This window comes from Microtus pennsylvanicus, chromosome 10 (assembly GCF_037038515.1).
Source record: "Microtus pennsylvanicus isolate mMicPen1 chromosome 10, mMicPen1.hap1, whole genome shotgun sequence".
In the NCBI taxonomy this organism is placed as follows: Eukaryota; Metazoa; Chordata; class Mammalia; order Rodentia; family Cricetidae; genus Microtus; species Microtus pennsylvanicus.
The window spans coordinates 111,819,843-111,891,931 of NC_134588.1; the positions used below are offsets into that span (position 1 = coordinate 111,819,843).

General features: G+C 45.1%; 1 pseudogene; it reads right to left on the minus strand.

Annotated features, from left to right (window-relative positions):
* Nucleotides 1-35,162: 35,162 nt before the first annotated feature.
* LOC142858189 (replication protein A 32 kDa subunit pseudogene) lies at nt 35,163-36,005 on the minus strand (annotated as a pseudogene).
* Between the last annotated feature and the right edge of the window lie 36,084 nt (nt 36,006-72,089).

Genomic DNA, 72,089 nt, shown 5'->3' on the forward strand with positions numbered 1-72,089 from the left:
GAGCTACAAATAGGAATTAAATTTATGTACGTGCTAAGTCCAAGAAGATGCTGATGCCGGAGATAGGAGTCAGGATTTTACAGCAGCATATAGACATGTCTCAACACTAAGGGGACGATTGTTTCATAATAAACAAATGGGAAGATAATCTGAGATGTTCAACCTATCAATGAACAGGATGGGAAGCGCAGAGCCAAACAGTGCTGTAATTAAAATGGAAAATTCCCTAAATGATTTAACAGCATAATAGATATGGCAGAAGAGTCACCCAACACAAATCTAGATAGAAATTACATGCTCCCAAGAAGTGAGAGGAAAGTACTGAATTCAAAGAAGCAAGCCTAGCAATGACCTGTACAGAAACATCAAGCAATCTGAAACATGCATATGTGGAGTCCCAGAAACAGAGATGAAGAATGGTGTAGAATGACATGTTGAAGATATGATATGTTGATGATACATTAGATAAAATGTCTAAGCTAGAACAGATAATTAAAAATATACCTTATGTACCCATCTGCGGTGTTTTGATTTGGCGGTGAACTGTCCCCCACAGGCTCTGTGTTTGCAGGTTGTGCTATGCTGGGAGGCTGTGGAACCCTTAGGAGGTGGGGTTTCTCTCGCTGTAGGAAATTGACTACTGGGGTTTGGAGGTCCTCTGGTATTTTTTTCCCTGTTACATGAGTATTGATGAGACACAACAGCTGCCCTTTCTGTCACAGCCACAAGCCACTCCTGCCGCTATGCTTTTTTTGCCGTGACAGGCTGTATACACTCCAACCCTGAGCTGGAATAAATAATTTCTTATTTATTCTGTTTCTGAAGGTATCCTGTCACAGCAACAAGTCAAGCAACTAATAGTCATGAAATTTAAAAAAAAAGTCAATTTCATAGAAGTTGAGAGTAGAAAGTGACTACCAGAGGCCAGGGAGAGTAGGGGAAGGAGGGATGGGACCAGTTGAATTTTAACAAAGACGCTATCACAATTTAGTGATGACTCAGTCTTTTAAGCTCTCTCCCTAGGACAAATAGGTATCTTTGTGGGGAAGTGGGCTCAAAACTGCCACCCTACCTTACAAAATAATTCACACACTCTAAAACAAAAATGCTAAATTGCAAAACTTTCAGAAAATAAATGAGAAGGAATATTTCCTATCTAAGGTTTAAAAATGGTTTCTTAGAGGTTTAAAACAATTGTAAAATATTTAATAAAGGGGCTGGGGAGATGGCTCAGCTGATAAGAGCACTGGCTGTTCTTCCAGAGGAACTGTGTTTAATTCCCAGCACCCACATGGCAGCTCACAACTCTCTGTAACTCTAGTTCCAGAGCATTAAACACCCTCAATAACTAATAATAAATAAATGGATCAATTAATAAATGATCAAATGCATGTACTCATCAGAATATACTGTTGTACAAGTTAAATATGCCCAGCACAGACTTGAAAAATGTTCTCTCTCTTTCCTTTTTTGATGTGTTGTCTCTTAACCAGATAAACTACCTAGTGAAATCAGACTAAACTTATGACATTGTGACTTCCAAACTAAAACAGAAAGACAGTTAAAGAGACAAGATAAACTGTGTAGAAATACTTATAACATAATTTTCAAGCACATCTTAGGAACAATGCAATTATCAACAAAATTTAGTAGACTGTGAAAAGAAAAAATAATCCAATAGTAAAATTATTTTCCCTCCATTAAAACTTCCATTCAGAATGGCAGAGCTCACATTGGATTTGAAACTGTCAGCTGCTCGGTCCCAAGGATCCCCCTTAGCATTATCAAGGTCTTCCTTAGTGTGCAGGCAGCCTCAGAAGAAAAGGTCTCCAAGGTAAATAGGGCCTGTGCAGGAAACCAGTTAAACTAGTAGGCATGTTTTAAGGTGACAACAGGCAATGCATGCCACATCACAGAATATCTCTAGATCATGGGCAAGGAAACCCAGGGTCTCCGGATATGAATGTAATGTGCAGGGTTACAGTGAGAAGGCAGTGCAGCTGACTCTGCTGACAGCTGAGTCTTTGCCTTAAAGGGCATTGGAATTGTGAGCTGGTTTTTCTTTGCTTTATGTCTAAAAGCCACTTATGAGTGAGTACATGTGTATTTGTCTTTCTGGGTCTGGGTTACCTCACTCAATATGATGTTTTCTAGATTCATCCATTGCCCTGCCCACAATTTTCAAGATGTCGTTATTTTTTTCCACTGTGTAGTACTCCATTGTGTAAATGTACCACATTTTCCTTATCTATTTTTCAGTTGAGGGGCATTTAGGTTGTTTCCAGGTTCTGGCCATGGCAAACAATGCTGCTATGAACATAGTTGAGCACATGTCCTTGTGGCATAATTGAGCATCCTGTGGGTATATGCCCAAAAGTGGTATTGATGGGTCTTGAGGTAGGTTGTTTCCTAACTGGACAACAAAGAGAACCCTAAGAGAGACATACATGGATCTAATCTACATGGGAAGTAGAAAAAGACAAGCTCTCCTGAGCAAATTGGGAGTGTGGGAATCATGGGAAAGGATAGAAGGGGAGGGGGGAGGGAGAGGGGGATCAGAGAAAAATATATAGCTCAATAAAAACAATTTTAAAAAGAAAGAAAAAAAATAAAAAACCTTCTGAGATTAAAAAATAATGAAAATTGTTTTTAGTACATGTGAAGAATTGCATATTCTGATTATGGTCATTTGTTCCCAACTGCCTTACCATGTTGGTTCTTCTGTTTTAGAATCTGTGATTTGGTCTTGCTAATATCCTTGATGCTGACAGTCCTTAACCTGAAGAGTAACTTGGTGGGGTTTTTTTCATTTGATTTCTGCAAGTAATAAGTCATCTGAATACAGAGTTATCTGTTACACTAACAGTCTACTAACAGGAGACAGGCTTACCACTGATGTTCTGTACAGCTATAACAAAAATGAGTCCAAAAACCATTTAGCATTATGAAATAATTGCCAAATTTGTCTCAACAAAACAATGTAAGCCGAGGAATTGTGCATAAGCATATTATTGTTGGGAAATTCAAGAATGGTAAAGACACAGGTGTGTTGGCTGAAAATTGTGTTGGAAACATAACTCAAGAATGGGAACATTTGATCTTTAGAGAATCAGAAGAAGATCACTGCTGGAAAGAAAAAAAACTGAATGAATAAAATTAAAATTGTTTGTAAGTGACACTTGAATAATACAGTGGAGAATCACACCAGCTAGTATTTATGGAGGCAACAGGGAAATAAAAGCAAATGATGGTAAAAAAAAAAGAGTGTTGGAAATGGATATGTTCATGTCTTCACATTTCTCCTTCTTTCTTGTTATCTACTCCTTCTCTTTCCCTTCTGTCTTCCCTGTTTCCTATTCTTGTTTTCTCCCCCTTTCTTGCTAACTATATCTTCTCCCACTCTTGTGCACTGGATAATACTATTCAGATTCTGGAGAAAGATTAAATGTGCAAAGAAAGAAGAGAGGACTATTTGACCCCAAACGTCTTTGGATGTCTATGAATAGGCATGTGATCCTCACACAGAAAGAAATAGGACATAGCAAAGGAAGAATTAAATCCCAAGAAAGAGATGAGGGTATATCAGAAAGAACCTTGATGCCTAAAAGATCAAGGTTCAACAAACCCGAGGGTTTGAAGAGACTCCTGCTGGTGTGTACGATGCTTTTCTACATCTGGACCAAAGCCTCCTCGTGGCTGAGAAGCATAAGGACTGTGTTTCTGAAGTTCACAGGAAAAGTTAAATGTGAGCTGACGGCAAGCTGAATATCAATCAGGCAAATAACAGACCCAGGGTGACCGCTGCAGGCTGGTGCTGCACTGACAGACGTGGGCTGCCCAGACAAAGAGAGATTAGTTTATTTCTGGCATTTTAAGGAAGCACTGATAAGCTCGAGTGTACTCAGAGAACATTAAATAGATGGTTGGAGTGCTGGGGACAATGGCACAAGATGAATAGCTGCCAGCTGCAATCATGGAAAAGACGGGCCAAGCCACAATGAAGGACCCCGTGGCTGCTTCCAGCATTTCAAGGACTCTAAAGCTCTCAAGCGCCAAGACCGACTCTGCACAGCCAAGAACAAGGTCGAAAAGTTATAAGGAAGCAAATTTCATTCAGTGTGAGAAACCCAACCATGGCTGAGATTTACGTGGTGAGTCACACTTGCTCTCAGATGCAGCATCTGACTTTGGGAAGAGCTCAGGATAACCAATGGTACAGTGAGCTGCCAGGCACATTAAGCAGTCTGGTGCACGAGGATGGACTAGACGATACTGAAGACAGTTTCCAGTTGAGGCTCTTCCAAGCCAGCTCTTCAGCAGAGAGGGGAAGACAGGAAATCAAAGGCACATCTACCTGGCTCTGTCCCAGCCTGCATTGTCAAGGAGAAAAGTGTAAGAAATTAACCAAGCCCTGTTTCCCACACGCAAAATCTGAGCCCAGTATCCAGGCTCCTGAGGTTGTCAGAGGGATAGTGCTAGTCCCTCTGGAGAGTTCTATGCTGACCCTGTGGCCTGGAAGGCGTTCTATACCAGTGCCATGGGAAAGCTGCATTCACGCTCCGCTCTGCCATTGTCTAAGTTGACTTTGAGGAGACTTTTTCTTTTCCTGTACTGCAGTTGTCTTTTCCATCATCTAAGGTGATCGGACTCTGTGGTCTTTAAAATTTTTAGAGAACTCATGCTTTTCAATGATCTGGTTTTATGAAGGCTTAGTAGAAGGTTGAAGGATGTGGCTCAGTGTTAGAGTGCTTGCTCACCGTTCACAAGGCCCGGGTTGAATCCCCAGTACTGCCACAGTTTCAAAAAAGAGAGATAATTGTTGCTGAATTCTGGTCCTGGTTAGTTCAAGCAAAAATTATAATAATGACAGAAAATATTATGTATTAAGCATTTAAATTTTGAATAGCAGCTCCTCTAAATCTTGGAGAGGTGGTAGCGGGGCAAACCACACACAATAAAGGCCTCTGCAAGGACTGTTGACACTTGCTGGTTGAACTTGAACAGGGAAGGGATGTAGGGTGTATGTACTGTGTGTGCTCATAGGCTTAAAAAGTGGCAGATATATCCAAATATGTACATACTTTTAAGTCATGAGATTGGCTTTTTGTGTGTCTTAGAGTAGCAGCTCCTTTACATGATTGAGCAGAAAAATAACTTCTACAATATGAAAAGATGAGGAAAATATGTTAATAGAGGTAAATTGTTTTCACTCAGCTATAAAAATCCTATCTTAATGAAGTAATATCCAAATACACATTGCTATATAAAATACACTTCAGAAAAACAGTTAAGGTTAAGAAGGGCCTAGTTATACATGTCTGTCATTCCTAGATACTCAGGAGGCTAAGGCAGGAGCATGGCAAAGTTAGAACTTGCCTGTGCTACAGAGTGAGTTCAAGGCTAGACTGGAAAGCTTAAGGAGACTCTGAAAAGAGTGCAAAGAGGCCTGGAGATACATCCAGTTCAGTGATCGAGTCCTTGTCTAGCATGGACAGGTCCTGGGAGGGGAGAAAGAAAGGAAAGAAAGTCCAAGCATGGAAACAGCTAACTTTGTCCTAGTGAAGTAGGAAGGAAAATGACAGAGAACATCGCCTGAGTGTCAGAGCAATAAAGATGCCCAGTAAACACCAGAGCAGGTGAAGGCCTTAGGACTCTAAGGCCCACAGTGTGTGGAAGGCACATCTATAAAATTTCTGTGGCTGTGGTAAAACATCACAACTAAAATAAACATGTGGCAAAAAGTTTATTTTGGGTCACAGTTCCAGAGGGGCAAGAGTCCGTCACGTTGGGAGAGACATGGCTGGGGCTAGGTCAGATCTGGAAGCTGAGAGACCACATCGTCACTCATATTCATAAAGCATAGTGAGCACATTGGAAGCAGGACTAGGCCATGATCTCTCAAGCTCCGCCCCCAATGACATACTTCCTCTAGCAAGGTTCTACCTCCCCCAAAGAGTGCCACCAGCTAGGAGCCAGGTGCTCAAATAAGTGAGCCTGTGAGAGACGCTTCTTATTTAGACCACAGCACATGATAGACGTCCATGAAGAGAGGGGAACCTCAACTCTCAGAAAAAGAGGGGCGTTGGAGGAGCAGACCCTAAGCCATCTGATTACACTTCTTTTGAGATAAGGGGATTGAAAATATTAAGTATATTAGAAGGGCAAAAGCTCAATATGGTGGTTTCATGGCTCTATATTGAACTCTGAGCCCAAGTAATGGTGTCTTTTCTTTTCAAGTGCATTTGGGTCAGCTGGAGACTTTCGCCATGGACTATTTTAAAGAAAAGTTGGATTTAGAAAATTTGAAAATAGAAGCAATAAACTAGCTAATAATACTATTACTACTACTACTAAGAGTAGTTAGGCCTAAATTATCAGTGATAAAACCCTTTCCTGGCTTCTCTTTAATCAAAGGGAAAACACAAAACAAAACTGTGGTGTTTATAGAACTGTAACCCACCTGAAGCTAATACATATTTGAAAAACACACCTAGTGGGGAAGGCTGCTAGGTAATGATAGTATTACCAGTCAGCAGAACCCCAAGTCAATGGAAGCCGATAGATAATCGAGCTAAGTACAAGCCACAGTGAGTTGAAAGGTCTTGTCTTGTTTCGCTTTGCTTCAGAGATAGGCTGTCAGTATAAAGCTTGGGTTAGACGCTCTTTAGCCTGTCAAGTGCTGGGCTTGCAGGTGTGTGCGACTGTGCCCACCCTAGCTGGAAGTTTTAATGAAGAAGGAGAATCTATTTATAACACAACAAAAATATCTAGTGGTAAACTTAAGGAAAGCTGAAAAGCAGAGCCAGACGGCTAAAGAAGAGATAAAGAAATAATCATTCTCTCGGAGATGGTATGAAAATCAGGTGGCTGTTTTAAATGTTCAGATCTGCAGAATTGTGGAATACAGGTGATGTGTGGATAAAAATTATTGTGGTCTTGTATGCTGGAAATTTTTATAATAAACTAATCTAAAATGGTTAATCCTTGTATTAAAAATAAAGGTATTCAAGGTCTAGCGCTATGATATTAAAGCCTACCTAGATCATTACCTGAGTTAATTAAAATGATTTGATTAAAATTTCCAACCAGACTTAGTTAAGGTAAATCTCTTTGAAATCTCGACTTATTAGAAAATTAATTCCACATGGATATCTTGGGTTCTTGGAGGGTACAGCTGTTTTCTCCACCCCACTCAGGCTGTGACGGGGGGGGGGGGAGGTGTGTGTGTCTTATGTGTCCTCTCAGCTTCTGAGAACCAGGCAGAGGAAGTTCAGAAGGTGGGAAGGGGACTGTGCGATGCCAAAGCTAACACAGGGCTCTGGGTTCCTCAGCCAGTAGTCCGCTTAGATTGTGCTGCCCAGGAACTTATGTCCTTAGGCTTCTCTGTGTTGCTTAGACACTACAGGGCTGGGGGTTGTGGGGCTGGGAAGTAAACCTGCGGACATAATCTTAAAAAATGAATTCAGAGTATGCCTCTTGCTTGATTTGCTGAAAATTCCAGACAATTTACTCCTTCTTGGAGCTAATGCATTGAATATGAGCTAAGGATGGTATAGCCTTAGCACAAAATGTCTCACCCAGCATCTAGCTGTGCCTCCTCACCTTCAGGGGTGACTCCAGCACACCCTTCATGTTGAACTCATCCGCCTGCTTTGGTTGCTTTTCTTGTCGTGAGGGAATAAGACACAAGGGAGTTATTGGGCTCACACTGGATGGCAGTCTGTGATGGTGGGTGAGGAACGACAGCGGAAGCAATTGGTTACTGCAGCACGGCCTAGATTTTGGTCTGAGTAATGACCCTTATGGCCAATCCCATAGTGATCCACTTCTTCTAGAGGAATCCCATCTTTTAAAGTATCCAGAACCTCCCCAGACAACCACTGACTGGAGACTGTATGAACACATGAGCCTGTCTCGACATTTCACACTCAAACTATGATAGCATCATAGCCCTGCTAATTTTCTATAATACAAAGAAAAAATAAATTACAAATTCTAATCCCTGTTTAATGTTTACATTGTAAGTTTTCAATATATTCCTTATTTAACCCCAAGGAAAACCATAAGAACTACTATTTTTGCCTTTATTATTTTATTTATTTGTTTTGTTGTATGCGCATGTCCAAATGTGTACCGGTCATATGTACTCAGCCAGAGTACACATTCATGCTTCAAGACACACCCACCTTGTTTGTTGTCCTCTCACTAACCTGGGGCTCCCCATTAGAGGGGACTAATCAGCCAATGAGCTTCAGTGGTCCCCTTCCTCTGTCTCTCCAGGACTGGGATTACAAGCATATACCACCACGCTTAGCTTTGTATGTGGGTTCTGGGAATGGAACTCAGGTGTTTCTATGGCAAATACTTTACTGAGTCATCTTCACAGCCCCACCTTTAGTATTTTAAATGAGTAGAGTAGTGTTGGAGGTGCTAATTCACTGAGCTTTGATTTCAAATTCTGTGCTCATCCTGTAGACAAGGATGTCACCACGAGGCTTTGTCGTTCTCCACTCTCGGCACTTCTAAACTGGGCCTCTTGATTTTGCTACCAGAATTGTGTCTTCAGGAAATGCCTTCTTCCTTTCCAGACAAGACTCTCCCAGTGGTATCCATCCTTCAACTGATGAGCACACATTTCTTCTTGACCCCCGAGTTTCTGTGCTTCCCTTCTCCCCACTGAGCCAGTCTGTCTGAGCATGTGTGCCTACATGTGCTCTGTCCTGTGCTGTGTTGCTCTCAGATGGCTTGTGTTACTGTCAGGACCTACATACTGCCAACTCTCTTCCTTGTCATAGGCATATGCGTCATTGTTTGGGGAAGTGTATGAGATTTTCCTTAAGGCAGTTTAAAGACATGCCCTCCCTTTGAATGTTTTCCTTATACTAGGAATCCTGTGGTAAGTAGGAGCAATTCCTGTAATAAGTAGACAGGTTCATATAGAGATAAAATAATAGTGTTAATGATAATAAGCAGTGCTATAATAATCATGGTGCTCTTCTAACCTCGAGTTACAAGGTTATCCCCATCAGATTATAATGATTCAGATCAGTCTCATTTATTTCCCCAACATGCCTGCAAGCCAAGTGGTGTCGTGTTAAGAATGGAAGCTTACGAAGGGAACTTTGGACTCGAGGTTGTGTTTGAGCTCCAGCTCCAGCCCTCATCTGAGCAAGCTGCTTGAGCTCTCAGTGCTCCGTTACCTCTCTGCTCTTTACAAAACAGAAATAATGGTGTCGTCAAACATGCAAATCCACCAGGAAGAAAGTTAAATAGAGTGCTCGGCACAGGGGCTGCTGTGCAGTATGTGTTTATCCTGTTGTAGAGCTGGCGTTGGTTTAAGGGAAGAGAAGACGGCGTTAGACCCAACACAATTAGGTAATTTGCTTAAGATGGTACAATGAAAACTGGGACTGGAGATTTTTGCTTTCTTTATGACCTCATTGTCCCCCATCCTATCCTGTTCCCTGCTCCTTACTTCACTCTATCCACCTTAGATCCTGGAAATAGGGAGGTATCTGGGCTTTGTCCTTAGTTCGTGGGAAGTCATCTCTAAACCATCATTGTTCCAGAGAAATAGGAGTATCTTTGCTACTCATGGTACTCTACAAGGTTCTTTTAGGAGGTGACATCTGATGTAGCCCAATCAGTGTATGTTAAAGGACATCCCAGGAGTAAGGCAGGTCATGCAAGAGAGCAGAGGCTGGATTTAGAATCAGCATGAGATCAACCTCTGGGAAAGGTTGGAGGTGGCACCAGATGGCCATTGGTTTCATCAGTCTCAGCCTGTGTAATGATGCCCTCAGGACACAGCAGCTCAGCCGACCTCCTTGTTGGTAGCAATTTGTATATCATCATTAATGTATCCCACCTGGTGCTCATTCTCCTGGGGGAGAGGACGGAGAAGTTCTGCACTGGAGATGTGGTTCAATATGGCTGTGCCTATCTCTACCTTGGGCTGTTTCTGGTGGTTTCTGTCTTTTGGCTGGGTACAACCATGATGATCAACACCACACGTTTCTATGTTCTATGATCTGTTATTGCAGATTATGGAAACTTGGGAATTGTAGTGGGGTGTTCTGAAGAGAGGAAGACCTGGGGGCTCCAACACCTGCAGTGAGTGTCTAAAGTGAGGGCCACTTAGAAAGTGTTTTACACTTAACCCATGAGATGTGGACTAGCTCTGACATGTGGTGTCACAATGAACCACAGTCCTTAATCACAGACCCTACCACTGACAGCAAGTTCACCCCCAGAATCACAGGCGGGGCTTACACACGTAACATCATGTTCACTGTTTGGGAAGTTAGTATGGGAAGACTCATGGTGACCTCATAGTTCTTTAAGAAGTAACCGCACTGACCTTACAAACACTAGGGGGCCATTAATACCCGATACTCACCTACCAAGCTGTCTTCCCTTGCAAAATTCCTTCTCCAATCTCCAGGAGGAAACCTGGCAGGGTCTGTACCTAACAGGGGTGTGGGGTGGGGTGGGATGGGGTGAAGTTGGCATGGGTGGAGGGATGGGAGAGCAGTGAGGGTACACTCTGAGGACACTAGCACTGTGGATGCTGGGACTCTTAGTGCCTTGCTGGGGGAATGGCTCTCTTGCTGGAGATAGGGAAATGGTAAGTAGCACCCTGTAGTGACTTAGGGCTTTGGACCCACCCAAGTCTATTTTCAGTGTTTCCGAGAACGGCATCTCTCCATTTCGTCTGCTGTCTGCTCTGTTGGCCCTAATGTATTTAGATAGATCCGTCTTCCGTGAAGCAGAGCCCAAGTTCATTAGAATCATGTGTTCTGCTTCAAAACCTCCCTTAATCTCCCTAGGTGCGCTCTGGGCTTTTCCAGTTGTGCTCACTAACCTTGGACGTGGGTATTAGGAACAATGCTAATGGCCTTAAATTGCTTTGTAGTCTCTTCTCCTGGATTATACTGGCAGCGAAAGAAAGAAATACCAATTAAGCCCTGAGAGCCATTTTGCAAATGCTTCTCTCCCTTAAAGGACCCCGAATAGGAAAGGTGCAGACAGACCTGCGGTGTGCCGTGCATGTTGACTCCTTCCTTTCAAAGGGATCTAATCTTCTGGAGTGGGCACTGGGCAGCACTTTGAATGTTGTATTAAGGGCCACAGAAAAAGGCACTTCATGCATTTTGGATAATAGCATGCTGGTGCTTTGCTAATGTTCATCATAAAGGGATAGTTGTTATTCATTACATACAGGGCTTAGGAGAGCTGTGATTTTGCTTAGCCCCTTCTCAGAGCAGACAGCAGACTGCTCCAAAAATCTTTCTGTTAGAAATGCCAGACTCAGCCTAGGCTGCATTGCTTGGACATAGAGGTGTTTTGGGGTGGTATTGGACATCCGTGGTGAGTAGTGATGGCAGTGACTTCCAAGAAAAGAGTCAGCACGGCACCGAGACAAGCGTAAAAGCTAAGTGTTATTGACTTCACAAGTCAAGACATATAACAATACATAATCAAAGGAAAAATGACGTAGTTTCCAGGTAAATTATTCCAGGTGTTGTTATTCTGCAGATTTACACAGTTATTGTGCAATCCAGTCATCCTACTTCCGAGTGTCTACCTGAGTCTCAGCCAGCTGTTTTCTACCTTGGCCACACTCATTAGAGCTTTAATCCCAACAGCTCAATATAGAAGTAGTTCAACTGTTTTCACAACTGCCTGGGAGCCAGACCTGCCCAGCCTTTACAGGCAAGAGACTTTTGACATATATTACCTAGTGTGTGTTAAGTGAAAGAAGACACACATAGAACAGTATTGTCTTGTATGGTTATATTGTCTTTTATCACCTTATAGGAGGAAGCCACACACAGAATGGTATTGTCTGGTATGGTTATATTATCTTTTATCACCTTATAGAAGGCAGCTTGGCAGAACTTTAGATGTAGAAAACTGATGTTGGTTGCTGTGAGAGGGAAGGGAGGAAGATGGGGGACTAATGTTTTTCAGATGCATAGTGCAGATGGTGGTGATGGTCATAGAGCAATATGCTCTTAGAAACACAGAACTAACGCGTTCAGAATGGCTAGAATGTTATCTTTTATATTTATTCTAGCGTTATTAAAACCAGTGAAGCGAGAACCCACAAAAGTCTAATAACAAATTTATTAAGGGGCACAAGGAAAAGACAAACTCACAGATACAGAACAAATCAGACGCTGCCACTGATCCAGCTACCTTGGTCCGGCTGTTCTTCCCAGAGGTAAAGAATGGCGACCTCAAGTAAAAGCTGTCTCTCTGCTGCATGCTCCGCTCTGACCACCCAATAGAGCCTGAGAATTAGAGAGAGCTGGTTGCTTCTCTGATGGCCCATCTACAATTCAGTTTGGCCCTGATACTGACTTCTTAGAGTAACCAGCAGACAGGACCAGGGAAGGGATAAAACCCCAGCAGAATGTACTTTCTCACCTGCTAGTACACGTGGAGCTACCCAACTTCCTACATGACTGATTACAATTCAGGGTTTCTGTTATTTGTCGTTTATGATTAATGGCTTGCTATAAAGGACAGAAGTGAAAGCCAGATCAAGAAGTGTGTGCAGCAAGACAAAAAGGGTTCCAAGGTATCGCCTTTGCCCTTTGGCCTCAACCCCCATCATGGTGGTGTTCACTGGCTTTGTTTGAGGTCTTACTGAGGTGGGTGATTGGGGTTACACCACTGGACACCATTCCCTTTGTCTGACACTGAGAATGAGCCCATTAAGTTCCATGTCTAAATCATTTTCTCAGTTGCTGGGAAGTAATGACTCTAGCCTTTTGGTATCTCAGTGTGGCATTACCATCTACAATGTTCATGCTCAAGAACCAACCAATTAAGTTATGAAAAAAATTTGCAACTGAGACAGCAAAGGGGGATGAAAGGACAGATACCATCTACAAAAGAGGTGAGGTCAGGTGGGCTGTGGGCACTCTCGTGGAGTGGCACCAGCTCTCAAAGAAACCCCAAACCTCAGCCCAGCAACTATTATAAACATCACAGAAGGAAGAGTCTGTAGCCCTGAACACCTAGAAGGAGACAGCTGCAGTCACTAGCCTTTGAACAATCTGGTTGATCATTTGTGAACACCCATATTCGCAGACATTCTCAACATTTGCACGCAGACCAGAGGATGGCTTTACCGCTCCTTGGAGCTTTCACCTTGGGGAAAGACTGTCAATATCCTCTAGGTTTGAGCCATGGTCCTTGACATGGCTGTGCACATGTCCACAGCACATACTTACTCAAGGCTTCCTCTGCTCCCCACAAAATGTTATAAGCAAGTTTATGATTTCGTTCTGGGTTGAGGTCATAGCTATCTTGGCATGCATGTTGCCTGTCCCTAACATCTCCCTTGAGGCTAAGTGCATATCATGGCCCCATCATGAGTCATCTCGTTAGCATACAGTCTGATGTGGTCCCGAAGAAACTTCTTGTACAATTCAGGGAATTTCAGGTGTTTTTGTTGTACTTTGAGCTCTGTACTCTGACAAGGGGAAATGGGAACACATATTCTTTATGACCACACAGGAGGTATTGACACTATCTTTCTTTTCCAGATAATGCCTGCATGCTGGCCGTGTGGTTGACTATAGTGATAGATATCAGTTTTCCCAGCTGTCAGCAAAGGAATGGAGACCAGCCCGGACAGAGCCTTTCAGTACTGTGTGATGTAGCTCCCTGGGCTAAAGTGCTGTGACTTGCCTGTGGACTGCCGGTCAGCCACAGGACAGCCACAGGACAGCCACAGGACAAGGCGAGTCCCTCAATTCAGATTTTTTGAGCCTATATTCTTCCTGGTGGGCCATGGGCTCTCTTGCCCTCTGATTCCTCTTTAAGCATAAAGGAGATGTTTCGTGCTGTGTGCTGACTGCTCTTTTCCCCCGATTTTTGTGGTCAGTGGATTAGCCGAGATTGATTTTTCTGCTTGGCTAGGAAAGGCCTTAGGTTAAAAGATAAAAAGGTAAAATTCTTTTAAATGTAATTTAGATTTTCCCGCTGGCATTAGTTCCGACATCAACTGCAGAATCTCTTCGCTGTAGCAGAAACACCTGGGCCCCTACCAAAGCGTCTGCAACTGGCAAGCCTGGCTTACAGCACAGCACAGCTGGGTGGTCCTGGAGGATCTGCTGTGGGGGTCCTCCCTCCTTCCCTCCCTCCCTCTCTCTTTCTCTCTCTCCCCCAATACCTCTCTTCCTCCCTCCTCCCTTTTCTCTTTCTTATTTGCTGTCTTTCCCAGTTCTTTGTGAACCCACAGCCGGACTACCCCTTTGTTTATTCTGTTCTGTTGTTATTTCAGACAACTGCCTATTTATCTTTTGCAGAGCCAAGAGCTCTAGGGAGAACTGCCCTGAGTTACCAGATGGCAAGGAGAGCCGATTGGCTGAGCCAGGAGCCTGTCACTTCAGCATTGGCTAGAGGGGAGCTATTGGCTAAGTAGGCACTTAATGGACCCATCCTCATCCCGTCCAGCTGCTTTTAGGCAGCACATAGGTCCTGCTCAATTGTTGCACCAAAGTGATGCCCTGGGTGGCTCTTTTCACTACCCCCCCCCCCCACAGCACACTGGCTCTTCTCTATGTTGTCTATCATCTGGTGGTTTTACAGATTCCATCTTGGAAGGGCTGGGCTCTCTCTGGAGCCTGCAGCAGACCAGGAAGGGCAGTAGTGAGAGACAGGTGACAAGATGCAGGCGCAGCCAGACAATTAAAGAAGTGGAGAGAGGTGGGGTGTCATGCTTCAAGTCCACAGTGTCATTACGGGATTCCAGGCTCTCCTGTCCGATCTTCTGGCCCTCAGGTGGCTGGGATGTTATAGAACCTCTGGAAAGTGGGTTGCTGCTGTGGGTCTGTGAAGGCAGAGCCTGGCTTCTTTTCACCCACTCTTCATTTCCTGTCCGCCTCCATGTGAGCAAGCAGCCGCCTCCTGCTTCTGATAGGGCACTCTGAGCTGTTTCAGTGCACCAAAATGGTCTGGAATCCCCTGAACTTGTGAGGCAAATGGCTCCTTCTTCCACAGGTCGCTTCTGTGAGTCATTTTACCATGGCAACAAAGAAAGTAAGACAGAGGAACGGAGCCCAGCACTCCATGAACAGTCATCATTAGGGGGACATACCTGGGGAATTAAGAAGTATTTGCGATGGAGATTAGGCCAGATTTTTTTTTTTGCTTTTTTGTTTATCTATCTATCTATCTATCTATCTATCTATCTATCTATCTATCTATCTATCTATCATCTATGTATCTATGTATCTATGTATCTATGTATCTATCTATTATCTATCTATCATCTATAAGCAGTTTTTTCTCATTTTATATACCAATCCTAATTCTCCCTCTCCTCCTCCCATTCCCTCCACTTTCTCCCCACCCCATCCCCCCATCCACTCGTCAGAGAGGGTGAGGCTTCCCATGGGGAGTCAACAAAGTCTGTCACTTGAGGCAGGACCAAGGCCTCCCCCTCCTCCCGGTATCTAGGCTGAGCAAGGTATCCCTCCAAAGAGAATGGTCTCCAAAAAGCCAGTGGCCCCACAGATTGCCCCAACCACACAACTGTCACCCACATTCAGATGGCCTAGTTCAATCCTATGCAGGTTTCCCCACTGTCAGTCCAGAGTCAGTGAGCTCCCACTAGCTCAGGTCAGCTGTTTCTTTGGGTTGCCCCATCATGGTCTTGACCCCTTTGCTCATATTATGGCTCCTCCCTCACTTTGACTCGACTCTGAGAGCTTGGCCCAGTGCTTAGCTGTGGATCTCTGCATCTGCTTCCATCAGTTGCTGAATGAAGGTTCTATGTTAACAATTAAGATAGTCATCAATCTGATAAAAGGGGAAGACCAGTTCAGGCACCCTCTCTACTATTGCTTAGGGTCTTAGCTGAGGTCATTCTTGTGGATTCCTAGGAATTTCCCTAGTGCCAGGTTTCTCCATAACCCCATAATGGCTTCCACAATCAAGATATCTCTTTCCTTGCTCTCCCTCTCTGTCTTTCATAAGTGGATATTAGATGTGAAATAAAGGATAACCAGACTATAGTCCACAAACCAGATGCTTTTTAATTCCTTTTTATCTCTCCATTGTGTCTTTCACATCATGCACCTCAATTCCATTTGTTTCCCATCCCTGTGTATCCACCCTCTGCCCTTGCAGCTGCCCCAATAAAATTTAAGAGAAAAAGAAAAAAAGGAGGAAAAATCTCATTATAGAAGCTGTACCATGACATAGTGAGTCATGCAATAAACCCTTGTGTCCATACATCTCTATTTGCAAGTGTTTATTGCAGAGTCATTGGTTCGAGGCCTCTGGTTTCTGCTACACTACTCTACAGTGGTGGGCCTTCACTGGAACTCCTGTGGGTTATCCTGCTGTTGCTTTGTGTGGTGGAGATCCCACAGCCTTGGTCTGCAGGACCAGTTCCTTCACATGTGCTCATGTGCTCCAGCAGATGGCGGATGGGGTGGATACTGAGAGGGGTCAACCGATAACCCCAGTTCTGGGCCTGCGTAGTTGCAGGATTAATCAGCCCACCAGCTTTCCCTTTTCTCACCGCCAGGGTGAGCTCTCCTGCATTTAGGCCAGATTCTTACACTGCATTCAACAAACCTGCTTAAAAATTTGTAAATATTCCCGATAGAACATCCCCATTGTCTCAGTGTGTGGGTGCACCCCTCGCGGTCCTGAGTTCCATGCTCGTGCTCTCTCTCCTTCTGCTCCTGATTTGGACCTTGAGATTTCAGTCCTGTGCTCCAATTTGGGTCTCTGTCTCTGTCTCCTTTCATCGCTTGCTGAAGGTTAATATTCAGGAGGATGCCTATATGTTTTTCTTTGGGTTCTCCTTATTTAGCTTCTCTAGGATCACTAATTATAAGCTCAATGTCCTTGGTTTATGGCTAGAAACTGGCCTGGGTCTGGAAAAGCCTGGGATAAAACCAGACTCTCTGAACATAGCGGACAATGAGGACTACTGAGAACTCAAGAACAATGGCAATGGGTTTCTGATCCTACTGCACGCACTGGCTTGGTGGGAGCCTAGGCAGTTTGGATGCTCAACTTACTAGACCTGGATGGAGGTGGGGGTTCCTTGGACTTCCCACAGGACAGGGAACCCTGATTGCTTTTCGGGCTGGGGGGAGACTTAATTGGGGGAGGGGGAGGGAAATGGGAGGCGGTGGCGGGGAAGAGACAGAAATCTTTAATAAATAAATAAATTAAAAAAAATTGTAAATATTTAGGGCACTACAAGGGGGAAATTGGCGTCATGATTTTGCATTTATGGGGACGTAGGAAATTGGCCTCCTGTCCTTTTCTCCCTCCCATTTCCCGTCATCTTCTTCCTTCTTTCATTTAGTTACTGGTGAGATTTAACAGTCACTAAGGTGGCTTCTGCGTGTGCTTCAGCCATCCTCAGAGGTGAACTCAGAGAACTAGTGGCCAACTAGTGAGAGAGCTTTATCATCTGTTTCCTCCTCCCTCTTTCACCTCGCGGTGCCATATGTGACAGAGGGGAGGGGTTTTAGCCCGCTTGCCAAACAGTAAAGAATCAAAAAGGAAACAAACGGGAAACAGCCCACTGCAGAGGAATCAGACAGGCAGGCCAAGCAGGTGCGCACACGGGGAACCGACTGCGGCACCGAGTGGAGAAGACCTGGCGTAATGTAATCAGAACTCCCCAGGTTGCACGCACTGCAGAACTGTTTGCGTAAGCGTGGGTGGAACATAGCGTGCCGTATCATGCCAGCACTGTGTACTTGCTGCGACTGCCACAAAATACTGTGGCCAAACAACTTGAAAGAAGAGTAGGCTATTTGGCTCACACTCTCGGGCTCTGGTGCGTCCTGACAGGGAGGGCATGGGGGAGTTAGCAGGTCACATGGTTAATACACGCATTGATGACCTTTCTGTGTGCTGTCCACGGGATTAAAGTGGCCAGAGAGGGTAGCAAAGTGTAACTGGATAAGGGTAAGATGGAGGACAGGGATGGAAGATATCAGACTGGACCAGCAGACGAAGGGCTGTGGTGGTTTATTTCATACACGGGAGTAGGGGATCTCTAGCTTTGGAATGTGGCGTGTGTGTGTGTGTGTGTGTGTGTGTGTGTGTGTGTGTGTGTGTGTGTGTCTATACTAGCCTTGAGGAATGGGCGGTCAGCTGATCCCAGGAGCTGCTGTATTTCATCCGCTGTCCTCCTACTCTATTTAAATCCCTGGCTTTGTAATAAAAATGGGTCCCTGCAGCCATTGACAAAATCCCTGGGAGGATGGTGGCAAACACACATCTTTTTTAAAGGCCCCGTTTACTCATTAGGGTATACTTCGGGGTCTTATTTTCTTCTTTAGTTTAATTTTGGTGACACCGAGGTAGAGACATTTCAGCTCTATGGCTCGCCTGGACTTGAAGCAAGGAAGATTGTATAGGAGAGACAGAAAGGAAGGAATACATGTGAGTTTTAATAGCTAGCAGGCTACTAACTAATGCCATGTTGCTCAGGGAAGTGAGGGGGGGATGAAAGGGGAAGGCAGACCATATTTTGTTTAAATGGCTCTTAGTTGAGGCTTTGGGGTTGGTATCTGCCCTTTTCCTTGATGGAGGGCACTTTCTATCTCAATATTATGGTGGCCAGAAAACAGAGAATAAATCCCTTGCTAGTTGCCTTTCTGCCTTCCTTCCCAGCCTGTGGGATGATGTCATGCATGCTCATGGTGTGTCCTGCTCCCTAGTTAATATTGGAAACATCTCCCAGATGCACCAAGCTGCTTTCCTAATATCCCGGGAGCTTCTCGGTCCATGGACAATCAAAATTAACCATCACAATTTCACCTCTTTTCATCTCGACACCCAGATACAGTGCTTGAAATCATACTGTTCTCCACTGGCCCCCCAAAGTTCCTCTTTCCTCTTCATCTCAGAGTAGGATGAGATTTAAGATGATTTCTCAACTGTGAGCCACTGCTAAGGAAAAGCAAGTTAGTCCAGAGTGAACCTTTGTAGTGGCATTTCATTTGTATTTTAATAAATAAAGCTTGCCTAAAGATCAGAGAGTAAAACAGCCCCACTGGTCAGTCTTACAGACCAGGCAGTGGTAACACACACCTTTAATCCCAGTAGCCACACTAGTTGCCATAGAAAACAGGTGGTACATGCCTTTAATCCCAATGGTGCACACCTTTAATCCAAGCCCTAGAGAGAAATATAAAATGGGAGGAGACAGCTCTCAGACACAGTCTCATTCTGAGAATTTCTGGAGGCAGGATCACCATTTTCAGACTGAGGTCGGGGTAAAAGCCAGTGGCTGGTTGCTTTGCTTTTGTGGTCTTCAGTTTGAACTTCAATTTTTCTCTCTGAGTTTTTATCAATCATGCTTTAAATTTTCCCTTTCTAAAGGGAGGGGTGATAAAAATATCAAGTCTGTGAGGTCAAAGTGAGACTCAAACCCAGCAGAACTAAGCATAAACCCTTCAGTTCCATGTCGTGCATCTGGGGCACTGGGTGCTGTCATATGGGCTCCACTGGGGCTGGACACCTCTACCCCCACAGTCCTTGCTAGTTACAGCCCATATGGCCTCTTTCTACTAAGCCAGCTCTTCAAGCTTCCTGCAGCTTTCCTTGGCAGACAGTCCAGTCCCTGACTTAGTTCTCGAGTTCACTATCACATCTCCAACGTCTCTGTCACACTTCACATATGAGTCTCTCAAGGGCTGTCTGTGGGGTTCTGACCCTGTTATTCACTGCCTGGCCTCCAAAGTTTTCCTTAAAGTTTGAGCGGAAACTTCCAGTACCCAATGAGTCTTTCATTCCTCATGTCTGCAAACACAGACATCCTGGATGGTGTTATGATCTGTTTGCAGACTGAGCTGCAGCCAGGGTGACTTGGGCTTAAATGGTTCATCAAGGGGAGCACTGGTTAGGTTCCCAGGAGGCACCCGGAGCTCCCTCTTAGAAGTAAAGTCTTTGCACCCTTGAGCCTATGACAAGCGGAGTCTGGGCAATTCCTGAGATGCCCCCAAGTTCTCTTTTCTAAGCTATTCAAGCTCCTTTGAATATTCCTAATATATTCCTCATCTGTAATTTCTTTAGCCTCAACTTATTTTTTCTTTCTGGGCAAACAAGAAGTTGTGCAAACCCCTTTGCTCTGCTTTTGTTCACAGTTGTCATCATCAACCTTGCTAAATGTAGCTGGCAACCACCACGCTACAGTCTGACTGCTGAGCTCCCTCAGGCTAGTCTTCCCATTCATTTTAAACTCTACCTCCAACAAAGTCTCAGGACACATGAAAGTATAGACCCCCAGTGAGAAAATGTGTGGATGCTGCCAGGTCGAGTCCCCATGGTGTTGTTTCCATCCCCATCAGGTCCTGATCTGAGCTCCCACTAGACTTCCCTTGAAGTCAGTGGTATTGAGTGACAGCCTTATAGGTATTGTCTAGTACACATCTCCAGACTTTTTCAAAATCCTCCTATAAGCCAATATTGACCATACCATCAGGGACAGTGACGGGAATGACCCGACTTCTTAGTGACAACTCACACCAAGCATAATAACTTTAGGTAGGAAAATTGGTTTTGGCTTACAGTTTTGGTCTATCGTATGCCAGGAATGATGTATCAGAGCACATCTGTCAGATTGTGGTGACTGGGGAAGAAACAGGGGACACAGAGAGGTACTAGTGGGATTTCCCCTTTCCTCCATTTTCTTTTTTTATTCCAATGATACCTGCGGAATAGAAAATAGTGCCACCCACATAGGAAGGATGTTCTCTCTCTCTCTCTCAATTCTCCCTGGAAACATCTTCACAGACACACCCAGAGATGTGCTTCGTGAATTTCCTAGTGCTCCTCAATCCATCAAGTTGTCAGTCAAGGTTAACCATCACATACCCCAGAGAATGTAAGCAGATCACCCCTGGATCCTGTCTGCCCTGACCCCCTTCTCAGTCACTCTTCCTCTTGGGACGGCAAGAGAGCCTTCAACATCCATGCCTCAGACTTGATGTCAGCAAAGGATTGGGGTGAGGTTTTATTGCACCCCTTTTCAGCATTTTCTGCCCTTCCAGGGGACAAAGTATGTTTCCTTCTTGGGGCTTGACTAGATTCTCAGTCTTGGAACTGGGAGTGAGGTCAGCTTTCCTCAAAGAACGTAGTATGAGAATGAGCAGGGACCGATTCTCCTCAGAAAAATGGGAGCCTTATTTTCACACTTGGAAAGATGCTGCCAGGCAAAAACAACAGATGTCTATCCCAGGTGCCAACAAAAAGTCAAAATCATAAAAATGAACCAAGCATAGTTCTGCACCAGTTTTTGGAATGTGCCAGGAGTGGGTCACATCTACCCAAGGAGACATCGCTTAAATGACAATTCAGACCACGTTCTACAGGAGAATCCTGTAGATAAATGTCTCAGGCCCTTGCTGGCTTTGTTGGGGCCTTGGAAGAAACTGACCTTTTCTAGGCTTTTCCACAGGCACCCTGTTCCAGAAGGCGATTCCTCTATATCAGTTGGAACGTCCCAACTGTCTTTTCCATTCTCACAAACTCTGGTCAGTCTCAGCCACACTACCTGGACCCTGCCACGGCTCCATATTCTTCTCTTGTGTTACATAGTAATCAGAAAAGGCCATTCTCATTGATCTGTGGTGAATATGTCCATAAAAAGAGTCTCCCTAAATGAAACATGAGATTCTGGCATGCGTGGGAGCCCAACAAAATGGTCCAGGGTAGTTACGAAGGAAGTTGTAAATAAAAGAAAAAGAAGAACTGAAGTCTTTAAAAGGAAAGAGGGAAAAGAATACTTGCTCGTTACAAGAACAACGTTTTTTGAAAAGAGCTCACAGAGCTAATGGCATCACCCATATGCCCAGGGCTGCTGAAGAAAACACCAGATCGAGCCTGAGAGCCAGAGCAGAGCTGCGGGCCAATTATCAAAGTCTCTCCATCCCCATGATAACAACCCTGGCAGACCGTGATGACTGCTGCCAGTGGAGAGAAAGAAATTACCCAGGTTGACACTTCCAAATAATTGATAATTTGCCTAAATGAACAAATCAAGTAAGATTTAACTGTTGGCTGGGATTGCTACCCAACAGCGGCAAAGTCTCTAATCGCCCCAGCGCCTCACATGGCTGTGCATGTGGGTCCGTCCTCCTCTCCCTCCTCCCCCTTCCTTTTTCTAAACCAAGTATAATTGTTTAATGGTATTGATGGGGAATAGACTTGGACATTATAAATGACACTGTGACAGAACTGTCAGCTGGTGACAGCTCACTGACAGCCCCGTGAGAAATTAATCATTTGAGATGCTTCGTGATTTGCTCATTTAATGGCGCAAATAAGATTGTGCTTCCCGATCACACACCATCTTTTACTTACAGACTCTCCGTCTCTCCCCAGGGAGAATTTGGTTGTTTTCTTGTCAGTGGGATGGGTGCCAGCTGGGGTTAAACTTTGGGACTGCTTGGTGGCAGTTCACCCTCAAGGAGCAAGGAGATGTTTTCCCTGGGGAAATTTTCACTGGAGCGAAGTCTGAATTCAGTTTACTTTCCTTTCTACTTGTTTAAGAAGGCTTTCAACGGGGAAGACCTAACCTGTTGGGACGGATGCTAATGAAGATAGAGAGCTAGGGAAGCAGCCGGGCTATTTTTAGCTGGGTAATGGGGAGTAAACGGGCCACCCTGTGATATGCTAAGAGATGCCTCACTCATGTCTGCTGGAACTCCCACACTGTCGGCCGGGCAGACACCTGCTAATTGCTTTCTCTTGGACTTCATTTTGACACTTGGAGAAATGGAAAAAGACGGCCTAACCATTCTTCCTCCTGACACCCCTAAATGGTTACTCTGTGGGGTTTTGGAGTCAGGGAGGAAAGGAGGCCAGGTAAGTTTGGAGCCAGCTGTCTGCGGGGCTGTGCAGAACTCTGGACACAACGTGCCTAAGGCGCTCTGACCTGGTTTGGTTGGGATGCCTCTGTGGCTCCAGGCAGTTGGAGGCACTGAAGGTCCTCCCAGCTGCACTGACTGGCTCTACATTTGGTCAGAACATGTTCTTAACTCTATCCATCTGCGCATGCATGCATACTAACCTGGCAAACAGGGTCTTAAGACATCACAAATGGAGGAAATAGGCTCTGCGTCAACATATGTATCTATGCAAATGACCTCATGTAGCACAGTACCACAGACAATGAATATATGCAATAACAATTCAAGACAAAAACATAACAAATTTCCCACTTTATAACAAAATGCCTTCTTCTGCCAGTTGTGCTGCTATTGGTGCTTTCTTGAGCAGCAGCTACCGTCACCAATCAGAAGTCAAGGACTGGAGGTTGTAGTTTCTTTTCTCTGCCTCTTCCAAGGCCAGGGCAGGGTATGGAGACCTAGGCTGTAGAGTGTGATCAATGGCCACTAGGTGGCGGCAAAAGCCCTCTTGGACTGGGCACTGACATCAGTGACTGACACAAGGGAAGTGGACCTGCCTTTTGGCATCACAAGGACACCCTATGGGATGCCTGGAAACACTGTCATAAGCACCGTCCACATCTTTGTTATCTTACCCATGTTTGCAATCATACTGCGAGCCTCACAGAGGTTCAGGGGCTGGCTTCCCAAGGGCACAGGCCTGTAGTTGATGGAGATGAGCTGTGACTGATGAGGGAGGTTGAGTTCCTATATACAGTACTGCACCATACCCTGAAGTCACTGTTCTTCTACTTTAGAGGAATGACGTGGTTAAACACTGGTGCTTTCCCCTTCCTGAGCTCTGAGGCTTTGTTTCATCACAGATGAAGGAAAGGGACGTGGAAAGAATAAACAGATTCACTAAGGTAAATAGAGCCTTCGAGTTGTAGGATTTATGACTACATTCTAGGCTTCCGTCCAGCTCCTCCCAGGCACAGCTCTGAAAACCATTACACAGTCTCTGCTGGGCCACCTCTCGCCTGTTTTCCCATAGACACCTTCTGCTGCAAGAAGAGATTCAGAGGGAGGTGAGCAGGCTGGGGATGTGGCTCAGTGGTGGAGTTCTTGCCTAGCATGCATACGGCTGTGATTAGACTCTAACACTGCAACAAGAAAACAGAAGAAACGTAGTAGACCCAAAGAGGGAGAGGGTATAAACATCCACAGCTCTCATCCATGAGAAGAGTTACAGGAACTCTGTGTGGTGCCAGCGTGACTGGGCCATGGGGTTTGCACATTGGGAAAAATGTTCTGGCACATGAGACTAACATTTGACTGAGTGAGACAGATGACATTGGGGACTGAAGCCATCGGCTGAAGGTCTGAACACAACATTAAGAGACAGACAGTCCCTTTCTGTGTTTCAGAGCAACTCCATTTCTGACCCCTCATGATCTGGGATACCGTCTGCAACATTCAACTTGAACGTCATCAAAACTGCTGGTGTTCGCACTGGAACTGAGAGCAGTAATTCCTAGGCTCTCCAGAAGGTGTTATGATTGGTCAGCCTTGATGGTGACACAAGTCACCTCTTTACAGTGGATCTGTTCATGTTTGTATGATGTCTTACCATCCTGTTGATTGCATACAGATGCGTACATATTCACACACACGCATATGTACACATGCATGCACACACATACAACTCTCTTACACACACAAACAGAGAGAGAAGAAGGAGGAGGAGGAAGAGGAGAAGGAGAAAGAGGAGGAGGAGGAAGAGGAAGAGGAGGAGAAGGGAGAAAGGGAGGGAGGAAAAGAGAGACTCATGGTTCTTTTCTCTGGAAGAGCCCTGACTAGTTCAGAGGTTGGTGACAATGACACTCTCATCTCTGCATTCTCATGCCTGGTTCTGTGACTGAACTGGGATGCTGACATCAGACCAGTGGGCTTTTGTGTTGGCTCTGCTCCTTCTTTACTGTCTGTCTTCTTTGTAAGTCTCAGTGTTCCCGTATGTATAAAGGGAATAATTATTAATAATCACAGTGAAGATGTTATGAGCTGCATATGATGCAGACGCCATTCTCAGCACAGTGGTTAGCAATCAGTTAAATGCCTGTTGTCTTTGTTGGGCAGTCATTGTTTCCTACCAATTGGTTATCAGCAATGTTAGTAAAATAGCTTATTCTGTCCTTTTCATAAATGGAAAACTCTAGATGAGAAAAGAGAAATGGTTCCCTCTATATCTAAAATAGCTATCTGTCTGTCTGTCGTCTGTCTGTCTGTCTTCCTACTTACCTACCATCTCTTTCCTTTTTGGAAGGGATTTGTGGGATCAGAATGGATAAAGGAGTGAGAATGTGCTGGGAGGCTTGGGTTTGCAGCAAATCCCGCAGATTGTAACTGCTGAGCTGGGTGAACAGACGACAGCGTTACTAAAATTCCTGGGTAGCCTCCAACACAAGGCCTCTGGTATCTGACCAGAAAACCATAGGCGAAAAGGAGAGGCTTTCCTAGGGGAGCCCAGCGTTTCTAGGATGACCGTTCTTTGTCCCCTCAAACACAAGTGCAGAGAGGTAGAGTACAGATGAGCCAGGAAAAGGTTTTGTAGGAGGTGACTCACTGGTTGGCTTTTGTAACGTCTCTTAAAGAGTCTTCCTTAAGGAAAGAGGTCTGTCTGATGGGCATAGATATTCTGGGGAAAGCACCAGCTCTGCTACAATTTGGTGTTAGAAACTTGAACATCAGGGTGGAATGTTGCAGCAGCCAGTGTCCTCCCTGCCCGAGTTCTGATCCTTCTCATTTCTCTCATCCCTGGAGAGTTTGTGGGACCTCTGTTGTCTCATGTCTTTGACCGACACCCATGAGAAAGCATCAGAATCTTATGCATGCATACAATTTAATATCAAGATAGTTCCAGAACCCACATTTTATTTCCGTTTTGTTCTCGATATTAACACACACTAATTAATGCGGTTCACTCTGAAATGCCCATATGCCCATACAGGTACACATACTACCTACCTTATTTCCCTTCTCTGTCTCACATTCCTTCCCCGAATCCCCTCTCTCCTCCAAATAATTCTTCTTCTTTCAGTTTATTTTCTCTTTTGTATAAAGAAAGCATGACTTTTGTCTTCTAGTGTTGGTTTACTTTGTTTAACATAATGATCTCTGTTCTATTCATTTTCCTGCAGGCGACAAGAATTTATTCTTTATGGCTAAATAGTACTCCACCATGTTTATATGCTGCATTTTCTCTACTCAGCCATCTGATGACAGACATCGATGTCAATTCCACAGCCTGGCTGTCGTGAGTAACTTTGTTACAGACAGAGATGCAGCCTGAAGCTGTGGCCTTGGCATGCGGACTTATTTCCTCCATTTTTACACCCAAGCGTAAGATGGTTTGAGAACCTGAAATTCTATTTTCAGCAGTGGCTGCCCTAATTTACATTCTTCTCCAGCAGTGTACAAAGGTTCCTTTTATCCATACCCTCGCCAGCATATTTTCCTGGCAGTAATCACAGAACTCTGCATTTTAAAGTTGAATTCTCTTGATTTTAGTCCTTGAAGTTGCTTGCGGCCTACATCTGTGCTTCTGTCTGAGGTGTGGCTCCCATGGCTTCCAGGTCCTGACTACACAAGCTGAAGCCCCATTGAACTCACCCTTCCCCATCACTTCCAAGTGTGCAAGGTTCACCTTTCTTCACTAGCGTCCCCAGGGCAGGCATGGAATAACACATGACTAGCCCTTAGCCGCCACCTTTCAGGGTCTCCATTTCACATACACACACACTCACAAATATATATATATATATAGTGTGTGTGTGTGAATATATCATATCTATTATATATATGTGTGTATATACACAATATATACACAAACATACATATATATGCATACACACAATATATATGTAGATATGTGAATATATCATATCTATCATATATATGTGTATACACACACATATATATACATATATATGTATACACACACATATAATCAAATAGCTCTTTTAAAATCCTCTGAGGACTTTTGCTGATGGCTATTGACCCCACAATGTCACTGTCCTGGGCTCCCCAGATACAACCCCACTTCCTGCATTCTGAGTTATGCCCCTGCCTGCCTGCCTGCCTGTCTGCAGTCATGTGACCCTTTTGTCCTGCTTTTTAGCTTTACTCCCATCCTTTGCTCCTGCATTCAGCAGGATGCAGTGAGTGTGTCTGGTACCTGTCTCCTTCCATGCTGTCCTTCCTCCAGCCAATGCTTTTCCCTGAACTATCTCGTCACATTTGCTTCCTGCAGTTAGAATTAGGCGGTATGACAGAGTGAACTTTATAAACAAGGCTGAGGTGCTCAGGGAAGTCTGACCTAATCTGGGCCTGGCCCAAATAGCCTGGTAAAGTGCTTAAGGGGTGTACATATATATCCAGATTTTTAAAATGCCTGTATGTATACATGCTATCTCTTTCTGTGTGTGCATGTGTGTATGTATGTATGTATGTGTGCTTGTGTTCTCTGTGTGTCTGTGTGTCCCTGTATATGTTTCTGCCCACAAGCCCCAAATATGTCATATTTCTGTTGTGTGAGCATGTCTTACTATTCTGTTGCTGTGATAAAATACCAGGAAAAGATGACTTGGCTTATAATTCCTGAGGGAGAAGAGTCTGTCATGGTGGGGAAGCATGGCAGCAAGAAGCAGGCATGGGAGCTGGGACTGAATGCTGAGAGCTCACATCTTGAATTGCAAACACTGGAAAGCAGTACAAGTCTTTAAATTCCCAAAGCCCAGTTTTAAATTCCAGTGACATGCTTCCTTAACAAGGCCACATACACCTCCCAAAACATCACTACCTACTGGGGACGAAGTGGTCAAACACACAAACCTATGGGGGACATTCTCATTCAAATCATACATTGTGCTTTATAAAAGTCACTGGCCACAGCTGGGTGATGGTGGTGCACGCCGTTAATCTCAGCACTCAGGGAGGCAGAGGCAGATGGATCTCTGTGAGTTCGAGGCCAGCCTGGCTACAGAATGAGTTCCAGGACAACCAGAGATACACAGAGAAACCCTGTCTCAAGAAACAAACAAAAAACAAACAAACAAAAAAACCCACCACCACCACCATCAACAACAACAACAACAAAAACAACAAACAAAAAAATCCAATCCCCCCAAAAGCAAAAAACTCAAAAACAAACCACCAACAACAGAAAGACAACAATGAAGAATATCACTGGCCTTCTCTCCATTGGGCCCCTGGAGGAAGTGTTCTGGCTAACATGTGGAAGCCAGTCTAGACCAATCTAGACCGGTCTAGACCAAAGCTTTAAAGCTTTTTCACTTGTATCTTCTTTCACCCAAGAAATTTCTATGCTACTCCAGATGTATGAAGCAGGCTTACAAATCAAACATTGACTGATTTTTAAAAATTAATGAAATTTTTATTAAAATAATTCTTTGGTATACACATAATTTTACCATTTATCAAAGATTAAATCTACATACTAATGAGATGGATATGCTTTTTGTTTTTACATAAAGGATTAAATCTTTTCCAAATATCTGACACAGTAGGCATTTTGCATCCTCAATGTTTTCAGAGATGACTGATGCTGTGATTTTATAATATTCAATGTCAAGAACTTTGATTTTCATAAATACATAGTAAAAACTGCCAGAAGTGTGTTTAGCGCTGTTTCAGGAATAGTTGAAAATTCTATTTTAATCCAAAGATAAAGTTTAATTACTGATTTTTTTTTAATTTATAAAACTCGAGTCAGCAATTCAAATAGCACAGTTTCAAATCAAATAGTCCAACACAGTACAATCCAAAGACAAACTAATTTGACACTTGTGTGCTGAAGAATGATGGCAGAAAAATATTAAAGTCTTTGATGTCTATAATTGAACCATTCTGCTTCCATAAGAGAGAAACCTTTGCGTGCTCTGTAAAATCCCTGCAATTCATACCTACAGGAGTCTCGAGTTTGAGCTAATGAGCTTTGCACAGCATTGGCTGGAGCTGTGGTGGCTCACACAGGATGAGGTTCTGTGGTGTGGTGGCTCACACAGCATTGGCTGTGTGGTGTGGTGGCTCGCACAGCATTGGCTGGAGCTGTGGTGGCTCACACAGGATGAGGTTCTGTGGTGTGGTGGCTCACACAGCATTGGCTGTGTGCTGTGGTGGCTCGCACAGCATTGGCTGTGTGGTGTGGTGGCTCGCACAGCATTGGCTGTGTGGTGTGGTGGCTCGCACAGGATGAGGTTGTGTGGTGTGGTGGCTCGCACAGGATGAGGTTGTGTGGTGTGGTGGCTCACACAGGATGAGGTTGTGTGGTGTGGTGGCTCACACAGGATGAGGTTGTGTGGTGTGGTGGCTCGCACAGAGTGGATTGCATGTGGCATCCTCAGAATGCCCCAGTGAGGTTGTGTGATGCAAGACAGAAAACTCCTCAGATTCAAATTTTGGATTGCTGTGCTTACAACTGTGACATTCAGGTTCTTGATTCTATGTGGGGCATACAGACGAATGAGTCATGGTGTAGCTCATGCTACATGCTGGCTTGGCCTTTGCCTCTCCCATGATCCCTTGTTCCGTGCTAAGGTTTAGCCACATAGCTTCACTGAACACATGGGAAGTAACTCCATTGTGCAGATGGTACCCACCGATCTGTCTTCTCAGGATCACCCAGTTGTTGTTGCCTCGCTGAGAGGTGTAGAGTAAGCCCTAGGCAGCCCACACAAGGGCAACCTCAGTGCCAGGAACTCTGAGTGGGGTAAATGTTGCTCCATTTTACAGAAGAGCAAAGCGAGACTCCAGAGCTAGAGCGAGTCTAGTCGTGGCTTCCCTCTTGCTTTTTTGCTTGTTTGCTTTTTACAGTGCTGGAGGTAGAACCCAGGGCCTCACACTTGCTAGGCAAGTGCTCCACCACTGGGTCTTGCCATAAGACCATGAGTGACGTTATTAAATGAGATTAACACACTTTCTCACCCCAGTTCCTCGGGCTCGCTCTCTCCACTCGTGGTACCATGAATCCCATGGTGGAAGAACCTGTAGGTCATATTTCTTTTCACCCTCTGATACATCCTAGTTACACAATAAATCTTAATAAAACTTGATTGATTATTTGGAAGACAGATTAAGCTACCGTCTTGGCAGAGTATTTTATTTAGGTAGTTCGGCCACAATGAGAAGATGCTGGCATCCTAGATTAGCTGGTTAAAATATTATTAGAAGTTAATTCATATTTTAGCAGATAATTCCTAATTAATTTGCTGTAGTTATCTTGTTAAATGTCAATTAACTCTCTCCGCATCCCTTACAGGTTTCTGCCATTCCTAAAATGCAATTATGCAGCTATTGCTCGCGTACCTTTACGGCTTGTGCAATCTCCCGGTTAAATATAAGTCAAAAAGATTTATCTTCCAAGTTCTTAATAACATCACTAAATGCTCTAATTAATAATCAATAATCCATTTGCATAATTAATTGCGGAAAGAATCCCAGTGGGATGGTGCTTGTGGCTAGCCTCTCTCAGGCTGGAACTGCTATCTCCTGCAGCAGCTCTGGCCCGAGTGAAGAGTTTATCTAAGCCCCTCAGATCCCTCCAGGGCACAGAGCGGAACTGCAGTGTTTTGTGGGAAGTCCTTATTTATGCAATTGCTTAACACTATGTAATATAAGTGTCTCTGTGGAGCAGAACCTATTTGTTGGATATGAATTTTCACCGACATAGGCTCCAGTGAGCAAAAATAAGTTAGTTCATTTTCCTAAATGGTGATTTAATTTTCTACATCTGAATCCTCATCGTACTTGATACAGAAACTTAATCTAGCCACTCTCAGACAATGTAGTGTCTGCTAAGGCAAATGAGGTTGGAGCTCAGTTATATTGTAAATGACTCTTAAGAGGGTCAGGGTGTGGGATCCTCACCACTGGGTTCTGGAGAGACCCGTCTTGGTCCTAGGCTGCCATCTTGAGAGATGGAGTGGAAGTCTGGTCCTGCATAGAGTCCTTTCACAGAGTTTCACCACAAGGTGCTCAGCCTTATTTAGTTATGGTTCCCCTTGGTGCCACCCTCTGAAGTTTATGGTTTTGCTTCAGCTCATTTCTACCCTCAGGCGTCTGTTCCTATCAGTCCTTCCCCGCTATTCTTCCTTCTCAGACAGCCTTTCTATGACCCTAGAAAGACCAGGACCACCATGGATCTTCACTGTGCCCAGCTCATCTGTTCAGCCTCCTTCTTTCTTGTTCACACACCCAGAGGCGAAGTGTTGTACAGGGCACAATGAGGTCTGCACTTGTGTGTGGTCCCAGGGAGGCACAGGTTTCAGAAACTCAAAGCAGTGGAGACAAAGACAGACACAAACATCTACCTTGCAGATTCCTTCCAACTCTTCCTCCTCTCCCTCCTGTTTAGGGAGGCCACAGGGCAGAGATGGTTCCACACAGGGAAGTCCCCTTTTGTACACTTCCTGATATGCCCGGAAATCCCTGACAGTTCCATTGTTATTCTTTTGCTGTGGGGTGAGAGGTGTCCTTGTCAACAGATGGGACAAGAGTGGTCACAAGGAGTGGAGGAAACAGTAAGCAACATGTCATCTCAAATGCTATTCAGTCACACCGTTATCATATCAGACCCAAGGCTGGAACATACAGTCACGTGACACTCAGACAAAGAGGATCAGACCAAACATACACCACAGAGGCAGGAGCCACACAAAGCCCTGAGGTTCTGGGAGGTGAGATTTAGCTGTGAGATCCACAAAGGGAGGGCGGTTGAATGGACCACTGACCCCACCAGTCGGCTGTCTGGTGGAGAGAAGACGTTTGCATGATTTGTTTTCATCCCAGTCCTCTGGCTTCACTTAAAACTTAAGTTTGTATGCTTAGAGCTGAAAGCTGGGTGTCCTAATGGCTTCCGAAAGGCAGGGGAAAGGCGATTTAACATAAAATCCTGCCATTGTTCATTGACCTACCAGTTGTAACTGGTAGAAGAAAATAGTTTTGATTTGGAGAAGAAACCCCTGTATCCAAGGACATCCAAGCCTGGGTGCCATTGTCAGATGACACGGCCAGGATGGTTGTACAGTGTATCAGCAAGACTTGTCACCCCTCAGAGAGCAGATCCCACATCAGGGCTTTTACAGGGAAGAGACGCCCTTCATTCCAGAAGAGCAGGAGTGAAATGAACTATGAGTCTTGCCAGAGATCCCAGTGACCTACCTGTTGTTTCAGCCCCCGCATACTGAACAGAGACTGGGCACCATGCTCTGCAGCTCCAGCAGGCCTTTAAAGGCTGGTTTATTCCCAAAGTGGGGGCGAAGTAAGTAAAAGTTGTGCGTGTACCTTCTTGTCTTTCCTTCTTGATGTGTTCTCTGTTCTTCCCACCCTCAGGGACTTCTGGGGATTAAATCACAGAGGAGAAAGTATACAGAACTGCTTTACCCCCTGAAGATGCTCGTCCCTTGCAAAAATAAGCCCTCCGTGAGGAGAGCAGTGCTAAATACAAAATGTTGAATTAGTGATAACACTTCAGGAAACTCCGAAAGAGAGATGGAGGTCAGGGTGACCTTTGTAGACAGTCCACAAATAATGACATGAGTAAGAGAGGCCATCTCTTCAGGGGGTAGGGGCAGCTGGCAGGGGCTTCAGGAGAGGTACAGGAGGTAGTCCTTAAGAGTGGTGACACCTGGCTCACATTAAAGTTCCGAGAGCCTTGCTTTCCCTGTTGGTGAATTGGGGTCAGTCAGCGTATTTCATAGCCTGCTTAGAGGACTCAACAACGGCATGGCATAGACAATGTGTGTCAAGATGACTCCAGGTTCCTGTCTTAGTTCACGTAGCTGCTATCACCCCTCGTTACTCTGTGGATTCAATCCGAAGATTTTCAGATGGGTGGGTAGGAGAACACTAAAATGTGTCAATGGGCGCAGTTACTCTTCCTTCCGACCTGTCTTATAAATGTGATTATGCAGCCAAGCCTCAGGGTGGAACAGTTAGACGAGTGCTGAGGAGGGGGCTGTATGAGTGGAGCGGGAGTGGCTGGCCAGTTAGTGTGTGAGGAGCGCTTGTGCCTTCTGTCTGCCTACCCGTTGTGTGGCTCTCAACAACTAACACCAGTGTCAGCAAGAGCTAAGGGCTGGGCTGAAGCTGTACCCAGACCACATCTCCTCATTTTATGTCTCCCAAGACTGACCCATGTGCAGCACATCTTCATTCTGAGACAGGTCTGCTTAGCATATTATATCCAGGTACAGAGAAACACTGCGGATTGTCGAGACCTGGAAGAATGATGAACTCTAGTAGAAACAGCCAACTAAGGAATAGCTAAGGCGTACTTTCCTTCCTCCATCCCCCCTCCCCCAGCTTCGCTGGGCGTGTGCATCTTCAAACTCACAGGAACAATCATGCACTCCATATATTCTCCTCTTTCCATGGCTCTTATTGGTGTAGCCGCATTACTCAGGCTCAGCTGTCCCGTCTCCAGAGCGGATTTCTTTTGCATCTGTGTTTATATGGATATCATTTGAACAACTATCCTCCACTCCTGCTGTCAGCTCCCATTCCACACTTCACATATTATGAACTTATTTAAACAGAAATCTTTCTCTCTGGGTGTGTTTCTTTCTCATCTGCTTCTCTTCTACCCCATCCTAGCAATTCTCATTTTACAGCAATCCTGTGATATCATTCATTGTTACTCGTTATTTCCTAAGCTGCTTCTGTACCTTTCAGGATGGAAACGGGTGGGGGTACAGAGCACTGTGATTGACATTCAGGACAACGCTTCTTACCTCCAATAATTCTAGAAGTGTTACATCAATATTTAAGAGCAAAGATCTCGCCGATGACTATACTTCATATGTGTATGATGATTTACAGCTGGTTTTGAAGTGTACTTTAATTTTAGGGAGCTTGAGAGGCAGGAGGGAAAGTGTGGCTTTTTATCCAGCTTTCTCTTAATGTCCAGACTTCAGCTGCATGTTGTGCTGACTGGTGTCTGGGTGTTCAGCTTCATTGTTCGCCTTCCCCTTAAATGTGTCTTCTGAATGTTAGAATCATGGTGTGGTAGGGATTGGGCTGAGATGGTTCTTATTTTACTAACCAGCTGAAATACGGGGAAGCAAGTCTGTCTCTGAATAACAATGTATTTTTAGGATAGTACCATTGTCGAGTGGTTTCTATTGGGTAAGAGACTGTATTCTGTTACTTGGATAATCTGTGACAAACTCTCTAGTTCTGTTTCCCAGTTCTGTTGAGTTTACGTAAATGTGTTGGGACAAAGAAGAAGATCTATCTACCCAGGGTGAATGCTTCCTCTTTCTACACCAGCCTCACCCAGATGATGGGTCCAGAGCCTTCTGTGTGCTCGTGAGGTCAGAAGTGAGGTCAGCTGATATGTGTGAGGAGAAATTAGTCTTTGGGGTCTTTGAGGAAGCATAGGTGGATGTCACAGTCTGTAGCAATTTCTTCAGGTTACCGCATCTGTGTTACGCATGGCCTTCCTGGCTCAGCTCTTGTGAACAGACCACTTTTTCTTTAATCTATGAAGAAGAGATTAGGTAAAAGATGCTCCCACAGAGCACTGGACCCTGAGTTGAGAAACACCTAAATGACTAGAAATCTTTTCAAGCCTCAATGGGCTATATTAAAACTGCCTCGTGCATAAAGAACGTGACCAAAGTATCCACCAATCCTGAGTAATGCTGAGCTGGACTTTATAGCCCATACCACATGGAGGCCCTTGCTCTTTTTCCCCCCAGCCTTGAGAACGTAAAGGGATTCCAATTGCCTCCCAGTAGAACTGTTTTATTAAACATATAGACACATTTATTTTATAAAAATGGTAGCAACATTTCTTCTGTAGTGAGGCTATCACTTCAGAATCATGTTCACATAAAACCACTTTCAGCCACAGGCAAGACAAGAAGGGAAGGAAAATGAAGCTACAGACCCAGCATGGGAAGCAAAAGTGGGTGCTCCTTACCTGGCTCTCAGCCCACAGGCCCCAGGATGCCTTTCAGGAACAGTTCCATGCATCAAGCAGCCCCGCTCATTCTCAGTAGCATCCCTCTTTCCATCCCATCCATCCTGGGGTCCTAACTAGCTTATATGGAGCTTCTGTTATGAAATCGCAGCCTGGTTTACTCCTTGCCAACTGTCTACCTCCTTTTGAACCTCAAGCCACAAAACAGAAGAGTAGTAAGTTCCAGGAGGATGTCAGTGGAGACCTTCTGTTTGAAACCTCCTTCTCAGAAGTCACCATTCAAGCCTGCACAGCTGGAGACCACAGATGATGCCAACAGGTCCAGCTGGAAATATCGCAGTTATCCAAACAGCTCCGGTTGCACCTGTGGAGTTAAAGTGATTACATCCACAGTAGAATAAAGGTGTCCCTTCTTGCTCAGAAAATCTACTGCTTGCTTGCTTGCTTGCTTGAGGTTATAGGTGTGTGCTGAAACTGGTTCCTAAGATCCTTCTAGCTCAGTCCTTCTGGTTCTGAGAAGCCTTAATTCAGCCCTTGGTTTGGGGCCACAGTGGGGCCATTTGCTGGCATGAAGTTATCCCCCTCCCCCTGCCAAAGCTTCCTGAATTCACCCACTCCTGGGTCGCTGATAGATGTCCTTCTTGCTAAGGTTGGTGGTTGGAGTTGCTGAGTACCATGTATGAGTTGATTGCTTCCAGTATATGTGTGGTGAACTCATTCATATCTTTCAGGAGAATAATCTTAAAGGCTATCAGACTCTTTACTCTGAGATGACTGAGAGGGCCAGCCACTTTCACATTTGTTTCCAGAGCAACCACAATGTTTCCACCACTGGCATTGTGTGTGTCAGCCCACTGGTGAACATCCGTGGGCAGCTTTTATAGCATCTATTTTGTAAACAATATTAGTTGGAGCTTTTTCTGTATGTCTGATTATTCTCAGAGTAGTGACTTGTGAAATCTCAGTGTTCCCAATTTTGAACACTTCATCAGTCAGAGTAGCAGCTGGGGTATGGTACAGGGCACAGTGTGCAGGGCTCCTATGCTCCATTTATTTACTACCTTAGAAGGTGTGGGTGAGCTGAAGGTCCCAGACTGCATGTGCAGGCTCCCCATAGGTGGAGCTGATGTAGCTTTTGCTGCTGTTCTACATTATGGTCTAGGTTCCCCCGAGAAAGCAGCCCAGAGAGCTCCAGTCCAATAGGCTTGGAGAATGAATACCTCACAACTGTTTGCTACCCTGATGTATTGATGTTAGTGGTGTGACTGCTTTATGCTAGTACCAAGAGTTATGTATCTGTGGTGGTTTTACAAGTGGGAATGAACCCATGTGTGTCTTCTATGGTTTGTTACTGCCCCTGGGAATGGCATTAAGCCCAAGGAAACTTCTTAGGGAGGTCAGAGTTGGCAAGAGATAAAACCTTTTTGAGGGTAGAAAAGTCTACACATACTACAGAAACAAGACCTTAAACCCCAAGACTTCTTCTGCCACAACTGTTTATCAGCACACAAGATGGTCTCTCCTCACCCCAACTCTGCTTCATTTGCTTTCTGCTGTAGTGATGTTTCATTTGTATTTTAATAAATAAAGCTTGCCTGTAGATCAGAGAGTAAAACAGTCCCACTGGTCAGTCTTACAGACCAGGCAGTGGTGACACACACCTTTAATCCAAGTAGCCACACTGGTTTGCCACAGAAACTGAGCAGTGCATGCCTTTAATCCCAGTGGTGCATGCCTTTAATCCCAGACCTAAAAAGGAATATAAAATGGGAAGAGACAGCTGTCAGACAGTGTCATTGTGAGATTCTTGGAGGCAGGACACCATTTCAGACTGAGGTCAAGGTTAGAACCAGTGGCTGGATGTTTTGCTTTTCAGATCTTTGGGTTGAACCCCAATTTCTCTCTGGGTTTTTATTAATTGTGCATCATTCTGCTCTGTCCTATTTTCTGTTCTTGGCAGTTTTGTGGAAGGGTTGACTCTATGGAGGTTGGGCGATTTGGAGATGAGATGTGCTCCTTAGAACCTCAGTCATTGGAATGACCTCAGTCATGGGATCAGCCTCAAATGGGAGATTGGTCCTTCTTGCTGTGAGAGGCAAGCATGTTTGTGCTGATGAAGAGGTCATTCATCACAAACCATATAGACAAGGTCATCGTAGTTGCCCACACCATGTCTTTATTTCTAGAATTTTCCCCTCTGTTCTTCCTCTTCTTGGCTTCTGATGTCTGACTGATTACCTCCATAGCCCATGCTACTTCTGTATCCCTTCTTAATGGTGTTCTGACGCCAACTTCCCACCCTCTTGATCCACCCTTCACACATAGAGGAAGGGCACTGTGGGATGCTTCATCTTAATGAAAGGTACTTGGTCACAGGTCATGAGTTTTAGTTATATAAATAGTAATGATTTATCAAGTCTATCAGAGGCAGGGACTCTTGCAGAGTCCCAGCACTGTGTGGAAAGTTAGAATTGTTGTCCGAAGTATCCAAGTCAGGTAAAAAGACTTTAAACTGACCACTCAGTCAGGGCACATGCTTGTCTATAGTTCGAAGGAGACTGAAAAATGTTCTGGGTTTATATAGCTTTCAACTCTGTCTTGAGCAGGTCCTTGTCATTTGTTTACGAAGCTGATATTGAGCAGACGGGCAGGTCCAATTGCTTTTGGAGTTATTTCAAGCCAGGAGGGGTATGGTCTAAAAGTTCTGTTTGGGGAGTCCAGAGCAGACTCTCTCTTCTGAATACTTGTTTATCCTTTGGTGAGTCAGGCAGTAGCTTCAGTCATGTGAAAGTGGGGTTGGGGACCTAAGAGGAAGTCAAAGGGTTGGTCAAGCAAGGCTCAGAATCTCGAGTTGAGGCTCAGAGTCCCCAGAATGCCTTGCCTATGTGGATCTCTACTCGCCCTGACACATACTTTCCAGTTGCCTTTGGGAGAAGCAGAACAGTTGACTACATGCGTCAGCACCACACTGGGTGATTCTGAAGGACATGGTTACCTACTTCACTTTAGGAAACACTACAGGGGTGTGGGGAGACAGAATCACAGAGACACTCAGTTTTCTATCTTATGTCTCATCCCTGGCACTCCAGATGTCCTTGTGGGGCACACAGGGAAGACTTCTGATGAAGTTGAGAGCTGGATATACATGGTCACAGAAACGCATTGTCAACAGGCAGGAGCCCTTTCTTAACTAGGTCTTGATTGAGAGGGGGCAGCAAGAGGGCACTGAACATCTCAAGGGAGACACCAAGTACCTCAAAGACAAAGTCTACTAACTTGAAGTGTTGGTGAGATTTAGTCTTTGGTTAGGCAAGGAATCAATGAGAGTTAGGGGAACAGAAAGGAACTATAAGACAGACTGGAAAGAAATCCCAAGGAAACAAATACCCGGGAGCTTTGAAAGACAAGTACACAGTAAGGAGTGTGTGATTAAGAGGTGGCTTTTCTGGCATGTTCCCTGGGTGCCTGCCTGCTTCTAGGATACAGAATTATGTGGCATCTATGGAGGATGTGATGGTAAAGTCAGCTTTGGGAAGAATGGACATGAGCGTTAGGGGTGTGTGTGTGTGTGTGTGTGTGTGTGTGTGTGTGTGTGTATCAAGCCAGTCCATTGGCATGCAATGTGCCTAGCTCTAATCTACTCGGATAATGACTTGGGTAAACAAGTTGAAAATTTCTCAGACTAGTTGGAAAGATGGCTCAGTGGTTAAGAGCATTGCCTGTTCTTCCAAAGGTCCTGAGTTCAATTCCCAGCAACCACATGGTGGCTCACAACCATCTGTAAAGAGGTCTGGTGCCCTCTTCTGGCCTGCAGACATGCACACAGACAGAATATTGTATGCATAATAAATAAATAAATATTTTTTAAAAAATTTCTCAGACTTCCCTAAGGATGTACAAATGAAGGCAACAAGGTAGCCTTTTCATGATTAAGCAAGGAAGACAATTACATCATGGATTTATTCTTCTCATTTTCCCCATCTTTCAGAGCTTTGGAATCTGAGCTGGGCTTGGAGAGGATGGGGCAGAAGATGGAAACCTGTTTTTAGAATCCAAAGTCTCTTTTTCACGAGGCCTTGGTCGAACTGTCCAATGTCTGCATTAAACAAACACGAATTAAAAGAAAGTCACATTGTTCAACCTTCACAGAACCAGTGTCTATGAAGAGTCAGGCTCTGTGAACCAAGTCTCATAGACAGCGTGTTCATCTTCTTTTCCTTAAATGTTTGATTCTTCTTCCATACTTATTCTCATGGATACTGGGTCACTGTGACAGCTGTAGGAATAATAACACATCTTCCTTGTGAGCATTCAGTCACTCTCTGCCCGCTCCATTATTCTATTCCATTTGGTCCTGTTCCATGTTTTCCTTCATTTTGGAAGGGGTTCAGAACCTCACCTGGAAGACAGAGCCCTCTGCTCCAGGTCCCTCACCAAAGCTGCACTATGGTGCTTTGGTCAAATTTTTGTGTTTACTTGCTCTAGTTGTGCGATTACCAACCCTTCCCCCAACCCCTCCAACATTTGCCAACCGGGAGTTAAGTGCGGTGCACCCGCCTAGGAGGCCGAGGGTCTGGGTGTATTGTAATGTGGGGGCATTACCAGAGGGAAATAGTAGAAAGGAATGCCAGTCAAGACAAATTTTCAAATGCATGAAGTATATTTATATTTCTTTCTTTCCACTAAAACTTCTCTCCCTTCATATGGGTCCCTATGTGAACAACCCCCTTTTCTTTCTGAGTCACAGATCGCATACATTGTCTTCCCTCCACGTGCCCTCGTGTTTGTGTGTGTGGACATGCTCTGTGTAGCCTCATCAAGGAGAAAACATGGACTTTCCTCTTATTCGGACACTTCTCCCCCACTGGCTCTCATTTCCAAGGCAAACACTACATAACTGATGAGTTAAAATATTCTTGAGGGGGAAAAAGGAGTGTGCCCTTTTCTCCTTGGATCTCTGAAATTTAAAAGGAGATTTCAGAAATTGTTTAACTCAAAGGAATGAATCTCATTTGGTAGAAAGCTAGATGTCATAATAGAAATATTTCTAACTAAGCGTTTCTAGCATTCTTTACCAATATATATGTTATTCTTTGTTGTTGTTGTTGTTTCTAAGAAAAATCAGTCTTGGGGTCAGTGAGAGAAAAATTTTAAATGTATGTGCCTGGAGTGGATTAGCAACTTCATTCATTTATGAAGGCCTACAAGCATTGCTCAGTCATCAGGAGGCGTTAACACTACTGTTTTCAGGCTGCAAGCGATGCCTAGGATACAGGAGATGGATAGGAGGACAATATGGCACAGAGTGAGAAGTGATGGCCAGAACTCACATCCTGACTTCCTTTAGGCCGGGAGCGTTTGTCAGTCCTACCGCATCCATCGAAATGGGGAACAAAAAGAACGGGGAAGAAATGATGTAATGTACACTTGAATATAATCCATGCAACACTCTCACTGTGACTGGAGAAGAAGGTTGGAAAAGCAAGAAAAATACTCCAGTCAGGGAAAGCTGCTCAGCATATTTAGAAACCCATTTCCATTTTAATAGCATGTGTCTTTTCTATATCAAATGACATGTCTGGCAAACACTAGAAGGCAACACGTTTTAGGCTCTAAGTGTCTTAACAATAGATGAAGTCATCTTAAAGGGACCACAAAGACACAGCATCTGGCACTCTTGCCTCCATCCTGGTGGGGACAAGGGAAAAAGAGTACTTCCAAGTGGCAGAGTGAACTTGGCTCCTGTCTCGATGATGTGCGGGGAGACCTGTTCCCCACCTGACCTTCTTACTGAGTCTGCATGAAGATGATTTCCCCAGTGAGAATAGTACAGTTCATCATTACACATAGACAGGTTTTCCACAGAAATAACAACAGGGCACAAAACAAGGAATGTCTACACCCAAATGCTAAGAGTTAGAAGAGGCTGCTCTCCCCTGAAAGTCAGGGCTTGTTCCTAATGTAGAAAGAGAACAAGAAAGCATTATGGAATGTGAAGACCAGAAAACCCCACCATGTCTTTTGTAATTCATGCTATGACCCCTGTCAGCCACCACCAGGTTAAGGAGAAGAGGAAATTGTGCCTTCTTTCTTCAGTATTTCCTTTTGCAGGTGAGGCAGTAAAAGGAATTGGTAATGGCTGTGGTATCAAGAGGCAAAGTAAAAACAGTTGAGTTTATTTTTGTATCATTTCCCAAGTTCTGGCAAGAAAGAAATACTTGTGTATAAGAACACCAGAACAGGAACCAAGTTATTTGGGGATTCTGCAAATGAGTCAAATGCTTTTATTTGTATTTAAAACTAGCGCTGCATAGTAGAAAGATGACTGCTACAATCCAGGCTAATGATTTAAACATTAAACTTTTCTTTACTTAGAACATTAAATGACAAATTAAAAAGATGTCACATTAAATCAAAGGAGTGACCACTGAAGATGGGGTAGTTCCTTCTATCTTGCTCGTGGATTCCACGTCAGACTCCACCAAACCCCACAAATCATGCATCCAGTCTTGGCTGGATAATACATAGGGATCATTTGTACAAATCATTTCAATATAATGTATTATTTATCTGTGGTTTTCAAAAGACTTTTCCACAAGAGCAGAAGGTATGCATGTTACAGAGATCTCGGGCTGTCTGTGTCCCCACAGAGCCATGCTTTCAAAGTTTTACTGAGACCTCATTGCCACTCAGATTCCAGTATACATTATATTCATTCTTGTCCCTGTGTGTACAGGGTAAATGGTGTGTGTTTGTGTGTTCATGAGTACATGTGTGTGGAGGCCAAAGGTCAGCCTTGAGTGTAATATGATGGGCCTGCTTGTTGGGGTTTCTGTCTCGCCCGGTACCCCACAGCTGGCAAGGTCCCAAAGAAAATCACACAGAGATCTCTATAAGTTATAAAGCTTGATTGGCCCATTAGCTAGTCTACTTATTAGCACTTGTAGCTTATATTAATCCATTATTCTGATCTATTTTTGCCATATGGCTCTGTACCTTTTTCAGCGGGCAGGGTCACATCCTGCTTCCCTGGTGGTCTGCGCAGGACTGGCAGGAATCAACTTCCTCCTTCCTGGAATTCTCCTGTTCTCATTGCATCATTTCTACTTCCTGTCTGGTTTTCCCGCCTATACTTCCTGCCTGGCCAATCAGAGTTTATTTAAAACATGATTGACAGAATACAGACAATTCTCCCACACCACTTGAGTATAATTTCTCAGGTACCATCCACCTTGTCTTCTGAGACATTGGCTAAGAGCTTGCCACATAGGCTAGGGTGGTAGCCAGGGAGCCTCAGAGCTCCATCTGCCTCTACTGGGGTTATAAGCATGTCACCATGTTCAGATTTTTTTATATGAATCCTGGGGATTGAACTTGGGATCTCATGTTTGCAAAGCAAACACTTTGCTTACTGAGCCAACTTGGTGTTGTGATTTTATAGGTTTGAACGAACTAATAATACCACATGCTCACTACTACAGGATCTTACAGAATAGTTTGTGCTTTACCGACCAGTCCTCTGTGAGCTATAAGCATGACTTTAAAGACCATTACTAACATCTGCACAGCAAATGGCTTCAATGGATGAGTGTATTTAACATCTTCTGTAGCTTTGGGGATATTTAGTTTACAATGTATTGACAATTAATTGTTTATTATGATAAGATGAAAATCTTGCAGAATTAAATTTCTATATGCATACATGATTATTCCCTAAAGGAACATGCAGGCAGGATCTCTGAGTCAATGGATTTTTGAAAGGTGTGGAGATAGCCACAGAGGGCTCCAGGAGAGCTTGTATCAACTTGTAATTTTTCTCTTAATATATCATCCATCCTTCCAGTTCTTGCTCACACCTCTCATTCTGTCTCTGCCAATTTCAGTGCCTTATTTATTTACCAACAGCACATTCTGTACACTAGACAGTGTATCAGGAAGGCACTGAGACAAGATGGCAAGCAAAATAAGATTCCACTTTATGGGACTTTTAGTCAAGTGTCAACTAATCCCATAAAGTCCTGTGCATTTACAAATGGCAATGAGTCTCATGAAGGGGAAGGAAGGAGAGTCTACAGGGCACGTTAGAGCTGAGGGCTGGACTTACCTGCAGTGTCAAGAGAGGTTCCTTCAAAGAATTCCTATCTAGGTATGATTTGAGGGGATGGGCAGAGAAACTGACCAGGGTGTCACAAGTGGGGAGTGTCAGCCTGCTGTGGCCTGGGGCATGAGGGTCAAAGCAGGGTCTTGAAACCAGAGCCGAGGTGTGACAAAGCACAAATGGAGGGTGGAGGAGCGTGAGGTAGAAGAACCATCGGGCTGGATGTAGCCTGGTCATTGCTTCTACCAATACAACTTGATTGGGAGACTGGTGTGGTTGCTTTGTATTGTAGGTTACTGACTGGGGATTCCAGAAGTGAAGCTGAGTGGTTGCAAGAGGACTTTGAAAGGGTTTGTGTAACCCAAACCACAGAAAACAGTGCTGCTTGCTGGGCAGGAGAACATCTTGCCCCCACAGTGATCAGAGGGGTTGGGGTGGAAAGGAGTGGACTCTGAGAGAAATCATCCTTTCGAATGGACTGTAGAAGGTACAGAATATTTCCGGCAACTGGGAAAGACTGTGGTGTTCCTGGTGAGAACTGGAAGGCCCTGGTGTGGGAGATGAGACACAGACCACTGGGAAGTACAATGAAGAGGATAGATATTGGTGGGTGAAGGAAGGGGGAGCCCCATATCACCCTGGGTATATGTGTAGATCACATGCCTTGCTTACACATAGAGAAGGCGGACAAGACTCATGGCCCCCGATGGATCCTAATGGTTCATGTGGCTTGCTCTGAGCTAGCAGTTGATAAAGGCCTCTGCATAATTTGGCCAAAGCTTGCTTTGTGTCCACTGTAAGTCCAGATTTGCATTTGCTGTTGATGTTTCAATATAAGAGAGTCTCTCCAGTGCCTGTGATGGGCAAAGTACTTGGCTTTCTTTATGGGGACACAGATAGAAGGCAAACATTAGTGAAGAGCATTAGCGCTGAGCCCACAACAAAACTAAAGCCCCAAACAACAACGGAAACACCACATGCTCCTTTGGGTAGTAGGATGAGAGCTTTGGGGCCGCACAGAGGCATGAGGCCAACGTTCAGAGGCCAATGGGTCAGCAGCTGCAGTTCAGGAGGGGCTGCGGAAGCCGCCAGTGGGCTCTTCCATTTTCACTAAGCCAGGCAATCCGACTGAGCTCGATATGGTGCTCCATGACCTTACTCCGCTTTGCCTGGCTCTGAGCGCTGTTTCTGCTGAGCGTTGAGTGCTTTGCCACCTGTGTGGCAGAGAGATGGCGCCTCATTCCCACAGCAGATAGCGAATCGCTCTCTCCTCTGCTTTCTTACCTGGCTATATCTTTTGTTCTTGTCACACACCATTGCTGTCCGGTGACGTGCATCCGTCTTCTGCTTCCTTGGGCTCGGAGCGCCCGGAACCGTGTGTAACAACAAAGACAGCGACAGACCACCACAGGGCTGAGCTGAACAGAAGCCAGTAACTTCTGGCTCCATGGCTGGCAGGTTGAGTGATCTGATGAAAAGTCTCCGGCTACATGCTGGTGCGGACTGGGAGTGAGAGAAGAAATTGAATTTGAATAATTGAATTTTAAGAAGCAGGCATATGCTTCTGTTGTAACCTCCCCACACCAGACAGCATAGCCCAGACGCAAGTCAAAATGCATTATGTATTTAATGTGTCTCCTGGGGTTGGCAGCTGAGATAATAGGAAGAGAAGGCATGGATTAGAATCAAAGTAGCAACATCTGAAGACATTTAGTGGTGGCGAAAGGTCAGGGCAGTCCTTAGATATTTAGTCAACCTCGTGCTGGGGAAGAGCAGAGGCGACAGAGGACTGTACCTGTGTGTGTGCCTACACTGCATATGAGCGTGTGGAAGTTAGAGAAGACAGAGGAGAAGCAGTACTGGTCCTGGAGCCCAGAGGCTGACATTCCCTCGGGTTACAGTAGTGGAATAGCAACTCTGGTTGTTTACCTTGATCTATGAACTCAGACTTGGGAAGAATAAAACTTTGGAAGACTGTGCCTTGCTTGTCAATCTCTCCTTATGTCAGGACCATCAGTACCATCAGTAGCAGGCCCAGATGTATGTCGGGAGGGAAGTGGAATGAGAGCGAACTATGTTGTAGGAAAAGGAGATGTTTGACACCTGCCTTGCCAAGACTTTACACTAAAACCCCCAGGAAAGCTATGCATGAACTCGATCTTCAGTCAGAGGCGGGGAGTCCAAGAGACTCAACATCCCTCAGACAGAGTAGGGGTTCAGAGCCAGGTTTAAATAAGCCCCAAACCCCTGATGTTATCTTGCCATCATAGGGTCACAGATCTGGAAAGAGACTGTAAAACTCTAATGAAATATCATTTTATATGAATTCTTGAATGGTGGGCAGGGAAGGAATACATTCGGATATTGGCATGATATGGATACATGGTCAGAGAGGGCAGACACAGCCTGGAAAAGGCCTCCTTTGTCCCTGTGGCATCCCTACAAGAAGGCCCCCAGTTCTCTCCTGATGCCCATTGCTCTGGGGGAGCTGCCATCAGACAAACAACAGGGGTGGGGGCAAGGGAAGGTGTTAAAGAAATGTGGTAACAGCGGCTACAGGAGGTGGAAGAAACTGTTGTTAAAGAGAACCACTGACTATTTAAACAATCTCTCCATCATCACTACAGCTTCTGTCTTACAGATAAGCTGAAACCCAGGGATTTACTCCAAACTATTTACCTATTTATTGTTGCCGCAGGTTGAACTCAGAGCCTCTTCCCTATAATACCCGTGGGCTCATAGCCAATCTTTAGAATACTGGTTTCCAGTTGGGAGCTTGTTCTGTGTGTCTTCTCCACACTAAGCTGTCAGAATGTCTCCATTCCCTCAGGAGTATGAGATGCTCAGCACCTTTTACGGAGTCTTTCCTTCTGTTCCTTCTCGAATCCTAGACAGTTGCAAGGACTTAACAGGATACCATTATTATATTGTATATGCTTTAAAAAAAAAGAAAAAAAGAAAAGAAAGAAAAAAGAAACTGGCCAGGGCTGAAGCTGAAAGACTGAATTCTTGCTTAATATGTGCAAAAACCTGGGTTCCATTTTCTACACTGAACCCCATGCCCCAAGCTAACAAACACCCACAAGGATTTTCTAGGAATGAGTAATGTATTCTTATTGTAAAAAACATTAGAACAAACACAGAATTAATAGAAAAATATTTTCCATTGTTCTATTCATATAATATTCATTCACAGTACTTATGTGAGAATTTCTAGTTTTTTTTTTTCATGTTGCACTGTTTAGCAATCTGAGTGGATGACTGGAGATTAGGAACTAAATTTTGGGTCTGATGGACCTGTGTGTATGCACACATGTGGATTGTGTGTGTGAACATGTATATAGTGTATGTATGTACACACGTGTATATGAAAAGAGAGATTGGTGTGCTAGCCTCGTACCAGTGTGACGCCTGTGGCAAGGGTAGTGACTCTGTGTCTGAGACTTGGGCTCTGCATTCCACTAGAGACAAGTGCCTGGCAGCCCCACACCTCATCAACAGCCCATTTTCCATTGTCACTCATATCAGGCCCTATAAACAAAGCCTTGGCCAGAAAAATCACAATATCTATTTCTATGGTGCCCAGTCAAAAATCCAGGCAAAAGGCAAGCATGAAACAAAAAGCAAGCAGATGCCCTCAAGGGAGTGGGACTCCCCTAGGAACTCATCAGTTCTTGTCACCATCAGAGCGTGGCTGCGTAGTGAGCTCCCTCTGTCCAGGAAGAAGAACCTGCCTGAAGAACAGGCTTCTCACAAGGCACAGGGCTCTTTGGTGCTGCTTGCTGTCCCTGCAGTATTCCTGTTTATACTTCTGTAGTCTGGCCACAGTCAGCAGCGTCCCTGCCAACCCCAGCTCTGCTGGCGATTTCACTCTGCTTTGCTTTTCATTATCCAAGAGCCCTGTTAACCAGAAGGCTTTCCCGTGCTGTGAGGTCCTGGTGGCCAACGCTGCCAGCGGCTGTCTGGGGTTCCAGACATTTTAAAGATCAGAATCAGGGAGAAAAATAAAAATCAAACCATCGTTTGAAGCTGCTCCTCAGCTTTCTTTGGAGTGCAGAGAGCCTCATCTTTACCCACCGCCCCAGGCTCTGTCTGACCCAGTCTTTTATGTGCTTATGAGTCAGAATGTTTCTAAAAATATACATCAGCTTAAAAAGAAGAAAAGCCACAGGAGCCACTATACCCTCGTAGGAAGTGACTCCATCCTCTTTCTTGGAGGACAGGAACCTGGGAGAGGAAATGAAGCTGCTGGTTACACTGCTGGGCAGCATCACGAATCTTAGTTTTGCATTCATACACCCTAGGCAGAATGGCATTGCCTGGAGATAGTGGTGCAGTTTGGATGGAATGACACCCAATGTGTACAGTGACACACTCTTGGAGGAATGGCCCCATATGGGCACAGTAGTGCATTCTGTGTAGAACAGAGTCCTCTGTGTGAAATGCCGCTGTCTGGCAGAACTTTATCTGAGGACTCCCACGGCCATAGTCTCTAACAGAGACATCAAGAGTCCTAGGCGACAGACAGGTAACAGTTCTAGCATTGCCACTCATTGATGTGGGAGTGTCATATATCAATCTGTTGATTTCATTGGTTAAGCAATAAAGAAACTGCTTGGCCCTCATAGGTGAAAACATAGGTAGGTGGAGTAAACAGAACAGAACGCTGGGAGGAAGAGGAAGTGAGCTCAGACTCGACAGCTCTGCCCTAGGGGGCAGACGCCTCAGAGAGACGCCATGCCCCGTTCCCGGGCAGATGCACGCGATGAAACTCCGACCCAGGATGGACGTAGGCTAGAATCTTCCCGGTAAGACCGGTGCTCACAGATTATTAGAGATGGGTTGATGGGGATATCAGAATTAGCCAGTAAGGGCTAGAGCTAAAGGGCCAAGCAGTGTTTAAATGAATACAATTTGTGTGTTGTTATTTCGAGGCATAAGCTAGCCTGGCTGCCAGGGTGCTGGGGACTCAGCCCCGCCGCTCTTATCACTACAACTCATGGCTTAAGCTAACCCTGGTCAAATGACTTAACCCTTCTGAGCCTCATTTTCTTCGTTTATAAGTTAGAGATAATGATACCCATCTACTGGGATTCTGAGAATTAAGTTTGAGCACATTCCCCAAACTTAAGACTGCTTGCAGGGTCAGAGAAACTGTCGCAGGCAGCCTAACCATGCATGTGTTATTCCTGACTTCCCTTCTCAGGATTGCCCTACAGGTTGAGCATTCTGTACCAGTCACCCAGCTTTGCTGGGGGCAGGGATCTGTGGAAAACATTCAACAAGTTCCAAATCTGATGCTTGAGAGATGTCAAGAACCAGACCGTGGGCTGCAGAATTGGCTTAGTGATTAAGAACACTTGCTGCTCTTGGGAAGGATCAGGGTCAAATCCCTGCACCCACATGGTGGCCCCCAACCATCTGTCACTCTGGTCCCAGGAGATCCAGTACAGATTTTGACATCTTTGGACATCAGGCAAACACAGATGAGGCACACAGACATACACACAGGCAAAACCCTTATACACATAAAGTAATAAAACAGCTCTTTAAAATTAAGAAAATAACAACAGTAACAAATGGACCAGACATAAACCTGCTACTCACCAGGGAAGAAGGTAGGGGCCTAAGGTTTAGGGTTCTCAGAATGACTTCATGCCTCCAAAGATTCCTGAAGTCCAAGCATTGAGGAGACCATTCTCTTTTCTCAGGAAGCACTTTTTCTGCTAGAGGAAAGGTTTCCCAGAGGAAACAAGTGTTTGTGTGTGTGTGTGTGTGTGTGTGTGTGTGTGTGTTGGAAGGATGCTGATGGATAGGTGGAGAAATAGAATAGGAAACTATCAAAATCTCTGGTCATTTGGAGATGACAAGGGAAATAGGTATCCAGGCAATGCATATCATGTCTTTTCTCTTGGATTTAGAATGGGTCCTTCAGATTCACCTCATCTCTCTGGAATTGTGAGAGGGGAAAAAAAATCCAAATACCAACGGTATGAACAGAGTTGAAGTTCTGCATTAATCTAGAATGTTCTACCATGGGCCAGTTTTTCCTCTGCCTATCAGTAGAATTCCAGGTAGAGTTTGTTCCTCTCATAACCACACGGCTAGCCATATGGGATCATCAGGCAAGTGGCACAGAGTTCACCCTGACTGACTGCTGGCTGCTGTTCAGAGCACTCTGACTGCTGACTGCTAAATGCTCATTTTCTCTCATGCAGGTCTGCAGGACAAGCGCTAGAAAGCAGGAGTTGCAGGCAGCAGCAGACCCCTGCTTGTCTGCTGGCGGCAGCCTGAGCTCTCCAGCCTGCTCCTCCTTTGTCCTCCTTCCCAGGCCTCTCTGTAGGTCCATGTAAGGTTATCAGATTAGGCCATAGTAAATAGGAAAGCTCTTTCTAACTTAGCCCTCTGCTCTCTTCTTTTCCTATATACCATGACTCCAGTGAGGTACTTGGAAAATTCCCTAGGATCTAGCCAGGGCATTATCCAAGGAAGGGGGTCATCAGCCAGACAGGACTTTTGAGCACTGGCCATGTGCTTGGTGCTATGCTAGATGCCAGGCATTGGCCTAAGTGAAGCTTCCTTATACCATATAATGGTGGTGAGATACAGTTAGCAACTTTCAAAGGGAGGGTTGAAAGGGAAGCCAGAGTTCCTGGATGCTGCAACCTCTCTCTGGTGGCAGAAAAAGTGACATGATTTGAGATGTATGTGACACAATGAGAGAGCCATACAGGGTGGAGGAGTGTGGGTGATGAACAAGAGAGCCATTACCACTGCAGGTAGGGGCTTTGTTCAAATTTCATTTCTGTTGTTCTGATAAATAGCAATCTAGGGAAGAAAGGATCTGCTTGGCTTCCAAGTCCAGGTCAAGGTTTATTACTGGGGAGTTGGAAAAGCAGGAACTTGAAGCATCACAGTCATGAGCGGAGAGAAAATAAATGCATCATCCTTGACTGCCCATGCTCAGTGCCTTTCTTATTTTTTACATAGTTCAGGGCTCTGAGTAGGGAATGGTGACACCCACAATGACTTAGGTCTTCCAATATTGATTAATAATCAAGAAAGTCCCCCTCCCAGAGACTTGGTTGGCCAACCTGATCTATATTATTTCTCAGTAATAGTCTCGATTTTATCAGGTTGACAGTTAAAATTAACCAGTGCAGGCTCCTTACAAGAATGACACCTAACTCCATCATAAAGCACCTCTTGAGTCATTGACTGTGTGGACCAAATAAAGATGGTTGAAGAAGGGGGCTTAAAACGAACGTGTGGGTGTCAGGATGGGGAAATCCTGCCTGAGGTCAGAACCACATCGGCCCTGTGCACAGTGTGAGGTACTGAGCTCTGAGTTAGAGCTAGCTTTCTTTCTTTCTTTCTTTCTTTCTTTCTTTCTTTCTTTCTTTCTTTCTTTCTTTCTTTTTGTTTTTCAAGACAGGCTTTCTCTGTGTAACAGTCCTAGCTGTCCTGGAATTAGCTCTTGTAGACCAGGGCAGCCTCAACTTCACAGAGATCTGCTTGCCTCTGCCTCCTGAGTGCTGGGATTAAAGGCATGCACTACCTCTGCCTGGCTCTGCTTGATATTTTTCTAACAAATAATATAGGCTTGCCTGAGACCTGGCACGTATGTGTGCTTTGGGATAGAGGTGACTTAGAATGTCAGGGAATAGGAAGGGGGAGTGTATTTGGGGGCAGAGTGGCAGGATTTTTATCTGAACTACATGCTGAATGGCCATGAGGAATGATTTTGAACATAAAGGTCTAGCCTTCCGTGGAGACTACAGATATGAAGAAGGAAGAAAGCAGGCCCTGGAGGTACCTCAGCTAGTGAAGTGTTCACTGCAAGCATGAGTATCTGGGCTTGTTGTCCCAGGGTTAGGAAGGAGACAAGAAATTCCCCTAGCTCATTGGCCAGACAGCCTAGCTGTTCAAAGTCAGTGAGAAAAATCTGTCTCAAAACACAAGAGAGATGGCACCCAAGAAATGACATCCGTGGTTGACCTCTGATGACTGACACATACGTGAACACACTCACGCATCTGGGAACACATGGATAAGCACACAAATGAACATGTTCATACACACTCCTTAAAGATTTACCACCAAAGTTTGAATCAGGAAGGCATAGAAGCGGCTGGTGCATTTCTGAACGCTCCTTTCTTTTCATCCTGAACTGAAAAGCAGTGACAACGTCTCACTGAAGTACACTGCAGGTGCCTCACAAACTCCTGCCAGAGCCCTGCAGACTGCAGAGGATGAGGACAGGAGTTTGTGAAGAACTTGAAACTTGCCCAATGTCACACAGTCCTTCAGCTGAGGCTCGGAACTTCCAGATCCCCCTTCTCTATCTACCTCCTGTTCCCCAACTCCATCACAAACACCAGCCAATGCTGTGAGCCCAGGGACTGTCCCTGGACATTGGAAGAAAGACTGAAGAGCTGAAGGGAGATGGAAGGTAGGGAGGATCCAATGGAAACAGAAGGCACAGGGCAGAAGCAGCCTTCAAAGACAGTTCACCCAGGCTCTGCTGCAGGTTTCTATGCATCTCTCTCAGGGACTGTAAAGGAGGCTTCTCAGTGGAACATTTGAGAGCTTTCCCTGGATCCTTACTCATGTCGTTCCTAGTGAGCAGGCGAGAGTGTTGGCAGGGCAGCTCCCTTCCTTTCTCAGGAGAGATGCCATCCTAGAGGTCCCAGGTCCTGCTCTGTCTTGGGTTCCTACAAGGCACCTTGGCATCACGGAGGAGAGAAGCGCTATATAAATGCTAAACAGACAAGGCAGTGCCTGTCTCCAGGATAAATAGATCACCAGTTCCTGCTGTCAGCTCTGTGCTTTTTATGAACACAAACATGTCTCCCAAGAAGAGGATGCTGGTCCTGTTCTGTCTCTCTCTCTCTCTTTCAATTCCTTTCAGTCTTTGACAACAGGACATTGGTCTGCTTTTATTTTAATCTCCTTTTGGTACTATTGTTTTCTTTTTCCAGAAGGACTTTACGGTTTGTTATTTCAGTTTTCTGATTTCATCATCAGAAGACAGAATGGTGGGATTTCTTTTGGTTACCCTTCTACAATGAGAGCAGTAACAACCCGCCTTTGCCTCTCGCTCTTGCATAAATTATCTCATAAAGATCTGTCGGCACTGGACACCAGCGAACAGAATTCTGTCTCCACTCCACCACCAACCCTTTGTGTGGCCTTTGGTTCGTGACTTGGTCTCTCTGAGTCCTGCCTGTTTCATCTGTGTGGGGTCGTCTTGGCCTGTCTGTTCTTACCAAGACACGGGTAGGATAATTTATATGAAAACTTGAAGTAGCGATTGATTTCCAGATGAGAAACCTGAGGCCTTGAGAGGCTACTTGGTTTGTTGTACCATAGGTTATTAACAGCAGAAGCTCTGTATAAACACAAGACTTCTGACAGCTGGCGATCTATCTACGCACAGCTCTGACTGATGCTGAGATGCTGAGATGCTGCAGGAGGGTGTGGAGAGGATGTCACAGGGCACACTGACAGAGTCCATTGGTGCCGGTCACTGCTAAGCGCCTCCCTGTGTGAATTCGTCCGGTTCTTTTTTGGTGATCCCCAAGCCCACCATTGTTAACTTGACAGACATTGCGTTGTTTCTCAGTGGGCACTCACTGCAGGGCCCTTCCTGCCATGCTGCCAAGCTCAGGTCACATCAGGTCCAGAATCATGGAGGTTAGAAAGGACGTTTTCCCAAGCCGGCTCTGGGGTTAGTTAGTTGGGACACAGTTCATTTCTTGGAGACTTTCAAAGAAGAAAGAAGCAGAGGCTGAGGTGGGGACCACCTTCATGGTGTCTTCTGGAGCCTGAATTTCTAGAGGGGCAGTTTCAGACTCTCTTGGAGGACTTACACTAGCTCTGGGTGCTGGGGTTCCTCTGTCCAGAAATTTCCACGTGTTAGGTCCAGGGCTGGAGGAACTTACATTTTAAACACATTTCCAGGTGATGTGATCTTACATCCCAGGATATACTTTTGTGAGAACCAGGAGCCTAGAAAGTAAGAAAGGCACACCACTGGGTATCCGTGTCCCTGGCCCTGGTTTTAAACTCACCTGCGCTGAATAAGAGAGACAGACACCTAGACGTCCACGCTGGTTCTCTGTGGCCATGTGCAATGGCCAATGAGGCCAGGGGCTGAAGACTGTGGCTCTGCATGGTGCGTGAGCTACTCCCTGCAGACCGGGTAAATAAACCCGGCAGTGGCCGAAGGATGGCCTCCGGCCTCCCAAGGCAGACCTTCTCTCTTCGCTTCTGTTGTTTTGTTCTACCGCGTTCTCATTGCCTTGTACTGACAATAGTCGTAAATAACGGCAGTGCTGTAGAGAAATCATTTTAACAGCAGAGAGTCAAATAAATACATTAGACCTGACAGCTTAACTACGCGCAGTCCATTTGGATGTGGTGGCCAGCTGCTCCCGAGAACCGCACTTCCAGGAGCAGCCACAAGAGGGCACACAGAGTTCACCAGCTGGTCTGGAGGTAGCCAACTCGGTGTGGGAAGATAGCGGAACACAGCCAGAAGCCTGAGTTTGCAACTGGGGTGTTGGTGCTGAGATTTCCATCTACTGGACCTGTGTGGGTCACCTCAGGGGTGGCAGTGGCCACATGTGCTATCCTTGTGTCTTCCAGCACTTCATAGGGCCTTTTCTTTCCCACCTCTGTCTTTAACATTTGTGGCTGACACTTCTGTTTGAGCTGCCGTTGCAGGTTCCAGCCTGGTGTCCATTTCGCAGAGGTATTTGTCTACTTCTTTCCCTTCCTGTATTTAGTACTTATGGTGTTCTGATAGATGTCATGTATTCATGTTGTCCACCCTTTCCAGAGGGCAGTGTTCCTCGGGCACAGGTTTCCTCAGGGCCAAACACAGGAAACTTATGATCACTAGGGTGCCATTTCTCAGAGTTACAGTTCTGGAAGCAACCTGTGTCAGATGCCAATTAACCAACAACTACAAAGTACCTGGGTGAGAGGAGCAGAATATTATAATAGGACCACTATTCTGTAGCCTCACACAGATGGCCAATTCCTACCAGTCCCTCAAATGGAAGGCCAGCAGGTCCATGGGTGGCTGTGCTACTGTGGGTTCTATTTGCAGCCTAGAGAAATAGGTGCAGCTCGAGGAGGGAGGGGCTTCTCAGCCCAGCCCAAGTCCTCTGTCTAGCTCAGTGGGACCAGGGCTGGGAGGGTGTGTGGTCTTCTGCTGCTGTGCCCAGGGTTGAAAGCTCAGAAGAAGTCAGCTCAGCGTCCCTGAGCTCTCATGCTAGTAGGGGGTTGTTTTCTCCTTGCTCATCTTCGTGGATTCTAGGTGTCAAACTCCTGTTTATATAAACTTGGTTTTATTCCCGTTAGAATCACCAGAGTAACGGTTGCTATACAGCTGTCTTTTTTTGTCAGAGCTTGATTAAAGGGGACACATTTTACGAACACTTAGTAAGCTGTCTTTGGATCTCTGGTCATGAGGAGAATATTTTATATTCTCTAAAGGGAGTTTAGACTACAGCAGGTCGGACACTTTCTGACATAGAAGTTATTAGATGCGGTGAAGAATTCCATGCACAGCTCCTGCCTTGCGCTTGGGACCATATGGCATCATACCATGCCCTTGCCTCCTCAGAGCTGGAAATATTTCCCTGGCACCATAATGTCAGGATCCCAGGGTGGAGAGGTCCTCCAAGGGACTGCCTGCTCTCCACTATCGGAAACCTGGTAAGTGTTGGCCATGTATGTGCAGGTAAGGAAAACAGCACTGTTAAAAACATCATGATCCTCATTGCCTGCCACATGGGTTGATGAATCTGGTCCAAGCTAATGCTAGTACTCTACAGCCCCATGGCTGTAGCAGAATGTTCCAGAGTGGACACTGCAAGAAAGGTCTATTCACCCACCAGGAATTTGTCACTAAAATTGGGTTCCTGGGTAGTCGGGTTGTTTTGGCAACCATGTTTCTGAGATTACAGACAAGAAAAGCAGAGGAGAAAGTCGCTAAACCATACATACACACGGATGGGGGTGGGGGTGGGGGATGGGAGATGGGGAGGGGAAATGCAAACCTGCATTCTACATCAGGAGAAGTCAGTTCTAGGGCTCCTGAATTGCTGACCCTGGCAAGTCCCAGCTTCTGGTTGTTCTAATTTAACTTTAACTCTGACCTTGAGTTCCCTGAGATGCTTTCCTGCTTCTAGAATGAGTGTCCTTGAACCCTCCCCCCTTCAAACCAAGGTCCAACAGGTTGTGATAACGAGATTCAAAGGCAGGCTAATTAACTGACAGCAAGCACCCCTTGCCTAGGTCTGAGAGCCCCCTTCCACTATGCATGGGGCAGAAACGGTCAGCACCATCAACAGCTTTGCCTTGTATCTGTGTGTACTCTCTCTGCCTTGGGTTCTGCAAGGCTGCTTTATCTTCTCCCGCCTCATATGAGATGTCCCCGTCCATGAAGCTGTCCTCTCTGGTCAGCGCAGATACATTTGTTCCCGTAGCCTGTGCTCAGTCCTCTGAGAACAGGCATCGTCCATTCTTGTGTGTTTGACTCCTGGCACACTTTAAGGACAGAAGTAGGATCTATGCAAGGACTGTGAGGCTTAAGGCTCTACCCTTTAACCCCCGCCCTTTATCCCAGCGTGTGCACTCCCACCCCAGTCCCTACTCTCTGTGCCATTCTCCTGCAGCTCAAGCCGTGTCCCAGTCTCTGGCACTGGTTTGCACCTTAGCCTCTCATGAACTATTGCATTCAGAGCTCTTCCCAGCCCTTATGGCTAGAAAAAAAAATCCTTTAACTCCAACGAAAGAGAAAAAGGAAAAGGAATTAAAGAGGGAGAGGAGAGAAACGGTGAGAGAAAAAGCAATATCCAGTTTCAGCATTTTGTTCCTAGCCACTGGTACGATTTGTGTGTTTTGTACCATGTCTGCTTCCTTGTGGGAGTTTCATAAATTGATGATGATAACAGCATATTTCTCTTAAGTCCTTAGACATTCAGTCTTTATTGCTTTCTCAAGTCAGCTCGGGGCACAGATGAAATGAGGCTGCTGAGATTTTGCTCTGTCTGTTCCGCGAGCTTCCTTGCAGAATTCGTACCCACTATGCAGCTTGTATTCTGAGATAGTAGGTCATGCTACCGTGAGTGCCCGAGGCTGGTACAGCCAGGTCCAGGACAGACTGTCCAGGGAAATGGAGCAGACTCACCTTGGTGGCGGCACAGACGGGACGGAACCTGATTAAAGATCACTTGGGGAAAGCATTTGTAACTTTAGCAAATCACCCGCACCTTAGATTTGTCTTTGAAAATTGTCTAAAATTCATTTCCTTCCCGGCCCTGTGATGAAGTGCAAAGCAACACACGTAGCCTGGTTTTGGATGTAAGAGTCATAACATCCACCTGATCTGACTAATTACTGTAGCACAGTGACTCCCCCACCGCCCAGGAGCCGTGCCAACAAGAACAGTGCGCCGACGGACACTTATTCCCCGAGCCAATGCAGTTCTGGCTTTAACGTTGATTTCATGAAATAGAAATGTGTGTATTTTGGAGTTCACATCAGAAAACAATGAATTCTGCAGTATGTCATTACCTGCCTACGAGAGGCAGGCGCTGAACTACATCCAGGCTGGATGAAAAGCCTTTGCTATTAAAAGAAACCAGCTCTTTCCAGACTGAGTTCTAACACCAGGCGGCAAATGAAAATAATCCCAGCAAGTGGGTTTTCAGCTCATCTCGCCAGCTTCAACCCACCCAAGTCCTCGTATGTATCCTCACATACCCTTCTCTTCCTTGAGAGTAATGTGGGGGTGTGCACAAATGGCCAGGTAGTTGGGTTTTTTTGTTGTTATTTATGTTTCCAAGAACAGTCTAGGGTGCCCTGGTGCGAGCCCCGTAGCCTTGGCCTTCCAGCTGCAGAAGCATCAGGTTCCAAGGAGCCAGAGCAGGTGCTATGTCTGTCCCTTGTTGAATATCTTAAAATACTGCCCTGGCTCAGAGGCTCATGGGCACTGGCTTTATATACAGTAGATGCAAGGAGGTCATTAGGACAAGTCTCGCCATGTATGGCTCGGTGTGTGCAAGTGAGATCACGCATGCAAGAGAGCCTGGCTCCTAACATGCTGCAGACACCAGGCTTGCACGATCAACAAAGTCATTACGAATCCCTGGAAGGGCAGGCATTTGAGCAGGTACACCCGTGTGCTAGCAGACGGCACAAGCTGGGCTTGAAATCAGGAATGAGCTGGAGATTTACGGATTTTATTATCATAATGAATGCTCAGAGACAGAGGGGACCTACCACTGTTAGCATCTTATTTTGAAATCCTGGTTTCAATGCTCGCCATCTAGTGGGAGGAGAGAGAATGTACAAGACCCTTAAGTCTTAAATGTCTGGAGATTGAGGTGGCTGTCAGGAGGAAGGGGAGCAATCCTTGAGTCCCAGGGTGTAGCCAGTGAGCAGGGGTAGATTGATGCAACCTTGCCAGCCCAGGACCTTGAATGACTCCAGTCCCTACCTCAGCCTGAAGTGGCATGCTCTTGTGAAAATTCTGGACCCAATAAGCTACATTAAGAATGACAGAGGTGACCTGGGTGGTGATTTGACAGTTGTAATCAGAATGCTAGAGTGTTCCCCTCGCTTCCTTTCTGGGTCTGATTAGTACACTCCAGAGGGTGGAGGAGAGAGGACGATGCCTGGGCTGCAAGCATCCTGACTCTTTGCTACAGCCCCTTCCCAGACTGCAGCTCCCTGGAGATGGCCTTTCCAGTGGTTTCTCCCAGGACTCAGGTTGGTGTCAGGTTATCCTGTGTTGGCTGCTGCCAGGTTCTCCATTTCTTCTCTGCCTGGTACTCAGTGTTAGCTTCTGAGAAATGTCTGAATGATTATTGTGGCCAAAGAAGAATTATTTGGTGCTTGTGCACAGTCCCAGCACAGAGGAACCTCCCAACAACCTTCGAATTTCTCAGGGATAAAAAATGTCCTTTGTTAGTTGTAATGAATTCCTTTCAACTGCATGGCTTTGGAAATGAAGTGCCTACTGAACGCTCCCTGGGCAGTTTGTGATGGGGTAAGCCTGAAACTTTCAGTCTAATCCTCCAACCTCCATGGAGGGGAAAAGTCGGGAAATTGGTTCAGTCACAGTGGCCCATGATCCAGTGGGCTGAGCTTGCCTAACCACGTCTCCATGGAAACCTCAGACATGGGTCAACATGTCTAGGATGCTGAACTGTCCACTTGGTAGGTGGGTGGCACAGTGGGGTTGTGTGGGCAGGAGCTCTTGGCCCATCTGGGATTCACTGCAGGCTCCTCTTCATTCTATCCTTTATGCTGACCTTTGTTACAGAGACTGTTTCCTCGCTGAGCTCAGTGAGCCACTCTACCAAACTGGTGACATTTCAGAGTGGTTGTAGGCACCTTCTGCTTCCATATCTGATTACTCAGAAGGAGTAGCTGCTGGTGGCATCTCAAGGAGAAGGGATACAAAATCACAGGACAGATCTGAAGTGGGGTCCGTCCCTAACCAGCGGCATTGACACTAACTTGGGAATTGGCCTCTAGGCTGCAAGGAGTTGAATGACACCTAGCTAGTGTCCAGAGACTTAGAGAGAACTGATTGGCTTGAGAAAAAAAAAAAAGGTCTGTTGGGTTGTATCAAACAGGCTGTGAGTAAAAGGAGCTCACCATTGGAAAAGGAAAGCAACAAAAACAACCTGAGGTAGATACAGAGTTGTTTAAATATTTTAAAATCCCTTTAAGCTGTCCAGACAGAGCATAGCTCTTGCTCCAATGGGAGTAAGAGATAGTATATTCTGAACAAAATACATTGATTGTGACCATGGAGCAGGAACACGGATTTCTGATGTTCTAAATGGCTTACTTCACAGTGGAGCTTGCGTGAATTGTTTTTAGGCACAGAACCAGAAGAAGCCAGAGGCCAGCGTTTTTACATGCTCTCTGGTAAGGGCACCAGGCAGGATGATGAAAGCAGACCCATGTCTCTTCCCTAGGCTCCTTGCTGTCTCTAATGCTCTTGTCTTCAGGGCTGGCAGAAGCTACAGGCCTGCTAAGTTATACATTACAAGTGTCTACCTGGTCATTGAAAAGATGGTCAGAATTGGAGTCTGATAATGGCTGCTAAGGGGTCTGAGGACAATCTAAGGTGACTCCACCTCTCCAGGGTCTCAGAGTTTTGACAGTAGACAGGATATGTCCAGATGTGGCTTTGAAGAAATTTAGCTTACTAATTCAGCGATTCCAGCTGTGTGTTTAAAAAATGAAGTCTAGCCGGGCGATGGTGGCGCACGCCTTTAATCCCAGCACTCGGGAGGCAGAGGCAGGTGGATCTCTGTGAGTTCGAGACCAGCCTGGTCTACAGAGCGAGTTCCAGGACAGGCTCCAAAGCTACAGAGAAACCCTGTCTCGAAAAACCAAAAAAAAAAAAAAAAAAAAAAAAATGAAGTCTAAGAACTAGTAGCCAATACCTCCAGGAATCCAAAGACCTCATATGACCCCGTCAGGTCACAGTGAATTTTAAATATTTTTATTTTTTCTCCTCCCTCCTCTTTCCCCCTTCCCCTCATTCCATCCCCCCATTTCAAATTGTCTCAGGAGATCTTGTCTGTTTCCTCTTCCCAGGGGGGATCCATGTATATCTCTCTTAGGGTTCTCCCTGTTACCTAGCTTCTCTGGGGTCATGGACAATAGGTCATCCTTTGCTTTACATCTAGTATCCACTTATGGGCGTACACACCGTGTTTGTCTATCTGGGTCTGTGGAGATGGGGGAAGGACAGAGTGGGAGAGCAAGGAACGAGATATTTTGATTGCAGGAGCCATTGTGGGGCTAGCATGAAGCCTGGAACCAGGGAAATTCCTAGGAACCCACAAGGATGACCCCAGCGAAGACCCTAAGCAGTAGTGGAGAAGGTGCCTGTACTGGCCTTCCCCTATAATCAGATTGATGACGACCTTACTTGTCGTCATACAACCTTCATCCAGCACCTGATGGAAGCAGATGCAGAGATTCACAGATAAGCACTGGGCTAAGCTCTCAGAGTCCAGTCCAGAGAGGAAAGAGGGATAATATGAGCAAAGGGGTCAAGACCATGATGGATACGAACAGAAACAGCTGACCTGAGTTAGTGGGAGCTCATTGAGTCTGGAGTGACAGTGGGAGACCCTGCATAGGATTGAACTAGGCCCTCTGAATATGGGTGACAGTTGTGTGGCTGGGGTTGTCTGTGGGGCCACTGGCAGTGGAACCTGGCACTTGAACTGACTTTGGAGGGATGCCTTGCTGAGCCTAGATACAAGGGGAGAGCCTTGGTCCTGCCTCAAAGTGATGTGACAGACTTTGTTGACTCCCCATGGGAAGCCTCACCCTCTCTGAAGAGTGGATAGGTGTGGGGTAGGAGGAAGGTGAAGGGAGCAGGAGGAGGGGAGGGAGCAGGAACTGGGATTGGTATGTAAAATGAGAAAAAATGGTTTTTAAAAACTCAATTAATTAAAAATTTATTTATTCTTCTCTTATACATCCGGATCGCAGCTTCCCCTCCCTCTACTCCTCCCAGCACCTCCACCTGCTCTCCCCCCCACTCATAGGATTTGCTGAAGGAGGTGGAGCAGGAGGATCACAGTGATTATTCTAACCATTTTACCCTTGGGGAACTAAGGATCTTGGGGTGGGGCTGAGAAGGTAGTGATGTAAACAAAATATAGACCCCTCTCTTTTCCCCCTTTGCCTTCCCCCTCTGGCCTCTCTGTGTGTAACCCTCTGTTCTCCCCCTCCTCCTCGGTCTTCTCCCTCTGTCCAACCCCTCTGTCCTTTCCCTGTGGCCCCCTACTCTGTCTTCCCACTTTGTCCTCTCTCCTCTGTCCTCCTCCTTCTGTCCTCCTGGCCCATTTTCTTTCTCTTGGTGCTCCCATCCCCATTCCAGTTGTCTCATCTCTCTCTGTCTCTCTCACCACTCACTGAAGATCAGTACTTTGGTACAGAGAACTTTAAAACCGCTTTACTTAATTGCTGGCCACTTTCATTGGTTGATTTAAAACCATTAAAAGAAAAAAAATCAAAACTGAAACCAAAACAAGTCTCTTCCCCCGCCCCCACCCTCTCTCTCTCTCTCTCTCTCACACACACACACACATACACACACACACACACACGGGGTAGGGGTGGTATGGTACACTCTGCTTCTGTTTCTCCTTCTGCTTCTGGTGTGATGTCAACGTTTATGTTGCAAAGCTTTCCCTGGGGTCCACAGACCAGACTGTCCATGACACCCAGGGTCTCAGTGGTGACCAGGAAGACAGAAGGGTGATCAAGGACATGGAGCAGAGAGACAAGGGCGCATGGCTGGCATTGCCTGAGGGTCTGGAGGAGGAAGGGAAGCCAGTGCGGGGCTGTGCACCATATCGCTCCTCACAAACTATCAGTCTGTCTTCTGAGGGGGTACAGAACACAGGCAGCCATGTTTTGTGGAACATCAAGCCAAGATGCTCCTGGGCAGGCCTTATTTATTCCTCGCATGTGGTCTAAGCAAATCAGCTTATTAGCTGAGCCAAAACTCAGCAAAATCCCAGTGATTTTAAGCTTCCATTTTTAATTGATGACGGGCAGGATGAGAGGGAGGCAGGCTGTGACCATAGAAGTCTGTGGAGTCCAGTACTCGCTAATCTCACAGGCCTGGGGCTGCAGCTGCTTCTGGAAACCTGGATGGAATATTTAAGAAATGTCTGTGGCTGTGGGAATGCTCGTGTGTGAGCGGCTTTCTCAGGGTGGCTGGGAGGCAGAGCTCAAACGTTTGTTCTCTCCAGAATTCACCAGCAGGGATGGGTGCTTCAGAGCCGAGGTCATACCACACACAGAGCGACATCCCAGCACACCTCCCCATGGCTGGAAGGAACACTGTCTCTCTGCTGGGTCTCTGCCCTTCAGGAGGGGAACTTGTGGTGCTGGCAGACTGGGTTGAGTGCCTGTGGGTGCATTTTTGCCTTCCATTAGAGTGAAAACATTTATCTGGCCAGATGAAGCCGCTCTATACTATTCAAAAAGCAAATGTCCTTTAGCTATTCTTGTCTGATGTTTGTCTTCCTGTGTATTCTCTCTTATCTGGGGACTTTGTGGATTTTCTAAAAAATCAATATAAGAGGCTAAAAGGAAGTTAGCAAGAGTTACCCATAAAAGCTACATTGAAAAGGGAGAGAGAGGGAGAGGGAAAGGAGAAGCCACACATTAGTCAGTGAACATCTGTGTGCCTAGCCACGTGTTAGGTGTTGCAGCAACGCAGGAAAATAAAGGCTATCCTACCCTTGTGGTACTTGCTGGTGTTTCCGGATGGAACACAGCAAAGATGCTTAAAGCGTGGATGGTGATCAAAGGATGTGGCTCAAATTTTGACTCTGCCTCCCACCCCCAAACCACCCCCCGACATTGTTGAAGTAACCTCTACATTCTGTGCCCCAGCTTTTGTTTTTGAGAACTAGGGTAAGATATACCTTTGTTCTTCAAGAAAGAAAGGTGAAGTTGTAGGAGCTTTTAGACTAACCAGCGACAAGCCCAAAGCAGCTAAATGTGCGTGTGGATGCTTTGGGGAAATGAACAAGGAGCATATCATAAGCTAATAAGAATTTCCCTGTTCTGCACATGGCTAACGAATCCCTACCATTTAATAATAGAGTCATAATTTATCTAAGTAACTCATCTAAACTGTGCTGAGGATATGAATATGGAGTTCACATACAAAGAGAAAGAAATGCAAATGGCTCCCTTGCACATTGAAAACAATATCCAACGACAAGATAAACCCAAGTTAACACTAAACAGGCATTTGTTTCAAATATCATTTGGGGGTCCACTGGGCTGGTAGGGTGTTGGGAACATTTTACAGTGTTGCTAAGCAACTTGGCAGAAGGATAGAAAAGTCACAGACGTATGTGGTAGACCCCAGCTCTGCAGTGATAAAGACTTACTCTACAGTCCTATCCACACGAAAGGTATATTTAAGCTGCAGCTCTGTCCACAGGAGAATGGGGATCACCTGGGTTCTCTTGAGCAGTGACTGCTTAAGTAAAGTGAATGAGATGGGGTCTCTGAACCCAGGTCACTGAGGATCTTAGAACTCTCACTATGGCATGTTAAATCAAAACATCACGGGTTATATGTGTGCATCTGCTTAGTGTGTACCTGTATATAGCCCATACAGTTCAACCCACCATGGATATTCAGACAAGAGTGCTACAAAGTTTTGGGTCTGGCTTACCTCACTCATGATAGTGTTTTCTATTTCCGTCCATTTGCATGCAAAATTCAAGAAGTCATTGTTTTTTACTGCTGAGTAGTACTCTAATACGTATATATTCCATACTTTCTTCATCCATTCTTCCATTGAAGGGCATCTAGCTTGTTTCCAGGTTCTGGCTATTGGGATGTACTCACTCATAATTGGTTTCTAGCCATAAATAAAGGACATTGAGGCTATAGTTCGTGATCCTAGAAAAGCTAAATAAGAAGGTGAACCCAAAGAAAAACATATAGGCATCCTCCTGGTTAACATATAGTTAAGCTTCATTAGGCGGTGAAAGGAGACAGAGTTCCACATTGGAGCACCGGACAGAAATCTCAAGGTCCAAATCAGGAGCAGAAGGAGAGAGAGCAAGAGCAAGGAACTCAGGACTGCGAGGGGTGCACCCACACACTGAGACAATGGGGATGTTCTATTGGGAACTCACCAAGGTCAGCTGGACTGGGTCTGAAAAAGCATGGGATAAAACCGGACTCGCTGAACATAGCGGACAATGAGGACTACTGAGAACTCAAGAACAATGGCAGTGGGTTTTGATCCCACTGCACGTACTGGCTTTGTGGGAGCCTAGGCTGTTTGGATGTTCACCTTACTAGACCTGGAAGGAGGTGGGTGGTCCTTGGACTTCCCACAGGGCAGGGAACCCTAACTGCTCTTCAGGGTGATGAGAGAAGGGGAGTTGATTGGGGGAAGGGGAGGGAAATGGAAGGCGGGGCGGTAGGAGACAGAAATCTTTAATAAATAAATAAATGAATAAATTTTAAAAGAAAGAGTGCTACAAAGTTTCAAACACTCAAAGTAGGTGTGGTTCTCAGCATCACAGCTGGGTAGGGGGATTGATTGTTTTTCTCCTTCAGCTGCTTGCACAGCACTGCCGGGTCCTGGGAAAACCAGTCCTTAGGGAGGGAGCTTATGGGTCAAGTCCTTTGTCCTAAGTGCATGACATATTCACCTACAGGGCCTTTAACTCCCAGGAGACAACCGAGGGTAGTAGCAATACCTTTCATTGTTTTGGAAATCTTTTGGATTCGTCTTCGTTAGATGTCTATGAATCTTAAAGGGAAAGCTATCACACTAAGTAACATATCTTCATTTAAACTTTATACATATGTATGCAAATATACTTTATGTATTATATGTAATTTAAGTCAACAAAATAGTATTATTTCCTATGGCTTTTCCAAATAATCTTAACATTATTTATCCCTTCTCTTTCTTGCTCCCCTGGTATTGCCCTCCCTCCTTTTCCAGTTAGCCTCTCACTCATTTCTACCATTCTCCCTCCCTGGCACCTGTGTTCCATTAGTCCCTTCTCTAGAGCTCCCATGCCTATGAGTTTGCCACATACTGAGCACAATTTTGAATTCACGGGAATGGAGTGAGACAAAGCCTACACTTATCTACCCTGCTGCAGTTGGCAGGAGCTCATGGTCCCTTCCATAGCTCATCATGGGAGTGCTGTGGGCCTCCCCTCTCATTTGCATACCATATAGCTAGACCTGCAATGGCTATATCCGTGCTGGGCATTTGCAAGGCCCTTCCCCTGATCTTTATTCCTGGACTCTATGAGGTAACAGAGTGGAACTGTTTCCATTGGATGTAATGTTGTGTAATCTTGAGAAGAAGTAGAGTTTACTTGGCATGTGATGTGGGATTCCTCTCTTATGCTGTGAATACTATTGGTTAATAATGAAAGTGGCTTGGACTAATAGGGTAGAACAGAGTTAGGAGGGGAAAACTAAACTGAATGCTGGGAGAAGGAAGGCAGAGTCAGAGGAGAAGCCATGCAGCCACCGCCAGAGACAGATACCTTGAAACCTTGCTGGTAGGCCATGAGCCTTGAGGTAAAATATAAAATAATGGAGATGGATTAGTTCTAGATTAAGAGCTACCTAGCAATATGCTTAAGTAATTGGCCAAGCAGTGATTTAATTAATGCAGTTTCTGTGTGGTTATTTCAGTCATTTTATGCAAAGAAGCCATGCACCCATGTTTACTATGCGACTGTTTGTGCTTTGCTGCATATATCAGCTTTCGTGTAAAAACAGGGACGTAAGTTTTCTGCTTCTATTTACAGAGAATGTCTGAAGTATACCTTAGAAACTGGTAACATTGCTTGTCTCCAAGGAGAGATGTGAGTTAGCAGACAGGGGAGGGAAAGACACTTTTGCTGTGATCTATGGGAATACTTATTTAGTTTCTGATAGTGATGGAGACATTCTTGGGGGAGCTAAGGTCCCAGAAACTCAATGGTCACCAAAGCTGTACAGAGCCAGAGTCAAGGTCCGGTCATGTTAGCAAAAGGCTGCTTGTTTGTTTCCTGTCTGCCCTACCAGCAAGGTTTCAAGGTATCTGTCTCTGCTGCTGAAATAATCACACAGAAATCTGTATTAATTGCAATACTCTTTGGCCAATAGCTTAAGTGTATTTCTAGCTAGCTCTTACATCTTAAATTAACCCATTTCGTTTAATCTGTGTATTACCACATGGCTGTGACTTATGTCAAGTTTCCAGTGTGTCTGTCTCCTGCAGGTAGCTACATGGTATCTCCCTGACTCTGAATGAATTCCTTATATTAACAGAGTTTTTAGGGTAAAAGTGTGGGCTCTGGCAGACTTAACAAATTAGGTTCAGTCATTGGTCCCAATATACTAATTGAAGAGATGAGAGATCAAGTCTACGTGGCATGTTGGGAAGAGGAACAGATAGGGGGTATATCCTTCGAGTGTGTCATGAGTTTAGGCTTAAATAGAGGAAAACAGGATAGGGGCCTAGAAATCTATAGAGTTAAGCAGACCTAGTAATGTGGTCTTCCCATCAGTCAGAGTTCTACAGAGTGATCTCAAGAAGCCTTTACTGTTTGAAGGGCTAAGGTAGGTCTCAAGAGATGATTCTTCTATCCTGGGGCATAGCCTCCTCCTCATGGATAACTTTCCTTATATGGAATCGTCATATGTGTTAACTGAGTTTTCTGTCCCACCAAATCCTAAATCTGTTTAGTCCCAAATAAACACATAGAGGCCTACATTAATTATAAATCAATTGGCCCAGTAGCTCAGGCTTCTTATTAATTAATTCTTGTAACTTATATCAGCCCATAATTTTTGTCTGTGTTAGGCATGTGGCTTGGTACATTTTTCAGCAAGGCAGTCACATCTTGCTTACTCTGTGTCTGGCTTCCTCTGTGTCTGGGTGATGGCTGCAGACTCACCCTTTCCCAATCAGTGTTTATTTAAAATACAAGTGACAGGATACTGTCCCACAATACATGTGTGTGACATTGTGCTGTTCCAGGAACCCAAGATGACTTGAGAGTAAAAATTAAGAAAATGGTTTATCCTTGTGCCTTCAACTAAAGTCAGAGAGAGAGAGAGAGAGAGAGAGAGAGACAGAGAGAGAGAGACAGAGAGAGAGAGACAGAGAGAGAGAGACAGACACAGGGAAGAAGCGAGGGGTGCCGGGATTTCATCCTGCTTCGAGTGGCCTTGTGGGTGAGTGAAAATTCAGCATTTTACAGTCAAAGCATCCTCTCAGTGAGTTCCATTTGTAACCTGCAGTTCCAGAAAGAAAAGCTGAGCTTGTATTCATGATTAGACAAGACTGGTTGGCTGTGATGGGAGAGTGTTACGGTACTGGGCTAAACCGCTTTGGGCTATCTTCAGTCCTCCTAATAGCAGTTCATTGTCCATCTCTGTATACGGCTTAGCATCCTTGTGACTAAATGATTCCTTTGGGACATGCAACAAACTCCTACCATTCCCCAACCCAAAGGCTGGAAATGTCATAAAATAAATGAATTAATAACTGTTGTCTGTAACGGAGTTCTTTATTTTGATGTAATCTGACCTCACAATGATCCCATCAATATATCTGAAAAGCACTTTGATTAATGGCCTTGTTCTGTTCCTATAAAATCCTATAAAACTGTTTTCTTGTTGGAACAAGGTATTTGGGTAACCTGAATCCGTGTTCTTGGGCCAGAACCACTGTTTGGTTCCAGAACAGACAATCTCTCATTTCCTTGAAATCAAAGTCATATAGATGTGTGAGCTATCATCCAGAGGAAATGGGGAAGGCCGTGTGGTCTTTGTCACTTAGGGTGCTCGTGGGTGCCAAGATCAGCTTCTATGCCCCTTAGACTTTTCCACTGTGGTCCCTTATATGCTAGAAGTAACCAAAGTGTTGATAATTTACCCCACAGTTAGTCACACATATCAGTTGTCAGAGGGAACTAGTAAAGTTCAGCTCTGCTTAGGTGGTCCATGTTTTGTTGCTTATGGTCCAATAATTGAAGAACATTCTTTTATCATTTGGTGTCTTAGTTTCCTTTTCAGTTGCTGTGATGAAATAACCCTAACAGATCAATTTAAGAGAGAAAGGATATATTCTGGCTAATGTTTGAGATAATTTTTCATCATGGTGGAGAAGATATGGCTTTGGGGGTAAGGTAAGGCAAGAGCAGGAGGCTAGCTTGTCTCACTACATTGTCAGTCAGGAACAGTAAGCAGGACCTGGCTATAAAACCTCAAGGTCTGCGGCTCACGTTCTGTTTCCTTTAGCAAGGTTCCTCCTTCTAAAGGTTCTACAATGTTCCAAAAATAGCGGGCCAACTGGAAACAAAGTGTTCAATGCGTGAGCCTGTGAAGATGCTCCATATTCACACCACAGTATCCGGTAAGAGCCTTTGCTTTAAAAATCTTTGTTCCTGGTATCGCCACTCTTCTGTTTCTGATTCTAGTCACACATGTGTTCTGAATGTGGGTCAGTGTTCCACTTGATCCTCTGAAGAACTGGAGGATTTGCTTCCAAAATAATCGGTACCATTAAGCAAAAAAGCAATCTCTGCAGTGGACCCAACCAGCCTTGCTTTGTTTGTTTGGTGTCTTGGGGTAGAGGGAAGAAACTCCGGTGAGCAACTGCAGGATGCTGAATTCATTCACTGTTAGGACACACATAGAAATTGTGCCATAGGCTCTTTAGATTTTTAAGACAGTGACTCTTTCAAAGCATCAGTCTTATCTTATATTTTTTCGTAGATAAGAACCTTCAGAACTCTCCACACTCCTTTGTCCCTGGTTACAGAGATGGACTTCAGGCTCTTATTCCATGCAGTCAGCTTTTGGACTGACACCGTGCGTCTTGAGTTTGTTTTCTGGGTGTCTCTGTTTGCACTGACCGGCTCAACCCACTGTCTTGGATTCACCGAGCTCAGTGTCAAAGTGCTGATGCAGCTGAACAATTGTAGAAATTAATGTTTTAAGTGGCAGTGAAAGGGATAAGACCCTAATCCTGCATCCGTGCTTCGTAGGCTAAACCTGATAAATTTCCCAGATCCTAATTAAAACAAACCACCAAACACAACAGCAGCAGAAAATCCAGGGCCTTTCCTAGTGATGAATGTAAGCAGCCTGCAAATTTCTCCTCGCTGGGAACAGAGATTTCCTGTGCAAAAGCAGTTAAACACAAAGCTTCCTGGCAATTTATATTTGGTCACAAGCATGTGCCCACCACTGCTCAGATCCTCCCTTCCCCAAGCAGCAGCCCCCACTGAAATCAAGCGGTAAATCCAGAGAAGGAGCAGAAGGAGAATCCACCTTCTACACACGCGTGTCTTTGAATGCAGTCCTTGCTGCTATTGAAGGGGTAAACAAGTAAGGCAGGATATTGACTCATGCATCACTTGAGTTGTGAAAATCTGCGGTGAGCCATCTGCTTTTAAATTTCATCCTGGCCTTCTGTCAATTAGCACTATAATTTCAGATGCAATGTAGGTTAACTTCTGATTGATCTTCAATTACCACTGGTTCTTATCTGTTTGCTTTATTTTTAATTCGCTTTCTCTCCCAGATACACAGGAAAGTTGGTGGATGACCTTCCTAGGTTTGAAATGCTGATTGCTCTTGAGCTTGAAAGAATCTGCATTCTCTCCTAAGCCCTTTATCCCTGACTTCCTCAGAACTCAGGTACTGAACAGGCAGTGGAACAATATTTGCTAAAAGAGCATTAAGAAAACCGCAAAGACACATCTAATGTGAATATAATCCTTTCCTTCCTTTCCTTCTTTATGTAAAATTGAGAGTTGGAATTTTCACCAGATTCATGACATTACTCCATAAACCTTACAAATGGTTCTGGTAAGATTTTAGGAAATCTGGAGAAGGTGCAAAATCACAGCTTCTTAGGACACCAGCTCTTAGGTCTCAAAAGTCCTCCTCCCATGTTCCCCCAGGAGACAAGCCACTAGAGTCTCCTATCAAGTGACCACTAAATCTTCCTCAAAACCACTTAGGCAGGACAGCAGAATCTCCCTGACCTGAAGATGTATTTCCTGTGATGTTTTGGCTGCTGACTCATGTTTACTGACTGACATAGCTCAGCTACTTCTCAGGCTATCTGGAATGAGATATCATGATTCTGGTAGTTTCTATATGGCTTATGGCCATTTAACATTGTGAGAAGTTATTCACTTTTGCTTAATGAATTTGGTTCATGGACTGAGGATGTGGCTCCTGTTGAAGAGTGCTTGCTTGCCTACAGTATAAGAATCCCTGGGTTCCATCTCCAGCGTTGCATTAACCAAAAATGGTGTTCTACATCTGTGATCCTAGCACCTGGGAGGTAGAAACAGGAGGATCAAAAGAAGTTTAAGGTCACCCTTGGCTACACAGTGAGTTCAAGCTCAGTTTGAGATACATGAGACCTGGTCAAACATTTTGTTGTTGTTATTGTTTTTTTCTGGGCAGGGTTTCTCTATAGTTTTGGAGCCTATCATGGAACTAGCTCTTGTAGATCAGGCTGGCCTCGAACTCAGAGATTCACTTGCCTCTGCCTCCTGAGTGCTGTGATTAAAGGCGTGTGCCACTGCCTTGCAAGACCTTGTCAAACCAATGAATAAATAATAAAGTTGACTTACAAAGATGTGTTTGTTATCTCTTGTTTCATTTATGATGCTGTGGTAAAACAACCTGACCAAAAATCAACTTACAGGTGAAAGGGCTTACTTGATTTACAGTTTCAGGTCACAGAGCATCACCGAGGGGAGGTCAAAAGAAGGATTCAGACACCTAGGCGTGTCACATTCACTGTTAAGATCAGAGACGGATGGATGCACCCTTGCTGCTTGCTTGTTCTCATCTGGCTTCCTTCTGTTCTATACTTCAGGGCCCCATGTCTAGGGAGTGGTGCTGCCCACAATGGGCTATGTCTTCCTGCATCAGTTTACAGTCAAGATAGTGTCTTTCAGATAGGTCAATCTCATCTAGACAACTCTCCATTCAGGTCCTCTTCCCAGATGATTCTAGGCTGTGTCAAATTGAAACACAAAACTAGTTTTACATTATAGAATTAGGTTATCTTTAAAATCATTTGTTTATTTTTCAGACTACTAGAAGCTCCTTGTATCTTTAAGTAAATGATAGATTTGTAATGAACGCATTTACCCATATTATAGCTCCATAGTCCTTGAGGGTCTTGAAGTCTTCATTCAACCATCACTGGGGAAAAACAGAGCAAAAAAGAATGGCGGTGAGGTGAGGGAGTCTTGTGGGCCTAAAAGACAATGCTCAGAGTCCCTTCATCTTCGACGGGTCACACCTAACTGATGGCAAAGCTATTGAAAAACACAGGCTTACATTAGTTCAGGAAGAAGACACTAGTCTTGAGCTCCAAGAAGTTCCTGGTACAGGGCTGTTAGTATATGTTGCTTTTGTAACAGGAAACAGGGACACAGATTGGTTTTTGCAATTTCTATTCAATGTATGCTTGAACTTGGCTGGATAATAAATGAAGACAGATGTTTAGCTCTTGTTAACTGTCCAGGACCTCAGGGTATAAACACTGATGTATAGAGGCACAGAGGACTCTACTATGTGGTAGATTCATGTCTCTATCAAGAAGTGCAATTAGGAAAATCACCTTGAGTGCTAGGCCTGTTTCCTGCACCGTTTAGAACTGCTCCAGATCTTGCTGTGGTTAGAGCGCACAGCTGGCTCTGTTCAGGGATTATGTCCCAGGTGTGCCAGTAACAGAAGGAGGGGTGCAAAAGACACCTCAGAGGTCCCATAGGACTCACTAGTCCTGACAAAACTGGTCTCCCTGTGAAAGATCAGTGGCGTTTAAAAAATAATAACAATACATATTGCTTTATATATACCAAACAACAACAATTTTATTTCAAAAATGATAACAATAAAACAGCCTTGAAAATCTTCCACAGGCTAGTAGCTCCAGTCTCAAAAATGGGATGTAGTAGAGTAGTCACTGGGAAAAATGACTAATATTTTATAGTCTTTATCATTATTATTAATTATTTTTCATTTATTTTACATCCCAACTTCAGTTTCCCCACTCTTCTTTTCCTGTTCCCTCCCCCAGCCTCCTCTCTGTCCCCGCCATCCACTCCTCCTCTGTTTCTGTTCAGAAATGGGCAAGCTTCCCATGGGCATTAACAAAGCATGACCCATCAGTTTGAGGTAGGACTAAGCTCCTCCTTTGTATTAAGGCTGGGTAAGGCAACCCAGTATGAGGAATAGGTTTCCAAAAGCCAGCTCAAATATTAGGGGCAGGCTCTGGTCCCACTGCTAGAAGTCCCACAAATAAACCAAGCTACACATCTACCCCATGCAGGCTTCCTAGCTGTTGCTTCAGAGTCTGTGAGTTCCTATGAGCCCTGGTAAATTGTTTCTTTGGTTTTCCTTGTGATGACCTTGACATTCCAGCTCCCGTCCCCCCCCCCCCTAACCTTCTGCTCACACAATTCTTTCTCCTTCCCTTCAACAGGATTCCTGGAGCTGGGCCCAG